At 38.6% G+C, this 72,089-nt stretch overlaps 1 long non-coding RNA gene across 1 annotated transcript; it reads right to left on the bottom strand.

Annotated features, from left to right (window-relative positions):
* Positions 1 to 23,170: 23,170 nt before the first annotated feature.
* On the bottom strand, positions 23,171 to 29,802 carry LOC119087770. Its single transcript, XR_005091248.1, has 4 exons — positions 29,713 to 29,802; positions 26,058 to 26,135; positions 24,430 to 24,579; positions 23,171 to 23,338 (listed from the first exon to the last, which is right to left on the bottom strand). It is a non-coding gene; the product is annotated as an uncharacterized LOC119087770 (long non-coding RNA).
* Positions 29,803 to 72,089: the final 42,287 nt, after the last annotated feature.

Genomic DNA, 72,089 nt, shown 5'->3' with positions numbered 1-72,089 from the left:
AATTAATTTCTTTTAAAGAGAAGTCACTTTAACTTGAAGGGCAGAAAGGTCTGTCTCTAAACCCCCCTGTGATCTAGAAGAGGGAATTCACAGTGACTACCACTCACTAGAAAAGCCTTTATCATTTCCCATGCTAGTCCAAAATGAATAGAGTACTTCTATTTTCCCATGGTTAGAAAAGTGAAACTGAGCTGGGATGGTGGTGGTTCATGTCTTTAATCTCAGCACTCAGGAGGGAGGGGCAGGCAGATCTCTGAGTTCAAGTCCATCTTGGTCTACAAAGGGAGTTCCAGAACAGTCAGGGCTATACAGAGAAACTCTATCTCCAGAAAAATATATAAATATGTAGTTAGATAGATGATAGATAGATAGATAGATAGATAGATAGATAGATAGATAGATAGATAGATAGATGATAGATGATAGATAGATAGATAAATAGATAGATAGATAAAAAGAAAAATGAAACTGAGCTTGAGTCATCCCTCGAGATCATGAGCTTCTGAAAATTGTGGTGCCACTCTTCACTGAGATTCAGGAACAGGACACTGATGCTTCCATCATGTGATATTGGTGGTTGGACCCATGGCACACAATTCCAGATTCCATTCTAAACAGAAGTCCAATTCTTAAACCTTAAGTAGCTTCCATGTTCCCCTGACATGAACCTGCAGCCTGAAATTACAGAGTCAGGTTCACACCAGTGTCGTTTTACAAGTGAGAATTTAGAACTCATCTTGGCAATATTGTTAAATCACTTAAACTTAAATCACTGTGGGGCTTCAATAACTTCTTAAATGAGCCTCTGTGAATGGTATAACTCCAGCTGTGACTTAGGTAGTGATGGCTCATGTATTGTGAGTCTTCAAAGCTTTAGATTCCTCAGTTTAGACTTATCTAGTAGCCTGGTGAGGAAACAAGGGAAGTGCATACCAAATCATTTCTCCTTGAGAAACCAACAACCCAAGCTGCACCAAATTCTACACTACACGTAAATCTTTTTTGAAGGCTGGTGAAATGGTTCAACAGTTAAAAGCACTTTGTCACAAAGCCTGATAATTAGAGCTCAATATCCGGGAATAACCTGGTAGAAAGAAAGAACTAACCCTGTAAGTTGTCCTGACATGCATACACCCCATGCTCCACTCCCACATGTAGACATACAAATAATAGCAATTAATAAATGTACATTTGGGAAATTAGATCCTTCTGGATGATGCTCTCAAAATTTTTTAATTTGAGATGAAAAAATGTTCATTGCCAAGCACTGGCAGACATTTCTGAAGTCTTGCCCTTTATAAGTCTTGAAAAGTAAAGTAACAGTTCAGTTCAAATGAGTCTCAAGCCAATAATGGAACCCTTACTCCGATTCAGGACCTATTCTAGACACTCAGATTATTTAGATGAATAATAAAGGCCACCAATGAGCTGACAGCCTGTGGGGGAGACAAACAATTGAGATAATAATTGTTTTCTCAAGAAGGAAGTTCAATGATGGAGGTATATGGAAAGAAGGTGTTCTAAACAAACTTGAAGGGAAAAAAAGAGAAAAAATGGGTTGGAGATGTCCAGAAAACACTTCAGAGTATTAGTATTTGGTTGATACATGGAAGTCATCTGACCCCTATGACTGTGTGGCCCCTGATAAAGTGTGAATAGCAGAAAGCTGATGTGGGATTGATTGGTGATTTTCCTGAGAAGCAACCAAGGATTCAGCTTCATTAACAAATATGAAACAGATTTATTACATGAAATTTTAAAGACAAATTTAGCCCCATATTTTCACTTTATCAAGTTATTTTTTAAGATTTGATATTTTTATGTAAGTGTCTATAAGGAATGTATGCTATACATATCCAGGTGTCCAATGAGGCCAGAGGGGACTGTTGTCTTCCCTGGAGCTGGAGATCCAGGGTTGTGAGCTGCCTGGCATGTGTGCTAGGAAGCCACTCAAGTCCTCTGCAGCAAAAGGCTCTTTACAGTTGAGCCATTTCATCTCGAGATGGAAGCCCCCATTGTGCCAAATTTAAGGAAGCACCAGAATCTCAGAAATCTCAGGGCCTTGGGCATATCCATCAGGAGATGTTGCAGACACATTATATCTTTATAGCTGTACTTTAGTCATAGTACTCTGCTGGTTATAAGCATTGCTATATTAGAATATGCTTCCAAAATCCCTTTAAACCTATACCATCTTAAAATGTCGTGCTAGAAACTTCATCCAATGACTGAGGGAACGGGATGCAGAGATCCACAGCCAGGCCCCAGGTGGAGCTCCAGGAGTCCAATTGGTGAGAAAGAGGAGGGTTTGTAGGAGCGAGAATTGTTGAGACCAAGATTGGAAAAAGCACACGGGACAATTAGCCAAACGAATGGAAACACATGAACTATGAACCAATAGCTGAGGAGCCCTCAACTGGATCAGGCCCTCTGGATAAGTGAGACAATTGATTAGCTTGAACTGTTTGGGAGGCATCCAGGCAGTGGGACCAGGTCCTGTACTCAGTGCATGAGTTGGCTGTTTGAAACCTGGGGCTTATGCAGGGACGCTTGGCTCAATCTGGGAGGAGGGGACTGGACCTGCCTGGACTGAGTCTATCAGGTCGATGATCCCAGTCCTCCAGGGAGACCTTGATCTGGAGGAGGTGGGAGGAAGGCGGTGTGGGGGGGAGAACAAGGGAATCCGTGGCTGATATGTAGAATTAAATTGCCACTGGGCTTGCCTCTACTTTCTCCTGGATCTCACTGTCTACAACAGCACTAGGAAGGGTAAGAAGAGGAGTGGGGGTGGGGGGGAATGCAAGACTTCTCACTCTCTTCTGTGTATCATCCTTCCTTCAAAGTTGTGTGTCAGCCACCTACTTGATTCTGTGGGTAAGCCGAAGGTCACTCTTCTGCACATCATTAGTAAAGTACTGGCAGGGATAATAAACACAGAACAGGTCATTAGACGAGCTATTACATCATTATAGTTGCAACCAGGTAAAGTGCTTTAATAGAATATGATTAGACGACCACGCTGGTGTAGCCTCCTGCTCCCCCAAACAGAAGAAAACAAAGCCAGTTTTGTAAAACATTGCCATGGTGGTCAGAATAAATGATGAAATTCTATTTTCTTCAGGAAAGTTTGATGCCAAAAACAAGACAGCAAAGGCAGTGACTGTTTTCATAATCTATAATATGTACAAAATTTTGTTAGGAAGATGATAATGCACTCCTGGAAATTTTCCTATTATAATCTTTTAATAATATATAGTCCTCACCCCACCCCCAAAGAATAAAGGGAAAAATCTCATTGGAAATCTTATACACCTGCGTGGCTAGTCAATTATTCACAAGGCATCACGATCTAGTATACATTTCCCTGACCTAATTCTGTTAGACAGACAATTTGTCATGCTAGCAAAGGATGCATGGGAAACGAATGGAGCAGAGAAGACAACCTCTGAACACACACACATTTTGCTCACTATGAGATATTTTTAAAAATCAGATGTGCACACAGAGAAACCCTGTCTCAGAAAAAAAAAATTCAGATGTGCAGACACATCATCCTCCATCTGTCATCAAGAGCCCGCAATGAAAATATTGCTGAGATATCTGTGGTTCTGAAGAGAGACTCTGAAATTGAGAGATGCTAGTACCCTGCGTAAATAACCTATCACAAAGCTATATAAAAATGACTGCTAGACCAGCCATAAAAATGAGACAAAATGACCCTTGATCATTTGTTCACTGGCTCCAATTTAGGAGTTCTTGCGATAGAGCTCATCACACAAATTGTTTCTAAGTAAGTGAGAATATAGGGAGCTAGTGAATGTATAGTATTGGAAATAATTGCAGAAACTGGAATTTTAAAAGTTTGTATTTTAGAAGGAGAGCAATTTTAGGTTTGCAGTAAAACTGAAAAGTAGAGTTCCCAGAGGCCTTTCTGCCCCAACACATATACAACTTGCCTAGGATTAATGCTTCCTAACAGAAGGGTACACTTGTTTTATGACTATGAAACTTCTTAGACACATTGTAATCTCAAAGTTTATGCTTTGTGTTAGAGTTCACTCTTGGTGTTATATATCCTATGAGTTTAGACAAACATATAAAAAGCATGTGAGTGTAACATGGATCCATCATTGTAGTGTTGTATAAAACATTTGCAGGGCCGCATAAACCTTCTATATCCAACTCCTAGCAGCCACTGGACTCTTCATTGTTCATGGCTTTGCCTTTCCCACAATCCCATTTAGCTGGAGACATGTTCTTATTCCATGATGGTGGGTATGTAGGCTTTGGCTCATTGCACTTAGCAGTGATTGTCATGTTAGATTCTTCCTTGTCTTTGCAACATTTGATAGCTCTTTTCTTTTAAGTCTTGAATAACATTTCATTGTTTATCAACTACCAGTTTAGCCATTAAAGTACTAAAAGACATCACGGGCATTTCCAAGGTGGTTTTTTTTTATTTGTTTGTTTGTTTGTTTGGTTTGGTTGGTTGTTTGTTGGTTAGTTGGTTTCTTTTTTGGTTTGTTTTAATGATTGGTTAGTTGATTTTTTTTTTTTCAGAGTGTTACTATTTAGCCCATGTTGACCGCAAACTTACTATACAGCCCAGGTGATCCTTAAATTTAAGATATTTAGACTTCAGCCTTCTAGGTGCTGAGATCATAAGCACGTCTCCTCCAAATTTTGAAATTGTGAAAGATACTGCTATATGCATTTATATGAATATTTTTTGGTAACATAACTTGTCATTTCCCTTGAGTAAATACCATGTGGCATGATATTGCTGTGTCATATATTTCTAAGAGAGCAAAAACTGGCCAATGAGATAAAGCAACAAGCAACCGTTTTTTGCCACCAATAGTAATGACTTTAATTTAGTCTCCAGAGCCCACGTGGTGGAAGAACAGAAACAATTTCCACAAGTTGTCCTCCAACCACTATGGATGCACCATGGCACACATAGACACCTCTCTCTCTCTCTCTCTCTCTCTCTCTCTCTCTCTCTCTCTCTCTCTCTCGTGTTAAAATTTTGCATACAATACTTTGATCATATTTTCCCTTATCTGAGATTCTTTCCTGTCCCTATTCACCCAACTTTGTGTTCTTTCTCTCTCAGAAAAAAAAAAATAATGAAAGAAAAAGCTGTTTTCAGTGTAGCTGTGGTCTTCACATCAGCAAAGGCTGGCCATTTGTACCTGCTCAGTACACTCACTAGCATTTCTTGTCAATCTGCATTTGGGCCATTCTAATATGTGCATGGTAGTATCTTGTTTTCACAAAACCCAGAATGAATGTTTTACCCTCATTCAGCCTCTGCCAGTGCAGTTGCCCTTGCACATCACACTTGGTTGCTGCTCATGGTAAAAGCAGAATCTAGGACTACCGTTCTTGTCAGCCAATATTTATATCTTACATGTGGCATCCTGGTCAGGGACCAGAATTCAAGGACATGAATTCTAAGCACCTCTGGCTAATATTCCTTTGCTGGGCTTAAAGCTGTCTCTGAAAGGTAGTTAGCATCTCTAGGAGATGGGAAGAGAGAGCATAAATTGAAGTTCTCTACTTTTGCTACACCTGCTATTACAACCAGAGAAGGCAAAAAAGTGGAGTAAAGAACTCTATCTTAGAAGCATCCATAACCCCTGGATTTCTCTAGACAGAAATAATTGCACTGTGACTTTACACTATGGGGGAATAAATCAAAAGAGCAAATGGTGGCTCCTTTCTGAAGAAGGAAAGAATTCCTGCTTTGGAATACTCTGTTACCCATAAATCATGAAGCATGACAGAAGCATAGCACATTGCAGGCTGTAAAGACTTGATTATCATTTACTGAGGGCTGGAGATGGTCATGTACTTAGCCTACTGCCCACCAGTGGGAAACCCAAAGCTGGTGGGCCCTGAGCTCTGTGGTTCTTTCTAAATTGAAAGATTCTTAGATGATGTGATGGGGAGCAGATTAATTAACAGCCACTTACTCAACCAAAAATGTTGGTGGAAACTGCAATAACAGAAAGGTACATGCATCTTAACATCTATGTTTTATTTTTTGTAATTAGCTTACAAAGTAATACACTTGTATATGGAATTTTAATACACATTCTCATTGCCCTTCCTCATTAAAATACACCCATTCATTTACTAAACTTGGGATGTAGGACCAAAGTCATTTGGAGGGGGTTATGGGACCCGTAGATTGAGATGTAAATAGAATTTTTGAAGTAACAAATTGTATTACATCCTCAATAGGGTAAATTACATTTGTTTCACTTATTTTGTTGTTTGTAATAAAATAAAAACATACATTAAAGAATTCACAGAAGATTCCATTTAAAATTTCTGATTTTCCTAAATCTTTTCTGTTTTTAACCTGTACTTTATTTGAAAATAATATTAAAAACAATTTTCAAAATCTTAAAAAGCATTCAAATTAGTGTTCACAAAAATGAGATTTATTTTAATAACTGCATTTCATTTCTTTATCATTTAAATTTTGTGATTGTGAAATGAAAAAATAAGCAGCATAAACTATAGGAATGAACATAAAAGCACTGAGAGTAAAACTCGTTAACTTGCAGAAATGTTTGATTGCTCTTAACATTGCTTATTCACAAACACCTGCATGTGTCTTAGTTAGGGCTTCTAGGGCTGTGAAACAACATGATCAAGTGCAACTTGGAAAGGAAAGAGCATTTTGGCTTACATTTCCACGCCACAGTCTATCATCTAAGGAAGCCAAGGCAGGAACTCAAGGCAGGAATCACAGCAGAAGTCATGGATGGATGCTGCTTACTGGCTTGCTCCCCATGGCTTGCTCGGACTACTTTTTTATACAACTCTGGACCATCTGGCCAGTGATGGAACCACCCACATCAATCATTAATCAAGACAATAGCCTATAGACTGCAAAAGGCCAATCGGATGGAGACTCAAGTAAGATTCCATCTTTCTAGATATGTCTAGTTTGCATCATGTTGACAAAAACCAACCAGCACAGGGTGTTGGGGAGGAGAGGGACTGAACAGACTGCCAAGTTCAGGAAATTGGACCAGTGTGATAGTCTATTAAGGTAGATATCCACACCAAAGGTCTTCCCCAATAATTTCCCCAAATTATTATGATATAAAAACTATAGCTAAATTTTCTTTACAACAAGTTGATACTAGCTTATTGGGTATGTTACCTCAAGGCAGAACATGAAAAGATATTATGCCTCCTTGGAAAGAATTTTATGTCCCCATTCCTACAGAGGCTCAGTGACTCTGCTGGCCAAAGGGGGTTGATTCTGATCCACCTGCTATTGTGTCTGAGAGCTCCAGGTACATTCTGTTCTACCCAAGTACACATATCATCTGCCAGTGGAATATCTCTCCAGTGAATTTTTTCATGTATGTTTTCAACCTTGGAAGTGTTATTCATTTAAGCCAGTGACTTGCCAAAAAAAAAAAAAAAAAAATGAGAGCATAAGAATTGTCTAATGAGCCTACAAAAACATAGACCAGAGTCTCTAGCTAAAGATTTTGATTGGGTAATACTGGAGGTCACTCAGATTTCTGCTTTTTTTTAAAAATGAATAGGAAGTAATACTAAAAGTATTCTAAGACACTATTTTGAGAATCAAAAAAGCTTGAACAATATTCCAAACACCCCCATCAAGGATCTCTCTTAACTTCTCTTTCTACAACTTTCTTTGGTTCTTGAAGTAAATTATGATCTTTCTCATCTTAAGACATCTCTATGTACAGTTAATTTTCCAGGAATGGTTTCTTTGTATGTTTTGAACTAAATTCAACTTCTTCTTATGAAAACACAATTTTCCCAGGGGAATTCCCTATCTCTATTGACAGATTAGCAACCCTTAGCACACTTCACTGCTTGTGGTACCCTTGTCCAGTGTCAGCTCCACACCCTCATTCCACCTCCAAACCAGAAATCCTAAGAAAGATGCTAAGCTTATCTCAGCCATCATCATACCCTGGACACTTTCCATTGTACTAGGTAAGGCGACCAGGGAGAAATCCTGGATGAGTGAGCAAGTGAAGGAATATTAACACACAAATCTCCTGATGAGAGGCAATACTGCCCACAGTTTCTCATAAATATCTCTTTTCCAGGTGTGTTTTAGAGTTGGGTTTGATGAGGGAAGAAGAAGGAGGTACATCCAAAAGGAAATGTGGATGCTTCACTCTTCACTTTGCTATAGAACACAAAGCGAGATAAAACATCAGAATGCTGAGTCTCACGTGGTTTTTCCTTTCAGCACTCTTTTTTGATCTGCACATCATTTATCAATGGATTTTTTTTCATAAGCTGAAGTTTTTATTGTTTTGAGTGGGTAAATATGAACTGGGCCAGGGAAAATCTGTGGAAATTATCTCTGAAATAGTTAAGGAAGACAAAGAAATGGATGACCAATCTTCATTGTCAACTAGTCTAGATTTAGAATGACACTCTTCTAGTTGTATCAGTCAGTGCTCTTAACCACTGAGACACCTCTCTCCTCCTCTAGTTGCATCTGAAAGGGTGTTTCTAGAAAGGTTCAACTACGGAAAGAAAACCCATCTTAAATATATGTGGTACCATCCTTGGGGTTGGTCTCTAGGACTGAGTGAAAGGAACACAGGAGAAAGCCAGCTAAGCATTCACTTCTGTCTGCTTCCTGTGGACACACTATGATCAGCTACCTCAGGCTCCTACCATCATGCTTTTCTCATCATAATTGACTTTATCCTCAAATATGAGTCACAAAAATTCTTTTTTCCTTTAAATAGATTTTTGTCAGATATTGTCACATTAATGAGAAACATACCACACTGGTTGAGCCTCTCTAGGTTAGCAAGTCACAAGTTTGTTTATTTGATAAAGCTATTATTACATGTGGAAGTTTGCAGTTGGGGCTATTAGAATAGCCAAGGATAGCCAAAAAGGAGAAAAAAGAAAAAAGAAAAAAGAAATGGTTGAGAAATATCACTTTCAATGGCTGTTATATTGAGGTTTATGAAACTTCTCATGGACACCGAACAAATCTCTACTAAATTCTAGACAACCTGAGATTAAAGTAAAGAGTAAAATAAGCAGTGTGCCCTAAAGCTGTTTTCACATATTGCTTAAAGCCATTTGTACACCTGCATCCAGTAGCCAAAGACAAAGGAAATCATTCACGTCACAAACAAACAGGAAAGTGCTTAGCCAAAGAAAGGTGGGAAGGAAGAATGAGAGCCACCAGTTTAATCCACTGCATTAGCACAAACCAAGAAGCAAGCAACCAGGATCCAATAATAAACAGAGCTAGGTACAAGAAAACAAAATGCATTCCATTGTGTTTGCATGCGTTTAGCACAACTTTTGTGAATTATTCTTCTATCAATAGCAGAGATCACTATGTTTCCTCAAACTGTCCTTGTTAGTCAAATTTAAAACCTATCTATAGATTGAGAGCTCTCCAGAAACCCCCTGAATCTAAGTTAGCTCAGCATTAGGAAAACAAAGGGCACCAAGGGTTTTAATAGCATTAGATAACAGCTCTGGAAGAAAGGGGCCTTGGTGCTATTTTAAAACCACAAGGCATTAGAATACCACAAGGAGAATCCTGTGAATTGCATCTCCATTCTTTATTATGGTGCCCTGTGCAATTAGTAGGATTTCTATCAGAATAATTAGTAATTTGGAATTCATCCAAATTAAAAGCTCAAATGAAAAAGGAACATTAGTAGTGAGTAGAATGTTAAAAGAGTCAAACTTCTCTAGGGCAGATCTATCTGTGCAAGTTGGTGCAATTTAAATGAAATCAACAGAACCCGTGTGGAGTAAAGTTGAATAAATAGACAGGAAGCTGGCAGCAGGAGGAATCCAAACAGTCCTCTAGCCAGAAGGGCAATTCATGTCTAGTTTTCTGAAAACTCTAAAAGTCAAATTAAATTCTACACATATCATCATGAAATCTGGATTGGTATCTTAAGTAGAAGAGAACATCCACAAAGATAAGTCATTTAGTATTTCAGGACAGTATTTGTAAAAACTGGATGTTATAGAATGGAAATAGTAGTTTTCTTCTATAATGTTGTAATTCTAGGGATATGCTCTCTTCTATAGGAAGGTTAGGAAGACCCTCTAATATCAATCACCATGATGTTAATTCCCAGTAATACAACTGTATATATGTATGTATACACTTACGTATGTTTATATGTACATATTTTTTAATTAAAAAGAATACAGTGTTTAATTACCATCTAAGTGGGAATTAAAAAAATATTTACATGTATTGGTGTTTTTCCTGAATGTATATCTGTGTACCAAGCTCATATCTAGTGTCCATGGAGGCCAGAGTAGGGTGTTGCATCTGGAGTTACAGGTGGTTGTAGGCCACTCTATGGGGACTGGAAACCAAATCTGGTTCCTTTGTAAGGACTGAGTGGTTCCTCAACTAGAATTGACTGTAAGCAATTGATTTCCTTAACCACTGGGCCATCTCTCCGGCTCTGGAAATGTATTTTTGAGAGACATGTTTTAAATATAATTTCTTCACATCCTTTAAAAAACAGCTACTTTGGGGTTGGGGATTTAGCTCAGTGATTAAGCACTTGCCTAAGAAGCACAGGTCCTGGGTTCTGTGCTCCCGAAAAATGAACAAACAAACAAACAAACAAACAAAAAACAGCTACTTTATCAATTTCTTATCAAAATGAATTTAAAAGGATCTGTTTGTATGGATACTTCAGAAGGAGAAAAATGATGTGGTAGCTGACAATTTTGGGGTCTTGGCCAGTATAGACTTTAAAAGTTTGCCATGGACAATTCACTCATAAATAATCAGGTCGTCTTTTACTTTTCAAGTAGGATCCCTTAATTGGATCATACATTGACCTAGCTGAATTTGGAGTATATTATTTTCTTGTTTAGTACTACTGGGGAAAGAAAGCCAACCCCTCTTCTTATACACTGCAATATGGGATTTGTCTTCTCTAAAATCTGAGCAGGTTACTTACTTTCTGGCAAAACCATCTGCAAAGATTTCCAACTGGAAATGTATTTTGCATGATAACAGGTTGGAGTCATGAATCACTTGGTAACTCATTAGAGTGACTAGCATCAAAGAATCCCACAGGAATTGAGGGAAAGGGTAGTTAAGCAATTAATGAAGTTATTTAAAATCCTGATAGTAGCGTTCAGTCGTTCTCTAGAGACCTAGCTAAGGAGTTTTAATTACTCATTTTAATAGGATTCGATCACAGTCATACTTATATGAAAAAACATAAAAAATAGCATATAACCTCGACATGAAGATAATATCTATGTGTACTTCCAAATATAAAGAAGATACTATAGTGAATCTATCTACCTTATATGAAGAATAATGACATTCTTCTGCTATAGATCTGCTATCCATTATATCACTATATAAACACAAACCCCTGTTTATTTTCAGAGTCTGAATTACTCAATTGTTCTACTTTATCAATTACCAAAATGGCTCTAAATCGGCAGTCAATCTCTCTGTATCATTGATTACCTTCTTGTATTTGTGTTCTCGAGTCTGTAATATACCAAGAGGGACATGTCAGCGGCATAAGAACTCTCTGATGAGATATTATATGCAGAATACCAAATGTTGCTATGATGATCTTGCAAAGCTGACGAGCGTAGCATCTATGCCTCATGGGTATTGTTCTCATCTGACACCATCAGGCCTGTTTTATCTCCTTTCCCAGGATCTATCTGCTCACCTGTGTTAGAGTCAGAATCTACTTCTCAAATGACTCGGGCTCAATGCTATGTATTTGGTTGAATTGACTGACAAAAGAATTCTACCAAAGACATTTTAGTACTTTCCTTAATTGTATCAAGACCTATTTGTAGCTAGAGTTTTCTCCAGTCCTGCCCAGCCCCATGGACCCCACAATTGCTTATAAAATAATCACTCAGAAGCTCATATTAATTAAACTGCTTAGCCATTAGCTCAGGCTAACTATTGACTATCTCTTACACTTAAACTCAGCCCATTTCTATTAATCTATACCTTGCCATGTGGCTTGTGGCTTACCGGTAGGTAACTTACATCTTGCTACTCATCGCGGCGGCTGGTGGCATCTCCTCACTCAGCCTTCTTCCACCCAGCATTCTCCTCTCTTCTCCTCTCTCTTGTCCCGCCTACACTATACTTCCTGCCTGGCTACTGGCCAATCAGCATTTTATTTATCGATCAATCATAGCAACATATAGTCACAGCATACAGGACATCACATAGCACCTATTTCATGTGTTATAAACTTCATATTGATATGCTTTAAAGAATAACATTATTAGTAAGTTTCTTTTTGATTTCAAATTATTTTGATCATATGTTCTTAATGACATCACTATTCTCATTGATAAACTTCATAGATTGAAGAAACTATATAATTCTTGATTAGAAGAAATATTTTATAATATTTAAACCTGTATTAATTGGATTTATAGCTGTCATTATACCCTAAAATACTCAGAAAGCTCAAAACTCTCTAGTTTGAATTTCTCTTCTTGAGATGTCTCTTGCTCATCAGTGAAACACTGTGAAGAAATGGCTTTAAGGGATAATGGTTGAAGTAAGCTTTGGAGAGAAAACTAGATCATTACTGTTATTTATTTAGCATAAAAGAACACACATAAATAAAACTGTCATGTGTACTTAAATACATGATATCCGTATTGGTGCACAAAAATGTTACAGAAGGTTGGATTTCGGGGGGAGGAAGTGTCATCTTCTCCAATGGTGTAACCACTGATGATTCCCTTGCTCCATTAGCTAACCTCCCATCCATACTAGGCAAAAATAAAACTCTAAATAAACCCAGTAGGTCATACACAAAAAGAAGACATAAGAGAACTTTGTTGGGAAAGGGTGTTAATGAAAGAGAGGGTGAAAAGAAGGATGGGGAGTGAAAATGACTAAAATTTATTATATAAATGTACAACTCTATCCAGCAATTCAAAATAAAAATGAAAAAAAAAGTTGAGTTGATTCTAAAAATCTGGATCAAATGAAAACATAAAGAAGGAATGTGAGAGTGGAATACCCTACCTCCAGAAAGCCTGCGTTCTCTCAGAAGTCCCATGATGCCCTCTGGGAATGCACATCTTGTCTAGCCTTTACCAGAAAATAGTTGTTACTGAAGATAGATCACTATCCTTCTTACATTTATGCCAGTCCAAAGATCCCTTAGTTCTGCACAAAACAACCAAAACTTGAGATCATCATCACCATCATTACCATCATCATCATCATCACCTTCTTCATTATCTTCAGATTATAATTTTAAGTACATCAGTCTTGCTGCCACTGTGGTTAGGGTTGGCATGGCAGGGTGGCATATCTCATCAAAGGCATGTGAGTGGCTGATAAGGATCCTAGGGGCTGAAACAGTTCATCATTAGTAAGCCTACTCTGACACCCACATCATAAATAATGCCAGGATCTCAAAGTGCCTACTAACTGCTCTGTGAAATGTCATATAACCAAGAACAAGTGAGACCCAACTAGATGGAGAAACAAGGAGTGTTAGAATACTACTTATACAGAAGAAAACATTTTATGCTATAGCAATTTATAGCTTGACATCCACAAATACCAACAGAATTTTACTTCTTTAATAAATGAGAGAATCTGTTAGGCAATCATGTTTCTCACATACAACATTAGAAAAGGTATGAAAAATGGGTGTGTCTAAGTGTATGCTATTTCTTTCCTCCTACTTCTCACTACCCCCTACCAAGCCTCTCATTTAACAAAAAACAAACAAACAAACAAAAAACAACAACCAAGAACATAGTCTTATCAATCTCCTGTGTCTGAGTTTAAGTCACTATGTGAAAGAATAATCTGATTACTACGTTCTAGGAAATGTCTCAGTAGAATTTTCATCAAGCAATGCTATCCACTGGAAACCCACCTCTTCTCAAGGATGGGCCTTTCAAAGTTCAAATCTCTGTGGTTGCTCATCCCCTGATCGTTACAACAGTGGCCAGAGCTACCTGACCTATTTACAGTGGCAATTGCTATGCTTTAACCATTTTTTTCCCAATCCAGTGTTCCCTGCCATCATAACCTGCCTGTCTCCACAGAAGCACCATTTAAGCTTGAAATTTCTCTTGGCCGGCACTCTCTAATTAGTGTCTACCTGGTCCTAGGCTTCTATTCTCCGTTTACTTCTGTGATATTCCTTAATGAGTCATTTAGTCTTGTACCTGCTCCCAACCCCCTCTATGTGTTTCTAATAAATGTTTTTAAGAAGGCCTCCTGATCGTGGTGTTTGATACACTGTGGCTGAGACAGTTCTGTGTTCACCCCACCCTGTCTTCTTGATGGTGCACAGAAAAGCACACTTCTTAGGCATGACAGCTGGATTTTAGCATGTGGGAATGTGAGAGGCTGTCAGTCTCTGCCATTGCTTACTTGCCCTTTCTGGATGATCTTGGAAACCACATGGAAGCAGCATCACATGGAAGGAATCTGGATCCTGAAGAGAGATGCAACTTCCTGCCTGTGGGGTTTTCATTCTCATACCAAGTTTGCCTGTGCAGCACCTGTTAACACTTAGAAATTTCTGATTCATTTCCACAAAAAACACCCTGGGCCAGACCTTAGGTTAAGCACTTTATATAGAAATTTCGTATGTCTCTTTTACTCTTTGTAATAACCCAGGGAGTGACACTGAGACTCCAAGAGAGTTAATACTATACACTGGTTCACACATCAAATACCATTGATGGTGCTATCACCAAAGCCCACACTCTTTCCTCTTTACCCAATTTTTCCATCTCTTTTGCAAAGTTTTCTTCCTGTGTATGTTTCAAAAGCACGTTCTATAATCCAATAATGTCAAGATAGCTGTGTGCTAGGCCTTTCTTTACCCATGACTTCTTTTAGAAACCAGGCTTCGACTGCCAGGGAGTGATTACAAGCACCAAGGAAGCTCTACCAGATTGGAGGGAGCATTTTTTGTCATGTTCACGGAGGTGCCAAGCATCATGGGAAGTGAAGGCTGGTGAATGGACCCGTGCTATGCTGGTGGGTAGTTTTGCAACATAGAAGCTTCTGAAGCGAGAGCAGGTCTGCCAGGCAATATATAATAAGGCTCTGTTAAAGGCTACTGCATGCCAGTCAACATGGAGGTGCCACGAGAACCTACAATGTCCAAGCCAAGTGTGAGGAAGGAATATCTATTTTTCTCTAAATAATTCTGATAGAGTGACATCATTAGAACCCAGAAACAGCAAACAGTAGGACTCTTCTATCCTGACTTGCCAACTCATCTCAGGAAGAGACCATTAGAAGCTAACAGGACTCCCTGAGAGCCCCTGCATCCTCAGTGGTCATGTGATCCATGTGGGAGGCTAAACATTAGTAAGAAACAGAGGACAAATGGAAACCTGTCCACAGTCATGGCAGGTCCAGCGTCTGGGGCAGATACAGGCTTTGTGTTCAAAGCCTCAGATTAAATAATCCGACTTGGCTTACTTACTAATGTCTGTTGGTAGCTGCACTACTTTGGGCAGGCGGAAGATTTTCTGTGTTACTTGGCATAAAGATGTGCAAAAGTTTCCTAATATGATATTCCTGTAGCTGGGGAAATGAGTAACTCCTGCCATGCAACCCTTGTAGGATCATGTGCTAATGAAGAAGATGTTCTAATAATTAGGCCTAGAGCCCACTGAATGTAACACCTTCCAATTAGCACTCCCCAGCATGAATACTGCCATTATAATTAAACAACAAAGACAAAAATGGGTATCAATTCACATAATAGAAAATAATTGATGAAGTTGGAGGGCGTGATTATTTGTGATTACTTTACAGTCATGCACAGAAAGCAGGGGACCCACAGCTAGTGGCTAATCTCTGGCTACCTCTTTGAAGATAATGAAATTGGCTTCCTACTGATGATTATTCATTAACAATTAATTCTTTCTCAGTGATCTGCCTCATTTTCAGCTTCTCACTACAAACATGCAATGGAATAATTACAAGTGGAAATGAAAAAGCAATTAGTGGCAGATAATGCCAACATCTGATTAAAAAACAGTAGAACAGATTACCGGTTTCGTAACTGCGAGTCTGCTGCCTTCAGCAGGGAGGTGTAAGTCACCCGGTTATATGGTTATGCTGTACTTCAAGCTGAGCCTTCTCCTTTATTGCCTCCCTCCATCATAGTCTGCCACATCCTCGATCGCTTTTATCCTAAGAGGCATTGGATTGTTGTAAACACTCTTTAAAGATTAAATAGTATTGCACGTAATTTGTGTTCCTGCATGCTGGAATTCTAAAAGTTCAATCTTAGACCTTGATGACTAAGGTATCTATTTCTTCCCATGTACCTTATGTGTCTCTCTCCATGTGTACCTTTACATGTCGACAATGGAAAGTACCATGGTTTGTTTACTCACTCGAGTTTCAATTTAACTTTCATTTTGTGTCTTCAAAGGAAAAGTATTTCTAAATCCGTGAGTCCAAAGTGATGTACCCACTTCAGCAGTCTCGCTCTTTCCTATCTATATCCATGGTTGGTTTGCTATTGTTGGTTCACTTCATCGCTTTCATAGTGTGAAACATGAGCTGTTTGTGAGCAGTTTCGTTGGACACTGTCAGTGGTTGAGACAGTTCTAGATGCTGTATAAATAAGCTTTCAAGGAAAGGCTCCTAATTTCATCATTCTCCATGATCTAACTGGCGTGTATCAGGCAAGATAAAAATATTTCATAAGATAAGGAACTGCTAGGGAGTGCCCAAACTTCATTTACAAGGTAAAAAAAATCAATGCTTTATAAATAATAATTTTTTGAAAATATAATTTTATCATTTCCCCTTTCCTTTCTTCTCTCCAAATTCTCTTGCTTTATCAAATTTATGCCCTCTAAATATATATACCACCTGCTCAGCCTGTATGTTACCAGTACGAATATGTAAATAATTTGGAAGATAGGTTAGTATGAAGATATGATGAGATTCTGTCATGGAACTTGACATGGTTTTATAAAGCAATGGGAGGTATATCAGCTTTTGCTGTTTTAAGACATTTGGTTCTGAGAAGGAATACATACTGAGTTAGGGAATCATTTGTTCATATGATACTACACCAGATCCATGACCATCAAACAAATAAAGAACAAAATATGTAATACAACTTCAGCCAACTTGGAGAAGCTAGCTCAGCTGATGGGCACCGTCTGGTGTCCCTTATGACTGAATAAACAGCTATTCAGATTGTTTATTATGGTCATTAATTTTGAATATCACTCTTGAATATAGCAAAGTATTATTAACCATCTCTTTACATACCCAGAACTGTATAGATGCATTGCCATTAAGTACACATAATATGTCAGCCTTCAGTGAGCTTAATAAACACATGGAAAGAAATTAATTGAATAAGACATAATGATTGTAACAGTTTGGGACATTTGTAGGGTAAGAGAGAGTACTACTGGTGGTAAACAGCAGCAGTAACTGGAAAGCCTTCATAAGCAGATGTTGCCTGAACTAAGCCTTGGAAGAAAAACAGATTAGTTTTTACATAGGGGGTAATAAAACAAAGGAGGTGCCAATACGATAAGACACACGAATAAGGGCACAGGTAGGAAACAGCCGGATGTGTCTGGAGAATGTGGAGGATTACATATAGTTGGAGGGTATGACATCTAGATGGGAGAATAAGGAGATAGGTGGGAGTCTAGCTCAAGGGGGACTTAAGTGCTTATGAATATAAATGCCATAAAACAAAACCCTTCTGTTTGTTCAAGCATGGAATTACTCAAGGCATTTACTTCTTCAGAGTTCAAAGCCCACAAAGAACATTTACATAAATTGGGGAGTTCTTTGTAAAATCTAACTATCATATGAAACATTGTGAGTCTTTTATAATAACATTAACAGTATTAATGGTTAATGGCAGCTGGTATCTCTTTGACACACTCATTCTAATAAACTATTCAATCTGCCATATCAATGGAAACATCTCAGGAATATAAGAATTGGACTGTGTTTACTTTTACACATTAATCATTCTATTTCACTGAGGAAATCTAAGTCCAACAGGGTCTCATTGGCTTTGTGATCTTCATGAAAACAATGTGGCATCTACATGCCTCTGTGTTTCCAAGGGTTTCCAAGTTGAATCTATTAAGGGACTACCTTGGTGGCTAACATTGGAAAACAAGATTAATAAGCTAGAAACCTACAGGAAATACAGCTCCATATATCAAAGATGTGGTCACGGGAAATGAAGCAGTGTCGGTGTTTCTGGGTGAGGAGTGACCCGTGAGTGAAGGTAAAGAATTGTGCTTAAACACACCTCATAGGCACCAAGAGTCCAGGTCAGGAATGATAGTGCTGAAATGAGGCCTGGGCAAGCCAGGAAACAGGAGGCCTACCAACCTTGGAGGAATTTTCTTTTTGAAATGAACTAATGACATTGTAAAACTCTTTGCTGAAGTAAAGAAATCCATGATGCCGAAACCTGCAGTAGCATGGCTTTTCCGGATTTGGACTTTTTAACCCTTTTCACTGTGCAAGTAGGTGTATATTGGCAGGTGGGTGCTGTTGTGCAGTGTGTGTGGAAGCCAGAGTTTAGCATCAGGTTTGATATCTTTGATTACCATCAATATTATTTTTTTGAGGAACAGCCTCTTACTGAACCTGTAACTTACTGTTTTAACTAGACTGACTGATCAGTGAGCCTCTGGGCTCTCTCTCTCTCTCTCTCTCTCTCTCTCTCTCTCTCTCTCTCTCTCTCTCTCTCTCACACACACACACACACACACACACACACACACACACACACACACCACACACACACATACACACATCAGCAATCACACACACACACACACACACACACACACACACACACACACACACAGATGATGCCCAAGTGTGCTTGCACCTAGTGCAGGCCTGGCATAAACTCTGACATAGCCAACATTTATGTCAGTATCTCAGGCTTGAATAGCAAATACTTCACCCACTGAGCAATCTCCCTAACTCTTGAACTGGATTCTTAACTATGCAAAAGGTTTGATTGATATATTAGATATTTCTAAATCACATAATAAGGTGCTAAGTCAAAGAGATGGGGGCTTCAGAGTAAGATCAGTTTGGAAAGATGTTTGACAAACCTACTTGAAGATTTTTCCATTGTCTCAAGTCAATCATGATCAGTGGTAGTCACCACACACACACACACACACACACACACACAGAGAGAGAGAGAGAGAGAGAGAGAGGAGAGAGAGAGAGAGAGAGAGAGAGAGAGAGAGAGAGAGAGCCTGACTTTTAAAATCACTCTGCATGGCTTATGTGCTTGGATCTTCTTGTCTCAGTTTCCCATGATGTCTCTAATGACTCCCAAGTTTACACCTACATCTCTGATCTCTTCTGAACTCAACTTTTTAACTCCATTGCCCACTCAGCAATATCACCTAATGTCTAGTGAGCATATCAGATCATCAGGGTTTAAACTTATCTCTTAATTCTAGTGTCTATCTACATGTGTCTTTCTTGGAAATGTCCTCTTATTAGAGCATGGCACTGAAAAGCCCAAGAGTGGTTCTGGATTCTTCTTTTTCTCTTACCCTCTATATAATCCGTCAAGAATATTGTTTAGTTTACCCTGAGACAGTATCAAAATCTTATCTCTTGCATTGCTAACACCGAAAAGCCTCTTCAAGTTACCCATTACCTAAACCTGTGCACTAGACTTCCTGGATTTTCTGTTTATTCTTTCCATCATTCTCCATGGATGAAAATAACAACAACAACAACCCTTAACAAACACATATGATCACTTCTCTATTGAAAATCTTCAGATGGCTTTGTGTTTCAAAAATAAAGAATTGCCTGAAAAGTGATAAAAGCAGAAATAAGTAGCATTATTATCCCAATGGTGTGGGAGTTCATAAGATCAAAGGAGTCCAAAGTCCTCACCATGACTCACAGGGATAGTCACGATCTAGTGTGGGCAACCTCTCAAGTCACATTCCCTGCCACTCTTCTCATCGCTTACTCTTGGCTCTCTCATAACTCTCTTTGTTATCATGATACAAGAATCAATCAGCATAGTGAAAACAACTTGGAATTCAGTTAGAGACACATTGATTTAAGGTGTTTTTGCTGTCCTAGAGTTGTAAAGAAAGCAGAGGCAAAGACAGATCTGAAGACTCTGGGCCTAGGGCCAGGGGTGTCTGTGACTACAGACATACATAGCAAGTCATCTGCATGTGGGTGTCAACTGGAACTTTTGGACTGGATGCCTCCAAAAGAGGAGATAAAAGATTCAGAATAAAGACGTGAGGACTATGAGGGCAGAAACACAACACAAAGGACCAAGAAGCAGCCACGTAGTAGTAGGAACAAAATCAGGGCAGGCATTTGGCTAAAGCCCAGGCACATGATAAATGGGGACAGCTGGTACTGCCAATCCTTTCCAGAAGAAAGCAATGGAGAGGAGATGGGCCACTCACAGAAGAGAGATGTGTGGTCAAAGAGAGAAGGTTATTTTTATGGATGAAATTTGAACATTATTAAAAGCTACTAAGAATTGCCTGAAGAGCAAAATGATAAAAGGAGGGATAAATAGTGTTATTATCCCAATAATGTGGGAGACCATGAGATCACAAGCACAGCTGGTTAGCTTCTAAAGTTTATAGCAGAGACAATAAACACATAATGGCTTTCTAAAATAAGTGAGTAGCTGACATATTTCAGTGTAAACTTCATATCTTAAAATTACTAGGAAACAATTATCTGATAATAAATGTAAAATAAAACGAAGAAATGAAGATATAATAAAATTAAAAGATAAAATCAAGCACTCAGAGGGGGAGAGATCTATTAAAAATGTAAACATATGGAATTTATTGATTATTTAAAAGGATTTCTGAAACTTGGTCCAAAAGAGATTCTTTGAAAAGACACATGGAATGAAACAAAGGTGAGTCAGAATGTCTAAAGAATATGCATATAAATGTTCAAACAAAAATGAAGCATTAAAAAAATACTAAAACTAATCAATTGGGAGCTCCAAGTTAAGAGTTCTTAATAGAACAAGTACTTTAACTCATTTTAAAGATTACTACAACCCATGATGAAGTAACCATCATGGTAATCTTAACACACAGAACAGCCTGATGTATAATATGAAGGACCATGAGAAGGAAAGGATGGGGCTTTAAGAGTATTGGCAGTGCTCTCGTTGAGGGAGAAGTACACAACATTTCATAAGGTCCTCTACAAATGCTATTATTAAAGTGTTGGTTTAATGAGAGTATCATAAGTTCATGAAGAGAGGATTCATTTATGAACAAATACCTATAAAGTTTAGCAGAAATGGGACATCAGTTATTGCCACAGACACAACATGGGTGATACAGCTCATGCTGTCATCACATTTCTTCAGTAACTTTAGCTAAATAAATGTTCAGAAGATCCCACTTAAAATGTATTTAAATATGTGTGTTGGGATATTTGGTAATGTGGGCCAAACTATAAAATTATAGCACTCACTTATTACTTGAATTTATTTCCTTTGCCAAATATTTATGGGGAGATCTATCACTAAGTATTTGCAATTTTTCCGGATATTTTATTTATTTCATTTTAAATGAGTTTTTATAAGGCCATTCAATATATTAATGCAGCTCACTGTATCAGGTCCATATGTCCCACAGAGTCACATCTGCATTCATCATGGTCACTTTTCCTATCATGTGGAATAATGGGGATTTGCTTGCCTTGAGATGGCAACACTAGCTTATTTAAAAGAGAAAATACATCTTCAACATGACGATTTACAAAACCAATCCAAAGTATGTGTTTGTTCTTATACATCGTGTAAGATTTATCACCGAAGACACAAAGCTTTTCATTGCATTCCTACAGGAACAGCAATGTTTGAAATCAGTGCTGGTGTTTTTGCAAAGCTGAGAAGAAGTCGTGGATTGAATTTGCTATCCATAAGGTGGTTGATGATCTATATTTTCATTAGGTTCTTTTATTAAATCTTTAAAAAAAAAATCTCAGATGGTGAGAACATCCCCCATGTGTGAAACAGTGGATAGATCTTGTTTCCAGTACAACAGCTTGAATCCATGGAACAGTCATTCTTATTGGATACCATTGCGTGAGCACCATCTGTGCATAACACAGCACATCCCTTCCACGTGACTGTGTATCTTGAAGCTAGCGACAGTTTTAAAGTCTCTTCTGCAGTTGTAAGAGTTAACAAAGATTGGCCCAGCAGTATGTCCCATTGAGCTTCTTTATCCAGCCCATATCTAACAAACACACATGATCAGCTACAGTGCTGACAATCAGAGAATCCGTCTTCCTCTCCAGGCAGTGGTGTGGACTGTAGGCGAAAGTAAAGAATGGGGTATGCTTGACAGCAACTGCTGTCACTGTTGCTGACAGGGTTGCCCCATCAGCTTCACTCCCCTTGCTTTGTCTCACAGATAAACACTCACACCATTTGGCAACTTATTTAGGAATTGTCTCACCAATTGCTTGAGCTGTGACAACCTTGCCAAAGGAAACCGGGGCTCCTGCAACTTGGCAATTTCATCCTCTGTCACCCCATGTTGATGTTTCTGGGGCCTGGAACACCATCCTGCTTCACTTTTTAAAAGTCAGTAAGACCTTAACAAGGGTGATGTCAACAGACCTGCTAATATGGACAGGAGAAAGCTCAGTGGACCCCAATACTAGAGAAAGAACTATAGGCAACTGAGGAATATTGGAGGAAGACTGGAGAAAACAGTCTTCATCAGGGAAGAACCACCACCACCCCTCAATTGGTTATTTCCAAGTGATTAGTCTCTTAGTTGTATACATACAGGTAATATTATATGGGCTAAGCAGGCAGTGTGTGTGTGTGTGTGTGTGTGTGTGTGTGTGTGACAACAATTAAAGAAAAAGAGGCCAGAGGCCATAAATTTGAGAGCGAGAGAGAGGGATATATGTGAGGGGTTGAAGGGAGGAAAGGGAAGGGAAAATGATGAAACTGCATTTTAATAAAAAAAAATTAAAAGGCAAAACAATTTAATATGTCTAGGGTATTGCAGTGTAGTCTTCTGATATTTCAAAAGTTATGTTTGCGTAGGACGCTTTTTTTTTTTTGTAACTACATCTTTGTAAGTCCCCAAATATACTAATCTAATGAAGAAGTATAATTTCATTGACAGTCTGTAAAAATTCAAGTTTCAGGTAATAATCACTCTATATGCATGCTGATTTGGTTTTTATTGCAGGTGGTGATTTTTAATGGCAGCAGATGGTTCCAGGTGATTCATCAATTTGGTCTTCCTCCTCCTGAAAATGTATGAGTGATTTCATTTTGACCACCCTAGAACCAGCATTTCCATCAGTACCATTGACACTGTTTTAAGGACATATTTATAATGCACTGATCAATAATGGGTCAAGAAAAAATGAAAGCACAGTTCACCATAGGGACTGCAGTTGATAATTGATATCTTGGATATTGAAGTGATATTAGAGCATCACTGAAAAGAAATAATGACGTAGACATTCCATACATAAGAATCTATAGTAGTGATCAACTAATCCCTATCATGCTTATATCCTAACAGTTAACTAGGGAAATGTTAATAAGTGTTTCTGTATCCCATCATGATATGCACATGGTCTGCTTTGTGCATGTTACCCAATTACTTATTTAGGCACATCCCATGTAAAAATATGTTAAAGTCACAGGTTTGACCAAAAGTTTATCTCTTTAGTACACATTTAAATCAATACATAGCTTTATCTACTGTATAGATTATCATAAAGCCTAGTATATGCATGTGCTATGATATATATATATATATATATATATGCATATATTTTTAAAGAAACATGCTAGGCTTAAAACTAGATAATAACACCAGATTATTTGTGATTGAATTTCAACTTTAACAGGTTCTATGCACTTTCTAACTAACCCTTAGATCTTTTACCCATAAAAAGTAAAAATAATAGGACTTTCAATATAATGTTCTTCGTGGTCAAGATTCTAACGCCAGGAAAGAAGGAAGGTCATGGGAGACAAAGAGTTGAAGAGAATTTGAGGAGTCATATACTGGTAAGACTCACTTGGTTTACTCTGAGCGAAGGATGGCACACAGACCACTATGGAGCAGATGCCAGCAGGCACCCATCATGTGCCAGCACATACAGGACTCACACAGGCAGGCACAGGCACACAGGAAGAATGGCACACATATCATACAAAAATAAGCACATGGACCTACAGAGACACACAGGCAGACTCTCGAAGGCAAACACCCAAACCTCTGACTTCAAGATCAAATTTATACAAGACCCCCACAAAAGTGGCAGTCTCCTAAGCAGTTTTATAACATATTACACCACTGTTTACTTTGGGGTTTCCTGCATACCCATGTCAGCCACTTTGTGATGATACTCTTCCTTCCTTCCACCCCAGTGTTGGCCATCTTGACCCATGATGGAGAGCTGCATCCATGATGGCTAAGCACAAACTGACCCTTACAGTTCTCTTCCCAAATGAAACCATCTGTGTGTCGTGTCTGGAAGATAAGAATATGTAGCATGAATATTAAAAGGTCTTATTTAAAAAAAAGCAAACCTGAGACCAGGTATTGGGGTGAATGCTGGAAGATCAGAGAAGCAGAAAAAGCCACAGCTACCTCACCTCGCCAATTCCTCAGCTGATCCTGTTTCCTCAGACTGGAAGCCTCTGAGTCCTCATCCAAATGGATCTCAGCTGAACTGCCACTCAAAAGCCTAAAAGCTTAACGAGGTTCTAGTTCCTGGTCCTCACGCCTTATATACCTTTCTGCTGCTTCTTTTTTTTTTTTTTTTTTTTTTTTTGGTTTTTCGAGACAGGGTTTCTCTTTGTAGCTTTGCGCCTTTCCTGGAACTCACTTGGTAGCCCAGGCTGGCCTCGAACTCACAGAGATCCACCTGCCTCTGCCTCCCGAGTGCTGGGATTAAAGGCGTGCGCCACTGCCGCCCGGCCTTTCTGCTTCTTGCCATCACTTCCTGGGATTAAAGGCATGTGTCACCATGCCTGGCTGTTTCCAGTGTGGCTTTGAACTCACAGAGATTCAGACGGATCTTTGCCTTTGAAATGCTAGGATTAAAGGTGTCTGTGCCACCATTTTCTGGCCTCTATATATTTCTGGCCTCTATCGAGCAGCTGTTCTGTTCTCTGACCCCAGATAAGTTTATTAAAATGCACAATATATTGGGGAACAATATATCACCACAAGAATCCTGTAATAAATCTTGACCATTGCAATGATGAGCATTAAGTTAAGGAGGATAAATATAGTGACTCAAGTTTGAATATTAGCCCATCTACTCCACTGGCTGGGTAATTAAGCAGCTAGCCAGCAGGAGAATGTATGACAAGCTAGCCTGGCTGTGCTAAAGGGTCTTTCAGCCAGAGGAGTTAATGGCTAAAGCTGAACTTCTTACTGTCAAGGTTTTGCAGAGTTTTATTTGAATAAATTGTTACATAATTTTCCACAGTTTGCAATTTACTATATTGAGAAATCCAATCTGTCAAGCACTGGCTATCCTCGCTGCTTTTCAGTTGAGACTAAATTAATTCCTGTAATGTTTCTAGAACAGCGAGTGCACATCATCACTTTCCCCACTTAGTTCCAAGAAGTATATTTATAACTATTGCATTTTGTTGTCACTTAAAAGAAAAAGCTTCGAAGTCAGATGCAGAGGAGTAATTTCTCCAGGGTTGATCAAGTAAAAAGCGTATTCCTGCAATACTGATATTTCTAAAAAGTTAATTATTCCATAGTAGATAGAGACTAATTTGTAATTATATATTTTAAAGTAGTAAATGTATGAATCCCCCTCTGCTGGAAGACTCTTTGCTTTTAAGCACACATAGAAGAGCATACTAATGATAGATAACATGAGGCTTGAATAACTCCCAGCATCATTCCGGCTGTTTTGCTAAGTATATCCTACAGTGGATACAGCCCCTTCCACAAGTAGTTTGATTAAAAAAGTATAAACCTACCTGATACCATAGCAGCCTCCAGATCAGTGAGTTAGCATATCTAGTTTCACAAATTCCAGTTCTTTTCAGTTGAGATGTCTAGACAAGAGAATGGCATTTTTTCACAAGTGTCCCCAATTTACATCCACACTAGATTTTTTTTCATTCCAAGTGACCTGATAATTGCTTCCATTAGATCATAAGCTGAGACTTAGGCTGGCCTAACCATCACAGGTTTTCCAAGATGAAGCCAACACAGCCCAATTAACTGGGCCCACTCTGTCTGACCACCTAATCTCCGTGACATGAGTGAGTGCTGCACCACCATTTCATGAAGGCCACAGTAGCTCCTGTGTAAAGTATCTCCAGCTGTCATTTTGCCCCTTGAAAGAATACTTGATAGGAAAAGCTGAAAATGTAGCTCAATTATTTTCTCCAAAATTTGGTAACAATTTTTTTTTTGTTTTAAAACTACTTTTAAAAGAATTTTAAGAGGAGAGATATGTCTAGGCATCTAAGAGAATTTGCTGTGTATGCCTGAGAAGCAGGGGGTCCAATCCTAGCCCCCACTTAAAGCACGGCCCTTCACATGTATGTCACCTCAGCACTGAGGGTGGAGACAAGAGCATTGCTGGAGCTTGCAGCCCTTCATCTGAGGTGAAAACCATGATCACGCTCAGCCAGAGACCCTTCCTCAGGGGAACAAGGCAGAAGTTGATAAAGAGGGACTCTGAAAGCTCTCCTCAGGCTTCTGTTGCATCAGCTACCTGCTCCTCCCCACACACAAGCACATACACCACACCCGTACACACCCATACACCTCACATGCACTCTCACACACAGGAGTATTTTAGAAATTTAGTTTTAAAACCATTTAGTAATCCAAATTTATAATTATACAGAAAATGTGAAAAATTCTGAGTGAATAAAGTGTAACTTCACTTTATTATTAAGGAATTTTATTATAAATGAGACAGTATTATATTTTAAAATGCCATGGCAAATTCTTATTTTTCTCTCATTTAAAAACAATGCATGTGAAGTATTTTACTAGACATGGGGAGAAACAGAAAACAAGACAGATGTGTCTGTCTGGAAGAAACTATTTTATCTTGCCAACACAGGCAACTGATAAGAAATTTTAGTAATTTCGAAAAAAATTAAATAACGCTGAAGGTAACATTTTAGTTTAAATGTTAACAAAACATTGAGAGCCTTGTGGCTTAGTTTATAATACCTTACACTAGAAAATAATTATGTAGCTAATAGCAATGTCCAGAAAGTAAGCCAGATTCCCTGAGTATTTTCTTCCAGATAACTATGACAGATAACTTCTGACAGATAACTATGTCTCATAATTTCATTTTAATTTAGCTTCTTTAGCAATCTTCTCTTATCACTACCATCCAATCAGTAACAGAAACCAGAATACAGAGAAAAACACCATTGGAGGAAGGAGAAGGAATTAAGCAAAATGCTAGAAAGACTGGGTAAATGAATGCTGGTTCCATAAAATATGATGTATGAAAAGAGTCAACTTTGAGTAGCATTTTTACAAACTTGGAGTAAGGATGCAAATATGTTAGTAGCATGGGCACCATATTCTGCTCATATGGCAGTTAAATGTTAGAGCCATAAAAATTTATTTCTGTGATTTACAAAGACACATCCTCTGAGCCAGTCCTCTTTGAAGGAGGGCTTAAATAATCATACTCCGAATGTAAACAGGTTTGCAACTTCCATTTGCTCCTTCTGAAGTATTTTACATGCCACTGCTTGACCAGGTCTGGAGGACAGAGAGCACCATAAATAAGACTGATTTATTTAGAATAAAGAAGCTATACAATAAAGATTATAAAACTTTTAGCATATTCCTGCGACTGGAAATTTGTCCTGCCTTCCAATTTACTTGATACTGTTTTTAAAAAGGAAAAACCTCTACTTGGTAAAGCAACATAAAGTACAGCTTCTCAAATATTAGAAGAAATGCCTTTGGATAACCAAGCTATTTGGACACTATTTAACATAGAGAAGCTGTTCTTTGCACGGCCTTATATTAGGACGCATAATCCAAAACACAGCAGACCCTGGAGTAGCTGACTAGCACTAGCTGGTCAGCATAGGCCATTCAGAACCTCTGACAGGGGGTCTAGGTGGTACTTGATGTTTCTCAGGGGACTCTAAGGCCCATCAAGAACCAAGGAGCACTAATGCTGAAGGGAAAGAAAGAGAAACTCCAAGAAACCTGAATTCTTCAAAATGCTTAACATCTAGCCAAATGACGAGCAATTTTAAATTTTAGTAGACACCTTTCCAAAACTCAAGGAAATGCATGAAGTTAACAATAACTTCATTTCATGCAATACAAACATCCTTGCAAGAATTTAATAAAAATGTTTAATAAGAAATTTTACATCTTTTCTTTTCAAAACCTGATAAGGGTTTCATTGTTTGAGTATAAATCAGTTTGAAAGGGCCACATGTTAAGTGCTGAAGAGCTTCATGTGTCTAAGGGATGCTACAGTGATAGCTATTGTGTTATGTTTTTCCAAGTGTTGGACCTTGCAAAAGCCGCTGCTGGTATTGAAAAGGCTATTGAATTATGCTAACAGTCTATGAACTAACAATGAAAATCTTAGGAAAGTACATGTTTTAAAGCACTATAATTCAAATAAATTAATGGTATGTATCTTCCCTGTCCCTTCTTTATATATATATTCTCTTACAGATAGACATATTCTATATAACTCTGTAACAGTTTATACAATAGTACCACAGAATAAGATTGGTTCTGCTTTTATATTATTATTGCCTCTCTGTGTTCTCTTATCTCTGAAACAAAACAGAACGACAACAGCAACAATAAAAACCCTCTCCACATCTTGGTTTTCCTACTTATAAACTGGGGCTGGTGATAGTACATACATCACGGAAATCTGAGAGGGATACATATATTTATCCATTTCATAAACGTTATTCAGTCATTGTTGCTCAGCAGATGCTAGGTATCCTTATGATTTTAATTAATGCATCATTTTGTTAGTAGTATTTTTCCTTTTGATTTAATAATTTGGCGTCATTCTATAATATGGAGATAGAAAAACTTATTTTATATATTTCCCATTAGTGGCATTTGGGTTGATTGTAGTCTTTGGTATTATAAAAATGCACAGACAATATCACTATGACTATATCACTCAATATATGAACCTATATATTTAAGGACAAGTAAGCACCCAGGAGTCTACTTATATTTTATATTTATATTTACTTATATTTTATTTTAGAGAAGTAAGGTAACATATAGAAGAAAATATTTTAAAGGTATCAGGCAATGTCTCTAACATTTCCTCACTCTGCATGGAAAGCACTAATATTTCAATGTCTCACAATAATTAACAGGTTAATTTCACTAATTTATCACATTAAAAAGTTTAATTATTTCCATAGATCATCTTGGATTCCCTTTCACCCAATTAGAAAATAAAAGTAGTGGACCAATGGCACTATAATTCAATTTGTATGACATGGTTATTTTATAAAGAACTCACATTACAAAAGATAAACTTGTCTCAGAATTGGACTTTTTGAGTGCTACACCATGATTGCAATTATAAAGGACTGATGTCAAAGCCCCTGAAGGTCTCTTTGTCCTTACTCTAGTTAGACCCCTTACCTTCGGTCAGGGCATGAGCTGAGCCAAGAGAGTGTGTTGTGTAGGGTTTCCCTCTCATTAACAAGAACAAGAGAAACAGCATCACAGAAATTTTCCGGCAGGCTTATCGTGAGCATGCACAGTTAAGCAAATTGAATATAACACCCAGGAAGGCGTGTTTTTTTCAAGGGTATGCTCTATATAGATGAAGGATGAAGATTTACTTTTTTTTTTAAATTGTGGCCCCTGAGGCTTTGAACACCTGCTTCTCTTCCTGGCTTTGTTACTCTCCATAAAGGAAGAGATTCCTCTTGAAAGGGAGTGAGAGGTTAAGTGTCCAGAAATATTGCACTAGAGCAGGAAATTGTAAAGGAAGAAAATCAGCCACAAAATAGCTTCACTTAGAGAGTTATTGTGTAGGGGAAGTTTCATTACAGACTTTGTCCAAATAGCATCCATAAAGGAAAAGCAGAGGCAACAGGTCAGCACTGTGAAGGGAAGCTTTCTTTGGGAGTCGATCTTCCTTTTTGATTAACTTTTGCTTTATCCTGGGGGTTTTTCCCAAACAAGGCAGATGGACAGGTGGAGACATGGATAGACAGACAGACAAAGTATAGGGCAGGTGTGTGTTGGTGAAGTTTGGAGATAGGGTATAAAAGTAAAGCAAAGAGAACCCTGGAGATATAATAAACAAGGGAAGAAAAATGAGGCCAGACGACTCATTGTGTGTGCTGCAGCAATGGTTCTCAAACAGTGGGCCGTGACTCCTCTGGGGACAGCCTCAAGCATCACAGTAGAAGAGGGAAAGGCTCAAACAATTGCGCGTGCAAACAGCAAAGGGCTTATCTCTCTCCTTTTTTTTTTTTTTTAAGGCGATTGTAGTCATCTGTTCTAGCACATTCTTCACTACCCTGGCAGCTCTTTGAGCTGACTGGAAGCAAACTGGAAATCACGGGCTGAGAAACAGCTCTGAGATGCATGGGATGTGCGCATGTCCGTCTTGCCTTTCTGGCGCTGGGTTCTGGTTTCGGAGCCGGTGACTGAGCACGGGGCAGGTGTCCGGCAGCTGGCTCTTGTCTTCTCTCGTTTTTAGAGTCTGTTGCCGGCATCACTATTGTCTTTGCATTTTTGCATGCTCAGTTTCCTCATTCTGACAGGTGGCTTCTAGAATATTTTCCAGCTGTGGGAGGGATGCTAGGAGCGGGAATTCACCTTTATTGGCATGTCCTGAAGTGGGCCATCCCACCCCTCACACTGTGCTTTCACAGTCCAGTGCCTCGTCACCTTTGCAGGAAAGAACTTTGCACCAAAGCTCTGGAAATTGGGGAGTTGTCTTCAGACACCCAAGGGTAATAGGACAGCTGAAAGTCAGATTTGCATCTTATGCCCCTAGCTGCCATTCTAGAATGCTCTTTAACATTTTGACTGCCCAAAATTGTCTATATAGGGCTAACTAGAAGGATTTTTAGGTTACTAGAATTTGTTTTGAAAAGGCCAGTTTCCCCCTTTGTAGCTGTCAGTCACTCTATCCTATGTCCTGCTCTCCTGCAACTCATGTTTATTTGAATATTTCCTCAATAACACCTTTCCATATCTGAAAAGCGGGAAGCATTATTTTAAGGATTCAAGAGTTCCCTTGAATCAGGTGAATAAATGTGTTTATAACTGCTTTTTAGAAAATTCATATTACACACACACACACACACACACACACACACACTCAGGCCCTTCCAAATTAGAGTGCAGTCTTGCAAATGTTCATGAGCAAAACGAAAACAGCTTCTGCTTTACAAAAGTGCTCCATTGCAAGGAGCATCTGTTTGTTATTTAGACAGTTGTAGATCCTCCGTCTCACCCAGAAGTAGTTACATGGGCTGCCTCTAGGCATCCATGGCAGCCTCAAATATTCTTATGTGGAGATGTAACCAGCAACACTTGCTCTAAGCCAACGGATCTGTATGGCTATATAAATGTAAAGTTATTGAAATTAAGTAGAATTAAAAAACGAATTTGTCTGTTACACTACTCCTACTCTGAAGACTCAAAAGCTACAAGAGAGGTATCATAGTGGCCCTTTTATCTTAGAGATAACTGACAGCTGTCTAATCTCCCACTCAATGGGGTGGGAGGGACTCATGCCTAGCACTCTAAACCTAGCCAGCTAACCATGGCTGGAGCCATGTGATGATATACACAGTAGTGAACCTACTTCCACCATTTTTCTGTACCAACATAATTTCTAATTGTACTATAAATACCCTTATACCCACAGATAAGTTTAACTCTCACCAATCATCAAAGATTTTTGTTCTTTCTACAGCAAATGGGGACTATGGCAAAGATCCACCATTGGTCAAAACAAAGAGAATAAATGACTATGGGGTACCTCGGCCCAATTAATACATCTACAGTGTAATCATAGACCTAAAGTGCAGGTACAGTCATGGAAGAGGGAGTGGGAAGAGTGTAAGAGCCAGAGGACAAGGAAGCCTGCTGTGGCTCTGTGCCTTCTAGACAAGGAAGCTATACCCATGAAATCCCACAAATACGGTCGCCTAACCAAGAGCTGTAAATGATAGTAGTGGACTTGCCAATGTAGGTGGGAGAAATCTCACAAGGTTCCCCCCTTAAATGAAGAACTACAGGCAGTCAGTGGCTGCCAGGAAAGATAATCTTTTTTTTTTTTTCCCCAGGGATGAGCCTACCTGATCTCAAGTGGTCAGCCATAAACACATGTTAAAAACAAGCAACACCAAATGGACTCAATAGGTTACATATAAACACATAATTACCCAATAAATAAAGAAAAGGTCATAAATTTGAGAGAAGTCAAGGGATAGGGGGGAGTTGGATGGGACATGATGTGAATACAGTATTCTTGTGAATTCTCACAAAATAAAATAATCAAAATTAGAAAAAAAAAAAAAAAAGAGGAGTCCAAGAAAGAACTCCCAAGTTTTCAGTTTTGGAGAGGACTTGGAAAGAGTTGTAAATGTAAAGATCTTCATAGACATAGTAACATTCTATAAGCATCTGTATGTGCTGCTATTATTTCCATTCAGTTCTATCTCCTTATCATATATCAATCTCACCCTCTGTAGGGAGTGAGTGAGATCTTGATTGAATGTGTGTTGTTGATATGAGCATGACCATGTCAAGGACCCCAATGCCTCAGCCTCATGGGCGTGGCAAAGTCTCCCCTTGATGAAGCCCACAGGAATGACAAAGCCTTCCTCTGTTCCAAGGGAATATGTTGACAGTGTGAGCAGAAAATATTCACCACAGTTTCTTCACTTAGATATCTACTGCCTAAAGACTGCTCCCTAGAGTCTGCTCATACCCAGATTACTGAGACCTGCCTCCTTGTTCAGTGATATATAGTAACTCTGCCTCCTTGTCTATCTGTAGTCAATAACCCTGTCTCCACGTTCAGTGTTATATAGTAACTGCTTCCTTGTCTATCTGTAGGTAATAACCCTGTCTCCTCATTCAGCAGCATATAATACCCCTGCTTCCCTGTTCAACTGTACAAACCAAATACACTGAGTTGCTGGGGTGCTGTGGCTTCTCCATTAGAGAACCCAGACCACACCACCCCAGCTTTTCTATATCTCTGTATTTGTCATGTCTTTTCTTCATTTTCTTACTGCCCCAGTTAGGTCAATCCCTGGAGCTCCTTTATTTCTTCTCTTACTTTATTTTTTCCCTCCTTCCCCTTTCTTCCCTTCCCTTTCCTTTCCTTCCTTCCTTCCATCCATCCATCCTTCCTTCCTTTCTTTCTTCCTCTTTTCTTCTTCCTTTCTCCTTGAGCTACATGTCCAGTCCTCTTTTTACTTCATATTCTAAGACAAGATCACACTAATTTCCTCAAGTTGGTCTTGAACTTTCAATCTTCTTGTCACTGCCTTCAAGGATTACAGGTCTGTGATCCTACCAGACCTGGGAGGATTTTATGAATATAGAATCACACTGGTATTCAATTTGTTTGGCTTTCTTCAAAATGATCTCCTGGCTATTTTAATGTGTTTACTCTACACACGAGCTTTGACTTGCCTAGAAAATTCATGCATTTTAAAAATTGATATTACATATCTGCATTTGAAATACTTTTCCATATTCTAAAGTGAGATTTTCTTCAAAGAAACTTTGGTTATAACACCAATGTTACAATTTTAGTTTTATAAAATTAAATCAATAAGCATACTTCTGCTATGAAATTGTCATTTTCAGTATCAAAATCATATAATTTACATTAATAATATTCATTCAAATGATCACAAATATAAAGGTATAAACTATTTTAAATTTTATGAATGAAAATTCTATGATTATGAAACTTATCTGAAACATTTAGACTAAATACATCTAAAATAATCATATATATGTATATGTATGTCTATCAAACACTTTGTGTTTTGAAGTAACATGAGTCATATTTGCAGTCATACACAGTTTCAGGAAGAGGGTATGCTTGGCTTCCCTGGTGCTACATCAAGCAGAAAAAAAGATGCACAATGCTTTCTACTTACTCTGGCTGAAAAGTTTGTTGGTGATGGGAATGGATACTGCAACCCCAAATGAACTACCATTACCTGAACCCCAAAATGCTGGGCTTCAGTAAGTCTCATCGCAGTTATTGTTCAGCTGGGGACATATTCTTGGGACAGCCAGTCCCTGTCTGCACCTCCCTTCTCTGCTGTGCGAATGAATAACATGCCAACTCTATCTCTGAGACTTGCCAGGGCAATAAGATGAGCAAACATCCTCAGTAATGCACAGATACCATGGGAATATTTTGCCAATGGTGCCTAGAAATAACTCCAAAAGCTGGCCTCACAAATCTCTATGACCTCAAACAAAAAGACAGTTTAATCACGTATCACCTCTTTATTTTTGTAGATCGCTCTTCTGTATTATTCATTTGTACTTGCTCTAGCTCAAAATGGGTTCTAACTGTCCCTTGACCTCTAAGCAACATAGTACTTTAGTTTAACAATAGCTGTGCAATCCAGACACGGTGACTCATGACAATAATCACAGCACTTAGGAGGCTGAGGAGGGAGGATTGCTATGGGTTTGAGGCTAGCTTAGGCTACACAGTGAGTTCTAGAGACTTGCCTGAGATACAGTGTCACACCCTATCACTAAAGCAATTAATTAAAAAAGTAGTGCTGCCATGAAGATTATATTTGGAGGAAACTAACTGCTTTAGCTATTGTTATGTACCAAGAAAAGTTCACAGAGAGACTTGGAAGGACAAAATCTTACAAAACGTGTGTTGCTTTCATGCTTAGCACTTCCTATTTTCATGTAACTTTTTCTCATGGGACTCACTTACTTCCGCTTCTACTATGAGTGGTTAAAAGCACCAAGAAAACTTTCAAGTGAGCCATTTCTTATTTTGCCCAAATGAGCTTACACCTTGCTAATCTCACTTCTGAGTTGGTAAGGTTAGTTATGAGGGAAGCTTCACTAATGGTGGTTTTGAGTCTGAGAGAAGGTAGGATTTGCTTTGTTTCCTAGAATTGCTGCTTTGAGATTCCCCGGGCATTTCAACTGGGGATTTCTGAGTGACCCAGATCCTGGGAATAAGGTCACAGAGGCTCGTGAAGCACATGACTTGTGTTGATTCCTTTTAGTGCTGCATCCTCCTGCCTCTGTCTCAACTTTCCCATTTGCTATGACTCAGCTTCTCCTTTTACTGCATCCTTTGGTCACAATGACATTTATGAGAGAGTGCCATGAAGAAGAATTATCACTCACTTCATAGCTGTGAAATTTAAGGCATGTAGATATTATACCACTGTCCAAGGAGGTGGATCTGGGCCTCTCTAATACCAGAGCTGCTCTTCTGAGAGCCCTTTACCTATTTCTTCCAGCCTTATTCAGGCCCTTCCAGTTTAGAACTTGTTTACCTTAACATTAAGCTAGACTAGATTCAGGATGACTACCTTCCAAGTCACTATATGTTTTTCCAAGGCCCTACTAATAAATCCTCCCCGTGTCCTGCCTGGAACTTGTCTGCCTTTGCCCTGTGGTAGCTGGCTTTTACGTTAACTTGACACAAACTAGAGTCATCTGAAAGGAGGGAACCTCAATTAAGAAAATGCCTCCATAAAATCAGGCTGTAGGCAAGCTTATCAGTCATTTTCTTAGTGATTGATCTAGAAGAGTCCAGTCTATTGTGGGTGGGCCCGCCCCTGGGCTAGTGGTTCTAGGTTCTATAAGAAAGCAGGCTGAGCAAGCCATGAGGAGCAAGTCAGTAAGCAGCCCCCTGTCATGGCTTCTGTATTAGCTCCTGTCTCCAGGTACCTGCCCTCTTTGAGTTCCTGCCTTGACTTCCTTCAATGTTCACCACTTTAGTTGGAGGTGTGAACCTGGGAGATCAGGGCCTAAAAGTGAGGTGGACTAAAGTTTCATGCAACAGCCAACTTTATTCAGAGCATCAAACATTTCATACTTGAGGGTTAAGAAGAATCATGAGTAAGGCGTTCAATGGAAGGACAACCCACATGTGGCAAAAACCATGTTTTGCCATTTAGACATATGAATAACAACTGAAGTAAACTCTCTCCTACCTGCTACACCTGGGAGGAGCATGAGAACACATTCCAAGAACAATTCTGTGTTCTGAGGAAAGTCAGGTCACAGACTCTTGTCTTGTTTTCTTGGAATTTTCTCACAAGCACTCAGTAATCTCATACGGATCAGTTCCTGGTAACACTGCAATGATGGACAGTGATATAGAAGTGTAAGCCAAATAAACTTTTTCCTTCCCAAATTGTTCTAGGTCATGGCGTTTTATCACAGCAATAGTAACCCTAACTAAGGCACACCTTGACTGGGAGTTAGAATCACTTTTATAACTCCTAAGCCTTACAGATGCCTGGGTTATACCTCAGATCAATGATATGAGATTATCCTGGGGTAGGGATTGAAACTTCTCTATTCTAATTTCATCCAGGATCAAGGATGACAAGTGTATATCCACAAGCATATTAATCATCTGTCAAAACAGTGACTTAGGATGGGATCAACCCGAATAATTTGTGTCCTTACAAATCCCTCTCTAATAATTCCATACACTGGTTATTATTATCACTTATTATTACCTTGTTCTTTCTATTTAACTATTGAATAAGTATTTGAGTGTTTATTGAGGGCTGTTATATGGGAACCCAATGCTCATAACTGTTCTATATGCAATCTTCTCTCCTCAGTTTATAGAAATCACCCTCAGAGAGTGGGTCACATCTAATATTACTCCATCAATCAAAACATGCCTATTGCAATTGAAGCTCATATCTGAATCTGATGTCATTTTGTTGGATGACTCCAATTCTGTATTTTATCCTTATCTCCATCAATTTTTCATCAAATATTTATTAATTTTTATTATATGGAACTTATTTTGATAAATCCCATCCACAGTTGCTGTAGTTTAAGAAGAATCTTTAATTTTTGGTACAGATATTCATTTGCTTTTTTAAACGGGCTTCTGCTTTTATATCATTTTTTCCTATTTTTTTCTTGACAGTTTCCTACATTTATACAATGCGTTTTAGTGATTTCACTACCCCCGCCCCAGTTTCTCTCTTTTACCCCTCCCTCTTGTTGAAATCTTTCTTCTGAACAAGTGCCCTCCTCCTCTGATGTTTTCATTTGTATGTGACTCTGAGTTTATAGCTACTTCCGAGTGTGGGTGGGAGGTACTTTACTGGAGTATCAACAACTTACCTTCTTGAAAACATTCTAAAACCGTTGCAAAGAAAACTCCATTGCTCATACTAGAGGCACTTCTCATTCAAATGTCACTGATGTGATATCATAAAATGTTCTGGAGGCTAAGTTGTAAGAAGGCTTAATAGTCCACAGAAGGAGTCTGACTGAACATGGCTAAACTGAATACGTTAGATTTCTAAAGACTATTTTGAAACACTACACTGCCCCAGATGAGGATTTCATGGTAACTGGCTGAACACCAACTTCTCCCTCCTCATCTTGCATTTCATGACTTGTTTAAAGAGGAAAAAAGCAAAGGTTTCAGTTACCAAGTAAACAGGCTAAAAATGTACATCCTGTGAAAGCTGCAGAGAATGCGAATCCACAGGAGTCTGAAGACTCAGAAAGGGCAGAGGACTCACAGTCGTTCTACAAACACCTTTGTTCCTCCAGATCGGCTCCTTCCGTCCCTTAGAAGCTTTCCCTCCTGTCCAGTTTCCCTTCCTTCAATAATCATTCCCCTTTATTTCGATGACCTGTGACTCATTTCTGAATCTTAGCTGTGGACAAATCTTAAATGTATCTAAAATAAAGACATTCATAGAAAAAATGAAAATAATAAAACGTCCCTTATAAATTTGTCTTCATCCTGCATCCCATGCTTCCTATGTATCTCTGACCTTCCTAATTCAGTGGGAAACACTCTCTTAGCCTCCGCACTCTGAATCACAAAGAGTCTCCCAAAATAAACCAAAATAAAGTCATCTATTTTTTTTTTTTTTTTTAGTTTTTCAAGACAAGGTTTCTCTGTGTAGCTTTGCTTCTTTCCTGGATCTCGCTCTGTAGACCAGGCTGGCCTCGAACTCACAGAGATCCGCCTGGCTCTGCCTCCTGAGTGCTGGGATTAAAGGCATGTGCCGCCACAGCCCAGCTAAGTCCATCTTTTTTTAAAGAGCACCTAATGTCTAATAAACTAGGTGCTTATTCCCCAGAGCAAGGCTAATACCATATTCACATTTTAATCCACAGGCATTTACTTGGCACCTAATGTGTGCTTTGTAAGACTTTTCTGCTCAGTGAGGTTGCCTAGAATAGGATGAATGAGTGGTTTGCAAGGTCACATGTTTGTATTTTATTTGGGGAAATAATAAAACTTCCAATAGTTGATGTAAATTTGGCACAAACTTGCTCACACCTGTCAAGGGAATATAAAATGAAAAATCCTGTCTGATCATGCTCAAGTGGATTAATACCGACCTTTGTTGACACCCACGTCGCTGCCTGAACACAGTCTTTGAAGTGAGGAAATGTGTGACTTTACTTTCTTTGTGCTTAGTTTTGTCAACAGTTAGAGGTCATGTTCCTGAAGATAAGGAGGCACACCACACTGCAGAGATATAGATAGACATATATATACACTCAGAATTGATACAACTGTTTCAAACTGTCACCGTAGCGCCGCAGACCACAAGCTGCCTCCACTAGCGAGCAACTGAAGTATTTTAAGCAATTCTCTCACACAATAGGTTTTTGTTGTTCACAGTTAAGATGTGGACTGAGGGTCAAGGGTACTGAGAGCAATGAGTGGCAACCTTTTATGCTTCTCACCTGATGGTTTTCCTCTCTTTCCTCTCAGCTATTCAGAGGGCTCTGGGGTAAAACCACTGTACTGTGAGCATTGAATCTGCAAAGTGTGAGTGACCCTGGGGCACAGACAATAGAGGCTCACACTTCACACTGGGACCTTAATCAGCATTTTAATTGTTTAGCAGGCAGGTATTTAATTAAGACGCTGATGCTTCCTAGTTTAACCCACAGCACTAGCCCCTGAAACTCACCCTGAATAATCAGCATGATTACTATCATTTGGGGGAAAGGAGCAAAGGGCTCTCTCTCTGAAGATGTTCTCTCTCTTTTAAGGTGCATCTCTGCTGCTGTGGTCTAATTTAAAGGCAAAAAAAAAAAAAAAAATTACCAGGATTTGTTTTTGAAGCTTATAGGACTGTGATGAAAAGAATATAATATTTGAGGTCAGAATAACCTATTGTAGATGTCACTTAGGACCCGTTTGGCCCTGGATGGTTTCTCTATTGTCTCTAATGTTCTCTTTCTCCAATAAAATTAAGGGAAGGGACATGCACCACATATTCTGTGTGTGGGGTGGGAGCGAGGTGGCAGGCCACTCTAGGGATGCTGTGGATATCAGCTTGTTCCTTCGGTGTCTCCAAAGAAACACTAAGTTTATTTATTTTAGAGCAACTTATTTTTAAATTATTCTTGAAGAAGACTACATAATTTAAATTATGTAGTCTTAACTTAAAGTAAGATCTGTGGCACTTTTATGGCTCTTCACTTTCTAAAATAGCATAGAGGATGATCTCAATTAGTTTAAAATGTAACTCAGGAGCCCACAGTGGGCCAGTGAGATTCCTTAATAGCAAAGGCACTTGCAAAACCACTGGCGACCTGAGTTTAATTCCCATGGAGGTGAGGGAGAAAACCAACTCCTGCCAGTGGTCTCCTGACTTTCCTACACACCATGACACATGCGCACCCATATACATGCACATATAAGCATGTGCTTACACACACACACACACACACACACACACAAAGTAAATAAATATAAAAAGTAAGAATTTAAGTCAAACAACAGCTTATATTCTATTGTTCAATGTTTAGTGTAAGATGAAAACAGGAAAAAATATAGAATAAATATGTTTTATCCATTTAAACTGTTTCCCAAGACAGGTTGTATAGCTCAGTGATAGAGTTATTTGCCTATTATCTGCAAGGCCCTGGTTCTGAACCCCAGTACTTCAAAAACAAAAATAAAAAAATGCCAAAAAAAAAAACTGTCAATCAATCATTAAACATATTTTGCCAGGTGGCATAATGAGCCTTCAGTTGTGGCTCAGGTGCTTTTCCTGAGCTTGTGAGAAAAAGACATCTAAAATTCAGAACTAGATTTCTAAAAAAAAGAAAAGGAAAGAAAAGGAAGGAAGGAAGAACGGAGGGAGGGAGGGAGGGAAGGAGGGAAGGAGGGAGGGAGGGAGGGAGGGAGAAGAAAAACCTAAGAGCTGGAAGACCACGGCAAGGCAAAGCTGCAGTTCTACAGAGCAGTAGAACCTGAAGATCTGCAGCTAGGTTCGCACACTCACAAATTACACCGTTAACGGGCAGGAGTGCTGCAAGACAAGGTTCAAAGACTCACAACAAGGTTCAAAGACTCACAACAATTACATCACAGAAAGCAGCCTGCCACCCGGGCTAGCCTAGCCCTTATGACAGCAATGATGCCAGTCAAAAATAACAAAAGCCTAATTTATGCAACACTGAGAAGGGCCGCTGTTTGGGACTAACTGCCTTTCTTGGTGGCTGCCTGATTCTCTGCAGCCATGAGCTCAGAAGGGCAGGGAAGATGGGACTCCATGAGGGAAATGGCAAAGGTAATATCCATCCCCCCCTCCCCCGCCGTGGCCCCTGACTTAATAAATAAGACCTGCTCAGATGGGACTACATACATTTGTTAGTCGTACTGAATGGTCTGACTCATCTTTGCATCTTCCTGGACAGTCATTAAATGCTGTGTACTCATGGAAGCACTTCCCACGTCTGTTAATTCTGCAGTCTTTCGAGTCTCAGTCTCACCCCTTAGCTGATTGACATGAAGGTGAGCCACTTACCTTCCGCTCCAAATTGGGTATCATTCTAGAACCTACCAATGGAGGCTTTCCAGGATAGTGATCTGAGTCAATAATACACTACATAGAAAACCGCCTATCTATGGGAGGCACTTCCATGAGATTTCTTAAATAAAAAGAACACACCTCCAAAAACAGCACCAAGATATTCAGAAAAATTAACTAAACTACAACTTATGCCAAAATCTAAACCTTCAGCTAGACAACAACCAAGCCTTTAAAGACTAAAATATTGCTTTAACAGTTATTAAATAATTGTCTAAATGTATACATGAGTAGTATACCATTAAATATATAAATTTGTAAATCACATCTACTATATAGTATTTATTATATATTTTATTTAACCTATTAATGTGTAAATGTCACTGTTCAATACCACACTGTTGTGTTGAAAGTTGCAAGATCTAATTGAATACATGTCTATTTCCACTCTGCTTATATATAAACATATATAAAACACAAAAATTCAGATATTTCAATTTACTGCCTTTCCCATATATAAACATAGTTTTTACATACCTATACTATTTCTGTCCAACAGTAATTAATTAAAGCTACGATTGACTTAATTCATCTAAATTATATTATTTTCAAGTAATAAAAAACATGGTTTCAGAAAACAGTCTGTACAAATTAGTCACTGATCTAAACAGTCTACATACAAAGAACCAAAATTACAACATGGGCTCAGCCAGAAATAACTTCAATTTTGATTTTCATATTTTTTTTAAACTTTTGGTAATGAGAAATATTTCCTTCGCAATAGAAACTAGAGCTTTCATGTCATATACATATAAAGCTCAACATTCCTATTCTTGTTGGCAATCAGGAGTGCTTTGGAGCTGGTCAGCTGATGCAGATTTCTCTACAAAGCAGCTTCATGCTTATGTTGGCAGACCTCCTGGGGGAGATTGCAGTAACTATATTTAATGCACTGTAAGGTACTTTGCTATTTGTGTTATATTAATATAGATTTGAAACTAGACTATGCCTAGAAAGAGTAAAAAACATAATCATGACCTAAGGACCAATGGAACAAACAAAATGTCAAAGAAATGACTATTTTAATAGATGGAGACCACTAGAGAAACCCACAACCAACCAAAAGGCAGTTATAGAGCCCACTCACCATGGATACATCTCCAAACACTCCTGCATCTAAGACTCAGAGAATAATGTGGAAGATGGAGCTGAAAGATTGCAAGAGCAAGAGAATCAGGGAGTTTGCTGTGGGATTGTTTCTCCTTGTAATACCAGAAGCTATACCCATAACCTCTCACAAACATGACTGCCCAAACATGAGCTGAACAAGGATGACACCAATGGACACGTCAAACTAGATGGAGAAAAGCCAGAGAAGCCTCAATCCTGCACAGAGAACTACAGGCAACTGAAGAAAGCTGAGGACAGGAGAGGTGTTCTTCCTCAGGGAAAGACAACCAATTGGTTGCCTAGTGCCAAATGATCAGTCTGGAAAACATACATACAAATAATCTTATTTAGACCAAAAAGGTTATATTAAAGAGAACCATGAATTTTAAAGAGATCAGGGAGGGGTATATGGGAAGGTTTGGAAGAAGAAAGGAGAAGTGAGAAATGTTATTATATTATAATCTCAATTTTTAAATGTCTCAAAAATGTAAGAATTAAAAAGAAATCATACCAAGTAACCAGAGGTAGTGATTACTCATTTTTAGTTATTGATTTTATTGACTGTTTGGCTCAGCAAATCGTGCTGACCTCTTAAAGCCCATGAGGCTATATACCTGAGGACTGCACAGCAAAGAGTCTTCTCTCGGACAGTGGTGGGGGTCATGAAGGTGAGAGCACTGATGAACTGTCTTCTCCCTCTTTGGGTGTTGCATGAGATCAATCAGCCCAACGAGGGCACACTGATGCTATCTTAGTCTCACTTTGAGTCAACGTTCAGTTTAGTTTCTCTAGAGTGGGAGTCATGTCTGTTTCATCTTTATATGTGCCCAGGACATTTATCATACACTGTATACTAGATGAAAATATATTAACTCAAATGAGAGAAATTGAGACTCTAAATACACAGCACACACACACACACACACACACACACACACACACACACACACACAGGTGTTTGTGCCACACGTCATGTATGGAAACCAGAGAACAATTTGTGGGAGTTAGTTTTCTCCTTCAACTATGTGTCCTGGATAATGAACTCAGGTCATCAGTCTTAGTCATAAGTGTCCCCCCCTCCCCACCAAGCCATCACACTAGCAACAGTAAAGAAAAAAAAATGTAAAAAGAAAATGCCAAGCGATAGAGATGTATTTTAGTGACTGCCATGCTAATTGATATTGTAAATGCCTGCTGTGGAATTATTTTCTTAATATAGGGAAGAATTTTTACACTTAAAATATATTTGTGGCATCATTTTCAAACTCTGACAGGAAGTGCTTTTTGAGAATTATTTGCCCCTTGATTTAAATAAACACACTATTTCTTAAACACACACAGTGGGTAAACAACTTCAATTTTTTTTTCTGGTACTTATTTCCTTTCCTAAACTAAAATGGCTCTCTCGGTATCACAGCTATCTAACATTGGATTAGAACTTCAAGAATCCGAGTGTGAAAATGGTGTGTCTTGGGAAATTCATCAAGTTCAACGCCCAATTCAGATGTGGCTTACTGAGGGCTTTGTGTGTATGTTCTACACGTAGACGCTTAGCTACAACCTGCAAGGATGTGATCTTTCTATGCTCAACTGACACATTCAAAGCTGAAAATAAATACCAAACAGTTTGATAACAAGGCACAGAATACAGTTCCCTTTGAGTATAGTAATATTGAGTAGAGTAAATAGTAATACTGATTATAGTAATGACTTCATTATATGGACGCCCATAAAAGTTGTACAATAATTTTATTTTCAACAATTAAGAAATTAATAAAGTGAACCAGTGGACATTGAATCAGGCTGAAATGGCAACAAGATGGAAATGGAGCAGAAAATTTTGAAACACAGTTAGACGATGGACTGGACAAGTCTTATCAGCAGTCCATGAGATGAAGCAAAGGAGAAAATAAAGGTGATGAGTCCCACGATTGACTTCATAGGTGGATAGTGAAGCCATCTACTGAGACCAGGAGCACAAGAAGAAGAAGGCATTAAGAGCTAAGGAAGAAGACTGGGAAGACAGTGTCTTTTGAGATGTCTCTGAGGTGTGTGTGGACATCTAAGTAAGGACAGACATTATACAGGATATCATTAATCTGGTAAGGAAATGGATTGAAGGTAATATATCTGAAATATTAGCATATAGGAAGCCAATCAAGCCCTAACTAGGCAGAAGGTCACTAAAAGACAAAGCAGACCAAGAAGAGGAAAAGCCCTGAGAAAATGATTCCCTATATCACTCAGTTTGTTAAGAGGTATTATCTCCTTGAAACATTGTAAGACTTCAAATATGTGCCTTGATAGCGTTGGGTGTTCAACAGCAGCATGCAGCTAGCATGGCTGTAATTAATTTTGCTTTCTAAACCCTTCGAACATCCTTTTGTTACACAGTGTGGTTTCCTTAAGTTACCACATGCTACCTTCTTGAGCAGATAGGGCTGGCTGGTTTCATTTTATGCCACACAAACAAGCATGTGGCATGAGGTTCAGTCTTTTAAACCACACAGCCCATTGTATATGCACGTTTTAGCAAAAATATAGACTTGTACTAACACAATTCAATTAGAATTATGGAAGTTATCTAGTTTTTTGTAGATAAAATCATTCAGAAAAAGATTAATATCTGTTTTGATATTGTTCATTGACCCACTTTCTGTACAGTTTTTCTAGAACACCAGCAAAGAATAATTAATTTGAGCTTTGGTCTTTTTTTTTCTTTTATTTGTGAGGTGTGTGTGTGTGTGTGTGTGTGTGTGTGTGTGTGTGTGTGGCTGTGTGGTGTATGAGTACACAGGAGAGAATTTTATTATTCTCATCTTATTCCCTGTTAACAAGATCTTTCATGCTAGCCTGGCAGTTAGCAATACTCAACAAACTCCTTGTATCCAGCCTTATGTTGCTGGTGTTATGGGCCCACATGGCCACACCCAGTTTTTACCTGGTTATTGAGGATCTGAACTCAGATCCTTATCCCAGAGCAGCAGGCATTTTTACGAACTGAACCATTTCTCCAGACTCCTGTCTTTGTTTCTAAACCTTGATTATCAAAAACTCTGAGTTCAAGAGCTCAATAATTTGTCTGTTCTCTGTCTGCTCCCTGTCAGTTACTAAAGGAGTTCTGCTGACTTTAAACCACCTGGAACTTCACAAAAGTAGCAACATTTTTATGCCTGTGTCATGACGATCTTGTTAAACTAAACCACTAAATAATAAATAAATAAAACCATCTTAGCCAGGCATAGTATTATTACATATAATTTTAAACTGTTTTCTGTGGCCAGAAGCATTAGAACAGCTGCAAAATACCGTTAAAAGTTTAGGCTGGCCAGGCAGTGATGACGCACACCTTTAATTCCAGTACTCTGGAGGCAGAGTCAGGCAGATCTCTGTGAGTTTGAGACCAGCCTGGTCTACAAAGTGAGCTCCAGGACAGCCAGGGCTGTTACACTGTTTATTGAAACCGTGTCTCAATAAACCAAAAAATAAAAAAAAAGTTCAAGGTTGCTTCCTTTTGGTAAAATATAATGAAAGTTTAAGAAATGTAAAGTTACTGAGTCTTCTTCCTCAGCTACAATATCTTAAATGCTAGGACTTATTGTGTGCCAATTATGAAGTGACAACCATTCTTTGCTAGGGAAGAAACTACATTTAGTGTGCTAATATAGATAGGATTCATGCCTATTATATATGGTGTTCTACAGGTGCCTGTGGATCCAAAAGAAACCGAAATGTCGTACACTGTCAGGCTGTTTAAGGCAAGAACTGAGTCACAGAGTCTTAGACTCTTGTTATGTTTAGAAATCAAATTGGAATCCACTTGTAGTATCTTGTTGAATATGTTTCTATTATTTATATTATATATATATACATTATATATATAATATAATATATATATTATAATGTGAAGATAGATGAAATGTCCAAAAATGTGTTAAATATAGAGATATCCAGACTCAGAAAAGTTCTGGGGAAACAAATCCTTAATTGGGTACAAAGGGGTCAACTTACTTTTTATGTTTCCATAAGAAACAAGAGAAAACCCCACTCTCCCCATATTCCAAATGGTTTGGCTTATTTCACTGAGCGTGAATCTTCTGTTGTGGGATTGAATGGGACTTGGTAAAGAGTGGTGGCAACTGTTATGGGTCTGAAGCTCCAGGATTTTCAACCAGGCCTAGTGTTCTGGAATTTGCCTAAATTCTATTCTGTTAAAACATAAGGAAATATTCTCTCTTCCTTATGTGTAGAGTAATTTTAGAATTAAAATTCTACATACACTTTCTACACATGAACTAATCTATCACAAAGATTCAGCCTCTTGCTTCCCAGAGAAGCAATGGCATTACATTTGCTGCATTGTGATTTTTCAACCTACTTTTCTATGTTCCTGTGTGTTAGGAGCTCAGCAAGTATATGAAGTGTGGAGAGATCAAGTCCCATGTACCTTCCTAAACATGTAAAAAGGCACCAAGCTAACAATAGGCAAGAATAATTATATGCAGATAAGTGTACTAAAAAAATAGACTAAATGGATAATGGCAGTATTAAGTTAGAAAGTGAATTCAGAAAGGTTATGCAAATAGATTAGAGAATGTATAAGCAACAAAACCAATCAGAGTTACAGTTAAATATATTATTTACAGTTGTGAAATTTGGGCATTACTTAGTTTTTAGCAACTTGATCCAGTTTCTTTTTCTGTGAGAGGTAAATTATACATGTCTACTTTTGAAGATGATGTGAAGACAGAGAGTGTATATAAAGTGCTTAATACAAAGTGTGCATAGTAAAGCTTCAATAATGGTAAGAAAACACCATTAACCTTAGAAGTGATGTTTGTAAGTAGTATCATTATTTCCCATTCCTTGTTATTAAAAATGGAAGAACGGGAATTTTGTTCTAAAATATTTACATAACACCCTGATTTATATTACCTCTTCCCCTTGATCACACTTTAGTAACAAATACATGGTTCTGGAGAAATTGTAAGACAATGTACTGCTCTCACAGAGGACCAGAGTGTAGCTGTCAGCATTCATAGTGACTGCCTTACAATGGCCTGTAACTCCAGCTCCTAGGGATCCAGCATTTTCTTCTGCTCTCTATGGTACACACACACACACACACACACACACACACACACACACACACACAATTAAAAATAAAAATATACTTGCACATAAAACAAAAATAAATTTTAAAAAATAAATAAAAAATAAAAATATACTCTTTTTTAAACAAAGACAATGGGATTTGATCCATTTGCAAAGGACCAGAGTTTGGTTTCTAACACCCATGTTGAACAACACACAACTACCTGTAACTCCAGCTCCAGGGGATCTCTCTCTTCCAGCCTCCATGCACAGCAGGCACACAAACGGTGCACACACACACACATGCAGGCAAAATAGTCATCCATAAAAGACAAAAATAAATAAAATACAGTAAAACAGATCCATTGACAGCACTGAAAAGAACAGTGGATATCATCACCACATGATGGTTTTCTACAACTTCCCGTAAATTGGAAAGTAAGTGGATTAGCATGGTGCATGAACAGTAAAGACACGATGTTTCTGAAGCTGTAGGTGAGCAACTATGGGAAAAGAAGGCACTTTATGCCTAGAATCTCAAAAGCTCCAAATTTGGTATTGAGACCAGGGAGTCAGAGATCATACAATAACGAGAAGAAATTGGAAATATAAGCACAGACAGAAACAGTCAGGTGGCATTTCGTACTGAAAACTGAAAACATGACTATTACTTATTATGGATAATAAAATGGGCATGATTGGAGAATAGGTGTTGGTAATAAAAAAGCAAAAGTGGCAAGAAGAGTTTTCCAAAGACAAAAACCACTATTTTCTCTCTTATATTTAGTTGCGATATATACTGCCTATAATTTTAACTGTAACAGTTTTTTAAGAACTCTAATTTTAAAAATCTCAGTTTATTCACTCCTACCATTTCCTACTATTATTTGCTTTTTTCACCTCTCTTAAATAATCATTCTGTTGTTATACAGTGTCAAGAATATCACTTTCAAATATCAGGCATCCTATAGTAATTGATTTCTTGGAGGATATCTTTATTAATTTCTATTTCATAGCATCCCTTTTTCTCTTGAGGTGAAGCATTTTTTAATTTTCCTTTGTACTTTGAGTCAGTACACATTAAAACATATACAATTAGGTAATACATTATTTTAAAGATATAAAATGAATTAACATTACATTTTCACCAGCCCATATGCCCTGAATATTGCTAGTCTTACCCTAGCAATTAATGGTTTTCTTCTATAAGCTGCTAACTGCTTTAGGCTCCTTATGCTTTATTGCTAAGCATAAGCAAAATAGCTTGGAAAATATTCAGAAGCATCATCAAAGGTCTGTAGAAATCAATTTATTGATTAATAGTCATCATTTTTGTTTCCATGGAAGCATAATTCATCACTAGTAATAAGTCAAGTTTGGAATTATAACCAGTAGATATTTGTTTTCTTTATTACTATAATGACCTAAGGTGGAAGTAAAAATACTTGTTTAACTGTTAGTTCTCTTCTTAATTCTGTAGATACCTATTCACAGCTACTATATAATAATGAATTGGAATTCCAGAACTAAAGCATAGCTCTAAGAAGATTTCTAAGGAATAAATGTCCTGTAAAAAAGATCAAGAACAATAAGAAGCAGTAAGAGAAAGAGGAGGAGGAGGAGGAAGTGGGGGCAGGAGATGGGGAAGGGCAGGAGGAAGGCAAGGCAGTGAGAAGGATGAGGAGGAGAAGAAGTAACTTGAACATAGTTTTTTTCTTATCTTTCCCCAGCATAAAGAAATAAAGATTAATGTTATATAAATATAGATTAAAATAGAAAGTGTAGAGAATTTTCAGTCAATACACGTATGATATTGATTTGTGCAATAGTTTAGCTTTTCTTTTTCTAATAGATGATTTTTTGCAGAGTCTGTGGAGCCAGAAGTGATGATGCCTAAAGGGAAAGAAGAGAGATTACTCTCTAGTTTAAAGTATAGAAGGGGGATGGACAGGCGCTCTGCATTAATCAGAGTTCATGGAAAGAAAGAAAAAACATGGTGTGAATAAAATTCTCCTTTTTGTCCCCTGTTATGTATTATGGTCTACATAAGTAAAAAATAACAAATAAAATTTCTATCACAGCACCTTAAACTAGTGTGTATGATTAGATGAGCCCAAACTGTTAACTAAATGGTAGAGTGAGCTTGAATGAATAAGAAAATCTAGTTCTGTTCTCCGGGTCTCTAAGATCCTTTCCTGCTCCACATGTATTCCTGCTCACAGCATGTCACCCACACTAGCCATGCTCAGGCCCATGATTTTCATGGAGCCCTACTCTGTCCGCTGTTTGTTCTCCTATTCTCATTGCAGAACAGAATTCCTCTTGTCCTTGGCCATGATGACTTGTTTGTGGTAAGGAATGGAACCAAAATCAGTACTCCTCAAGATTCTTTGACAAAGGTATCATCAAAGAAATTCTGTTGAAGCATTAATCTAGTTAATTTTTATCAATAAGAAATCAGGACTCAGATATCAGGGTAAGAACCTGAAAGATGATTTCAGAAATACTAAGAAACCATGTAAAATTGCAAAGCTTTATAGAACGGCTCATTATAAAGGCAAACTTAAACATGTAGAGAAATATACCATATTTCTGTGGCTAAAACATGCCAGATTGCTACTATTCTCATTTGCTCAACATTAATCTGTGCATATCATTCATTTTGAGTATCCCTCATCCAAATCTGAAATGTTCAGTTTATTTGAAAAATTAAATACATAAGAATAGTTTAGATGAAACAGATGGGCTGAATTTAGGTGACAAAATTAAGCTATAAAAGTAATAGACAAGCTACACGAATAAGTATCAGCTAAATCTTGAGATGAGATACTTTGTAGTTTGGCTCCAACATTTTATAAAGCATAAGAAAAGTAATAATGTGTAAGAACAGAGGTTTTCTGTTTCTATTTTTTAGAAACAGGGTCTCATTGTCTGGACCAGGTTGGTCTATAACTCAACATGCATCCAAGACTAGGTTCAAAGTCTTGATTTCCCTGCAAAGTGCTTAGATTATGTGAGAACTCATGATTACAACTAAGGTCATGAAATGTGTTTTCTACTATGTTGTTGGTAGTGTTGTGAGTTAACTCAAGTTTTTTGGAGGACAAGATTTTCTCAAGTGCAAATTTCAAAAACTATTTTAAACTATTGAAAGGCCCACAAAGAAAGAAGTAGTTAAACAAGTTAAATTCTAGCAAAATGAATACTAAATACTAACCAAATGAGAACTCCATGATTTTATATGAAAAATTCTTCCAGGGGAGGCATAAATTACAGAAAAAAATTATGAGACCATATATGCAATCAAGTCACATGTCAGTTATAATTTGGTGCTTATCATGTGCAAGCTTCCAAAGTATGCATACACATGAGCAAGCTCAGCCTCTCATAAACATGTTTGCAGATGCACAAAACTTACACTTTTCTGGAACAGGACCACCGGAGGAGAGAGTGGATAGAGGAAGAGGTGTAATGACGAACAGTTCTAGAAAAGAATGAGGTCCCTTATAGCTAGACACAAACATTGCTTGAACAAAAGGTAGCAAAAATATCAGTATCATTTTCAGGAAAATGTAATAAAGTTATTTCCATTTTTAAAGAAAAATAGAAATATACTGTGCTTTCGCAGCCCTGGAATACATTCTTTATCAGTTTATGTGAGCTATTTTATCAAATAAGAATGGTTCCTTCTTCATCTTCATATCTCATATAATTTTTCCACATGACCAATAACTATTGAGTGATGGATAAACAGAATGACAAAATACTTTATCCCAAAACTGTTGAAAGCTAGGCTACAAGATGGCTTGTGTTTCAGTCGTTTCCACTATAGACAACAGAATTCAAATTGTTTCTGTGTTTAAAAAACTTGTAAGTGTCTAAAGAGCCACTAGAAATCCCTAGAAAGGGACAAAGTCATGTCTTAAATTCAATTTTAAGATTTGCCAAGAATAATATTTAATATTTCTGCCAGAGAAATATTTATCAGCCAAGGGCTGGCTTTTTTCCTTCCTGTGTTGCTATTGACATAAATAGAAAGATTGTCCCATTCAACCACACAGGATCAAATAACTCAAGAGGTTCTTTCTCGCATATATGGGATGGAGAATTGTCCAAATGTCAGGGCCCCATGTTTCAAGGACCCTCCCTAGTAAAGCCTTCAATGTCTTTTGAAAAGAAACAGCAAATGCTTTCAAGCAGCATGACACTAAGATCACAAAAATACAAGGATTTGAAAAATCACAAATATAGACATTTAAAAGATTCAATATTTGACACAAATTCACCCTCCAGAAAGTATCTTTGCTGTGGAAGTGTGTGTTAAACAACAAACAGAAATGTTTTCTCAATGTTCCTGCAGTAATATGTGGTAGAATTCAAAGTCAATAGAGTCCAACTTGGGACAGGGATACTTTTGTAAGAGTATATTTTCTTTATATGCAACAAGATGTTCATTAATTTCTGAAAAGCTGTTATTTGGATCAAAATTCATGTATTTAGTAAACAATTAAAGAAAATTAGGTCAACTCAAGTCTTTAATACTAAATTCTGCTGATTGCAAAGTGAGAAGAATTGTAAGACTGAATATTTACCCCTAGCCCTCCTTCTTAACACTGGATAAGTGCAGCCAAAGGGCTGGCCATGTGCCTCAGTGGTAGGTTATTTGTCCAGCATGCACAAGACCCTGGGTTTGATCATCATTATTAAAAACAAAGCAAAAAGCCAAAAAACAAAGCAAAACAGAAAACCCACTGCTTGCTAAATGACCCACAGAAATGTAGCATTGGGTCAATAGTTCACCTAAGTAAAATGTCTGGAAGTAAAATTCTAAATGTCACATCAAAACATTGCCATGCCTTATAAAAGGTTTATAATATGCAAAAGGTTCAAAATGAATTAGAAACTAAGCAAAGTCTTTGGGTCCCAGTATTGATTTTAAATAGATACGTTGGGAGTAGGTGAGATGGGTCAGCAGGGAAATGTGCTTTCTGTACAATTCAGACAAGCTGAGTTCAGTCTCTGAATCCCCCAGTAGAAGGAAAGAACCAGATTTCCAACCTGACCTTTGACCTATACGTCTCTACAGTTGCAAATGCATGCGTGTGTATACACACACACACACACACACACACACACACACACACACATACACACACATGCACGCACGCATGCACGCACACACACACACAAACACACTTACTTGCTTGGTTAATTATTCTAATATTTTATGTTCTGTGTATATCTGTCTATGTAAAAATTATGGTTGTGCCTTATTATTATGTTTCAAATGTATGCTATCAAAATCAGCCACCTTTTATTGACTATTAGCACCAGGTTGGGCAACATATATTCAAGTCCTCAGGGGTTGTTGGTGCCAGTGACCAAGCGCCCTGGAAACTTCAGACCTGTGTGTCTCTAATCTGCCAGCTAGGAATCCAGGCCAGTAAAGCTGTGTATGCAGGAAAAACCAGGCCAAATGCCGGCAGTGGTGTGGTGATGGACATGTGTGGGTTATTCTGTGGTTCTGAAAGGGGGAAGATAAGAGTGATTTTCAAAAAGCAAAAACTATCTCTAAATGTTTCTGAGAATTGCATTGGGTCTTTAAGATTTTTGTGATTATAAGTACCTAGCAGTTTGTCAAAAACAGATTCCCAGCAAAGTTTGCCCTACTCTAATTCAGATCCAGTAGACCAAATAGAGCTACAATTTGTAGACCAAATAGAGTTCTAGGATGGCTATGAGAGCCTCATGATGGGGGAGTTCCTCAGTTTTTAATCTTCCACCATTGCATTTTGCCAACACAGTTTGGTAACTATGCATTCAGTACTGAATGGAGAAACTAGGAGTAAATAATTCTTACATTACCTACCTAAATGAAAAGAATCATTTCACTCTACCATGTGAATGGCTCCCCCATCACTCCTGTTACACTGCACTAGATCCAAAATTAAGTAGAAGAGGAAAATAGAGACTCTGCCTTGTGTTTTGAGGAGATAGCTTAGCAGATGGACGTGCTTGCTCTGAAAGCATGAAGAGCTGGGTTGGGCGTCCCAGCATCCATGTAAAAGGCCAAGGCACTGAGCCACACTCTGAAGTCCTAGTGCTGGGGGGCGGGGCCTGGAATCATGCAGATTCTGACACCTCATTACCCAGCAAGGTAATGCTCTTATTGAGAACTCTGTCTCAAAAAGTAAGGTGGGGAGTACTATAAAAAGACTCCCCAATTCAACTTCAGGTCGCCACACATGCTCACACGAGCAAGCATATCCTCATACACATAAAAGCATGCACTGCATGTGTGCACAAGCTCATACACACATGCATGCACAAATAATAACAATAATAATCTGGAAAAGAGACATACTACATTGTGAACCTGCTCACTTGATGCCCATCAGACCCTGACACTCAACTCCAAGCTGCTGTGAACACGAAGGGCACTCTATGACATGGACCTTAACCAGAAGTTGGGTTTTTTTTTGCAATGCTCCTCCCTTGAAATTGGATCTGACAGTGAACAGGAGAAGATGGCCCCTCCACTTCCTGCCAGTGGTCAGTGTAAACGTGACTGTGCATTCTTGGAGCACTACCCAGCAGACAGGTGGTTCTCTTCATTTTTGTTCAGAGTTCATCTTTCGATGAGCTGAGAAGACACAAGGATAAGTGGCAGCAAATGCATGGGCTGGTATTCAAGGAATTAGTTGGAGTCAAGGATTCATCGATTCCATTGCCTTGCCTTTGCTCTCTGGAGTTAGGAACTTGAGACTCAGGTGCCCTTGTCCATCAAGTCATGACATCATTATACCTCAAAACTGCCAGTGGAGTTTTTGCTATGGCCTTTTTCCCATTTCCACAGAGAAGTAAAGGCAGTTCTTCAAATATCAACCATAAAGGCTGTCAATTTAGACCACTTTTCTCAGCCTAGTTATTAATAGGAGGGAAACAAGAGAAGGCAGCTTTTAACCTAGCTGTCATTCCAATCACAGTTGGAATGACACAGTGCCACTCTATACACATAATTCGGTAGGCACAGCTAGCAAGCCTCTCTAGCAATTACTTTTACTGCTATAAAAGTAAATCTGTAAAGATCTGAACAGGACAAGTCCACGCCACTGTCATTCTCTCACTGGATGTCAAGGCAACTGCTTTCTTAGTCCCCATATGATCCACTTTAAATCGAACTTTTAAGCCTCTCCAAAACAACTTCTCTATATCATTTGCTACTTGCATGGACTTTGCTCAAATCACCATCTCTTGTCTAATCCATCACAACGGTCTCTGAAGTTACACCAGGCCTGTCTTTGATCAAGACGCCACACCACTGCTTGAGTGTTATTTTTAAGAGCCAAATCTAACCATGCTTCTCTTCCTAGAATCCTTTAGAGTCTCTTAAAAGATGAAAAAGAAGAAATCCTAACTGCTTAGATTTTTAACATAAGGCCTTATTATTTTATTTTATACTTTTGAGATTATTATTACATTTCTTCCTTTGGAATCTTCCATATATCTCTCCATGCTCTCCTTCAATTATATGGCTTCTCTTTGTTACTAATTGTTACAAGATCATTTTAAATCTTGCATCAGTATCCCCCCACCAGCCTCCTCTCTAACCAGTCTCCTTCATTCCCCTATTCCAGGAACCATTAGAATACACTCAATAGACAATTAGCATTGGAGTGACAGATGAGTTATCAAACACTGACATACAGAAAGGTTCAGGGTTGTATTAAGTGACTGTCACTAGCAGGGACTGTGGCTTCTGATCAATATGTTCTATTTTCTAAGTCTATTACACCATGAAAGAGGCACGTGACTGCATTACTTTTTATATACAACACCATGAGCTCACAGGTCAAGAACTGTGTGGTGGGTTTTTTTTGGGGGGGGGGAATCCCTTTCTCTTTTTCATAAGAGAGACTGTAAATCTTGGTGAGAATATGGCCAGGGTCTGGATTGACTTACAAAGCTGCTCCAGTATTCATATTCTCTGTTGATACTGCCTCCTAACTCCCCTTCCTTTGCTGTGCACATATATTCAACATATGTGCCCTGACTCAACTTGCAAATGCCTTCCCTATAGGCTATCTCATGGAAATTACCAGCTTTCTAGTGAATCCTGGGAGTTGAGATGTGGGCTCCAAGCAACGGTGTGTTGCCCTACCACAATCCCTCATGTCTTTGACAATTTGCAATTCTATAAATCACAACATAAACATAATTTCAAAATAATTTTATTCCTAGGTCTTAACTCTCCTAGGGAGTTGTGCTGTTTAATGCATTTAATAAATCATTAAATAAACAAAATGAAGTAGAATATGATATAAATAGATATGAAAGGCTTTCCCTGGATGGAATTTGTGTGTATAAATGGGCCAAGAGACTTTACTGAGGGGAAGGAAGCCACCACATCTCAAGGGGGAAAAGATGTGACCTATGAATAGCTGCATAAGGATCAAGGTTCAAGTTGCGCCTACTTCCTTGGTCGCTTGATACAACCAGCTACTCTTGCTTTCCTTTACTCTGACGAGTAGAACCTTTTCATGTCACACTCTGAACAGTCTCCTTATAGAGCAATAATATTTCAAGTTCTTGCAGGTTCAAAACACAGAACCATGCCTTCTTTCTCAAAGCTGTAAAGGTTTCACTGGTTTTCTGCTCTTTGCAATATCATCTAATACTTTATACCCTCATAATAAATTAAATACAATCCCCGTCCTTAACTTCACAGCTGATATGTAATGGAAATTAAGCTTGTACTGCTTCCCTTTTAACTTCCCACTACCTTTCAGTTCTCCAGGACTTCACGGATAGGAGTTAAAGACATCACCAATTATGTCAATAGTAACATGAATGTCCTAAATATCACTCTTAATTAATATTTTTAAAAAATATTTTCTTCAGCACCTTTTGGTAAAAACAAAGTTGATAAAGTAATTGTGAAAAAAAAGATAAAATTATGTTTTCTAACCATGTAGACAACTAATTATGTTCTTGTATCCTTAGTGGAGGGAGGAAGGGGTAGAGAGGGATGGAGGGAGAGAGGGGGAGGGAGAGAAGGAGGGAAGTGGGGAGAAAGACTTTCTAAGTCAATGTTTCCCTGCTGCTCTTGTACTCAAATTGAAAGATCTACTACTGGCTTAAATATAAACTTGTCCTCCGAAAGCTGCCTAACAGCAACTAACTTCTTATTTGAGAACATAGACACAGGAAAGATTGGATTAGACTGTTCCACCTCTAAGTGGCCCTAACCTGCAGCATTCTTGGATTGTGATATGCTTTTTGTACACCAAGGAGTTCCTTCATCCTCCTAGGGTGATTTCCATTCCCACCAAAGGAAATTAGTTTTTTCTGTGCATGAACATCAAGGAGCATAGTACCTTCCTCTCATTCAGAAACAAAAGCCCAGCCCTGGTAATTATCCCCATGCTCATTACAAGCACACCTTGAGAATGCAGATCTGAACCTTTCCTTTCTGGTTGGTAAGAAGACTAGTTATCTAGAGAAAAAGAATTAACTGGGCTTTTGAAGTAATGAAAATTTACTTGCTTATAACAGTGACATCTAATATTTTATAGCACTTATAGTTAAAAGGCTCAGTGCTTTCAAAAAATGTAATCTTTAGCCTTGCATAATGGCTGATGTCCATAATCCAAGCACTCAGCAGACTGAAGTATGATGATTGCTATCAGTATAAAGCCAGCCTGGGCTACAGAGCCATGGCTACAGCATGAGTCCCCACCTTGAAAAACAAGAACAAACATGTGCTGTAAGTAACCTTCAATATGGACTAGGACTAAGTTCCTTCCACATACAAACATGATAGAACCAACGTGTCCAGAGCCACAGACTCCCTGCCCAAGAACAGAGAGAGCCTGATACTCCTCACTCTGCAATGAAATCAAACTGGCTTGAACTGGCCACGGTGCAAGATAAGAGATCGTGGGATTCTCAGCCCTAAAAGAAACTTATGTACTATATAAGCATCTCAAGGCTCAAGAGCCACTGAGGAAGGAGGCAGAAAGAGTAGAACTGGGAGGGGCTAAATAAAAGGAAACGATGTCTTCTAGAAACAACAGGGCAACTGCATATAAGAAGTCAAAATGGTTGTAGTCAAAGACCTGTGCAAGCCCAATACCAAATATCAAAAATGGAGAGGAGAGTGGACGCAAAGTTCCTCCCTAGTCCAGAAGCTGTTGCCAATTGATAGCTACTAGGGGTAGGAGAGTCATTTTCTCTCAGTATATGGCACCTGGTAAGTTAACCATGTGCTAACGGAGGGCCACACACCCAAGAATATTTACACAGTACAAATTGGTCTTGTTGCATTTAATTTTTTAAAAAAATTATACAAAGTCAAGTGTGCATGTGTGTGTGTGTGTGTGTGAGTGAGTGTATGAGTGTGTGTGTGTATGTATGCTACACACACATGTGTCACAGTACATGTGTAGAAGTCAGAGGACAACTTGCAAGAGTTGGTTCTCTACTTCTACCATGTGTATTTCAAATATCAAACTCAGGTTGTCAGGCTTAGGGGCAAGTGCTCAGACATTTTGCCTGTCTATCAGGTGATCTGATGGGGGATGGGATGGGATAAAAGAGGGGTCATCCGTTAGGGGATGGGAGAGAGATAAATATAGAAGTAGAAGGGAGCAGGGTAAAAATACAACAGTAATGGTGCATGTGAAAGTCAGAAGGAATCATGATTATTAATCATGTACCTTAAAAAAACTATAACACATAATAAAACTCTGTATACATATTCATATACATATACATATAGTTTAAACAAATTTTACTATCTGGGCTGACAATTTTCCAAAGAGCCAAAGACCCTCTAACAAAACTCCCAACAACCAGGCATGAAAGTCCCTCTTTTGAGCTTTGGTCAGAGTTTTCCAAGATACTCCTAAAACATTACAGGTTGTTATTGTCCTTGGTTGCCCCAGAGGTGGAAATAAGTTCCTATTGTTGAAGACACTGTGCACTTCAGATGCAGCCAGAGGCAACTGGACTGGACCTACATGTCTTCTCCCTGAGGACTAACTTTCACGGTACCAAAAGGTACCATGCAAACATCTGAAGGAAGGAAGCAACCAATAGTCCTACCCAGATATGACATCAAGATCATTTGTATTCCTTGTAGCACATCTTCTTTAAGGACTTAATTAACTTTTTAAATTTAGATTTATTTATTATATATGTTTGAGTGTTTTGCCTACATGTATGAATCTGTGTGCCTGCCTGGTGCCCAAGGAGATCAGAAGAAGGCATTGGATTCCCTGGACCTGGAGTTACAGATGATTGTGAGCCACCATATGGGTGCTGGGAATTAATCCTGGATCCTCTGGAAGAGTAAAAAGTGCTCTTAGCCTCTGAGCCATCTCTTTAGCCCCATGGACTTTATCAGCTCTTAACCTGGTTCATGATTCTCTCCCTGAGCCACCTTTGGCTGGATCAATATGGTATATTGAGAATTCTCATCAACATTTACAGGAGCTAATACAGATCCTCTAGGCTCCATCCAGTCATCACTTTCTACAAATGATATCTTTACACAAACTACATTTAAAATGTCAAAAGTGTTTTACTGCCAAATGTCAACATCTTTGTTCTCCCCAGTTACCTTGGCAACATGAGAGGCCAGCCTCAGTCTTGACCTAGACTGCCCCTTTCTCCATAGAAAGTCAGCACTTCATCTACTAGTAATTATTAGAAAATAATTTATTTAAAAAATAATGCAAAGTACATCTGATCCATAGGCTTGTCTTGTTTCTGATTATTCCTGAAGTCCAGAAGTGAAAAACTATCTTAAAATGCTGTCTCTCTCTGTCTCTCTGTCTCTATGTGTCTCTCTGTGTGTGTCTCTGTCTCTTTGTGTGTGTCCTCTCTCTCTCTCTCTCTCTCTCTCTCTCTCTCTCTCTCTCTCTCTCTCCTTTTGTATATTTTAGTAACTCAGATGGAGAAAGCCACTCTTTATCACAGAGCTTAGCAAGCACCTTGCTGGGGAGTCAGAATTTTGGCAGAAGCTGAAGGAGCTAGAGGCCAACTGCTCCCCAAGATATGAGGTAGGTCAGCAGATGGTCACCCACAGATGACAACAGCAACAGGGCTGTGCCCTGAGCTGACCTTTGACGCAAAAAGGAGCAAGCCCTTTAGGTTATAGCTTACAACACTCATGGACTGTGTCTCTACCATTCTACATTAATCTAGAAGGAGACAAGCGGGAAATTTGTGACACTGTATTTGCAGTTTAGCTAACACAACATAATGGAAATACATCACATTGTTCTTCTGACATCCTCTTATGGATGAGAAACCAACACTACCCGAATCTTAATTTCCTTCATTTGACAAGTTATCCTCAGAATGGTAATAAGAAAAATCATAACACAATCAAGCTTCAAAATTAATTTCTTTATTTCTCACCATGACATGGTGCTTTGCACAGCCTATGTACTCATTAATATTGCTGCTACATTTAACTGCATTATGTACTTCACAGCCCATAACCAGGTATGTAACCAGATCCCTCCCTATTATCCATGTTGATGTCTCTTGGTCATTAGGTTGAATCATATACTGCCGGCTCTTTCATGACGATGTCATACACCAGCAATGTATGACTTAGTTCTATTAATGTTTGGTTCCCATAGCTCTTTAAATTGTTCAAATTGTAAAGAAAGTGTTTGGTGACAAATAGCTTGAACATCTAAACATTCATCCAGAAGGAAACCATTTTACTGGAGTTGTTGTATTGGACTTGTTTGAAGGCATAAACACAACACTTGCTTTGCTACATACTTCCACTAACTGCAAAGTCTTTTTCTGTTGCACAAGTCATTTTTCATATGAGATATGTAGAGTTGTCTCCATCAGTGGAACTCTGCTTTCTTCAACATAGTTTAATGTTTGAGAAGTCGGCTCTCATGAGAATGTTTTGAAAGCACTTAAAATATAAACACACATTATACACAGTTTTCAAGGAGCCGTACCCTCTGCAACCCAGCCACAGAACCTGTGGATGCCTAATAGACTTTCAGGGAAAACATCCTATTATTCTTGAATGATGACTGTCATGAAGAATTGTTGAAGTCCTTATAACACTAATTCAAATGCACCATATCTCATTAAAATCCCTATTTTGTTGGGACATGTTTTTAATCATGTTTTCTTTCTTTCTTTTCCTTCCTTCCTTCTCTCTCTCTCTCTTTCCCTCCCTCCCTCCCTCTCTTTCTTTCTTTTCTTTTCTTTTTTTAGAGTCATGAACATCTACATAAGGCAGTGGCTGTCTCTCTGACAGTGTTTTGGGGTTACAGTTGCCCTTCGTCCATGCAAACTATTTATTTGCATCATCAGTTTGAGCACCCTGTTGGTGCATCGGCATAGGGCTTTGTATATAAATGATGTCATGTTTTTTAGTATGTTTTAAATCAGCATGGGGTATATGAAGATTTATTCATCTTTATAAAAATGTTCTTAAATTCCCGGATCCTATTTTCTCACTGGGAGTTCAAACCCTCCATTATTCTCATCCCCACAGGCTGGTTGATGTGCTGTGAAGGTTTGAGTGTGGGTAGAGAAGACCTATCAAGGAAGAACTTTCTATTGCATTAACTGAGCAGGCTCTCATTTGCACACTTAAGTTTCGAGAATTTAAAAAGCATCCCATCTTGCATGCACGTGTTTTTCAGCTTGCCCACATCTATAGCGCTTGCCTGCTATCTACATTGCTCCAATTTTAGTATATGTGCTGCCGAAGCGAGCACTGCTATCTACATTGCAATGCTGTCGTGATTAGTAATTTTTTTTTTCTGGTAAGAAACTGAATGCAGCATCTGTTTTGCACATGTTTTACATTTTTACCCTTTTCCTCATTAGTATAGTTTTTCTACTCACATATTTCCAACTGAAAATGTTTTGAAATCATGGTCATTATTCTTAAAGATAGGGAAAATACTTTAAATCATTTTTTAAACCCCAGTAAAATGTTAAATCAGAATAAGAAATATTTACTGGCATAGGGAAAAAAATGCGCGCGCGCGCACACACACACACACACACACACACACACACACACACACACACACACGCCTTAAAGGACTTTCTCTCAAGTGAGGGAACAAGAGACTCTAACACATTGCCACATCCTCTCCCAGAGGGTCTGCCCATGTACCACAGAGGTAAGCCAGAGCATACTGCCCATCCCCCCGCAACTCCATATGGCTAGAGTCTAGCATCCTCCAGGAGATGGGGTGGGGGAGGGGCAGGGGCCCTCAATCTCCCTTACCCAAAAGCTGAAGACCTGAGGAGGTTAAGCACTGTGGGCTGAGCCTGAGCAGTGGGGACAGCACTTTACAGGGCTTTCTTCCCTGCCCTGTTCACTTTCTTCTGATCTCACATCTCCAGCTGCTGAGGAAGCTTTACATTTTCTCACCTCAGAGGTTTTTGAAACTCACCTCTCTCCTCCCAAAGATTCTGCTGGATGCTTGAAGGGAGACGAGAGAGGATGGTGTCCTGGTGACACAGGGCAGATTCCCAGGGATTGACTGAGTCTCAGGAGTGCATGAGTGTGTTCTGTGTGCACAGGTATGTGAGGGTTCCTCCCAGATTCTGAAGGACCCTTAAATACCATTAGATAACAGTCACTCCCCACTAGCGTCCCAAAAGAAATGGAACTGTGCCAGAAAATTAAAGGACTTGTATTTCTTCTGCTAGTTTGCAGTGTTGAAATTTATGGGTCTGGCTGCGTTTTTTTTTTTTTTTTCTTTCTTTCTTTTTTTTTTTAACTAAAAAAAAAAAAAAAACCCACAAAACAAAGATAACAAACTCTTTTAGCTTTTTTCCCCCTAAAAGAGGGTGATTAGAAGAGGGCCAGTTGGAAACACATAATTTAGGTGCCTCAAGCTGTCTTTCTCATAATTACTGCATGAATACATCTCTACGCCATTACATGGTAACTTAAAATATACCCACACATGCAAAACATTCTTGAAGGACAATCTTCTATGTAAAGTAATGCTAGACACCACAATAAAAAGTAAAGGTGCTAAATACAAGGTGAAAATTAATAAGATTCTCTCAGTGTAACCTTTTAACAAGCTCAATATTGTGCAACTGTGCACATTTGTCAAAATTTAATTTCACACTTGCTGCACATATAAACAGAAAGATCTAATTTAGAGTTGTCTAAACAATTTTCAAATTGTTCAATTCTTGACAAATCCAAGGAATTGAAACTATTAATTGTACAACATTAAAGCTATCACAAAAGCACCAACCTATTCTTGGTTAGACAATCCTTTGTTAAGCCTTTTCAAAATTTGTCCTTTAGAATGGGCTTAAACTGTTTTGATAATATTTCCTTGCAAAATAGACAGTAACTCCAGAAAACACAAAGCTTCCTAAATTTTCCTAATTATGTCTTCAATTCTATGCACATTTATGAGAGAACTCAAAATAATTGCTGATGCTGGTGTAGTAGAGTATACAAACATATTTTGTTTTAAAAAGCATGCAGCTGTCTTTTTGAGAGCCTTCAGGAGATGAAATTACATGACTCACCCACGTGGGATGGCCCCAGAATTTATAGCTTGCACGTGGAATTTTTCCAACACTTGCTCTTTACATTAGGAATGAATGGTTAAATTTGGAAATGCTGTCTTCCTACTACACATTGAAGACTTCTGCTGTATTCCTGAAGGTTTTTTAAAAACCCAGAGTGCAAAGCTACATGTTTTTAAAAAGCTATGACCCACCTTCCATCTATTGCAACTTCTAATGTTGTTGCAAGTTCAGATGTGAATAACTCCTCATCAATATTGAAGTGTTTTAGTTTGAAGCAATTATGTCCTGGAGCAATAGCAAAGGATTTGAGAGCATAATTATAAATAGTGAGATGTCATCCCTACCACAAAAGAAAATGTTGGCATTCAACCCAATTATTTTACACAGCAAATAATGGCATTTTCACCTGATAACATGAGACAATAGGAAAGGATATGACACAAGGATTAGGCAGCATCTGGGAATTGCAGAGGATTGTATCAGCCCTTGTTTTACTGTGGAACACTTAACTCACTCAGAGCATCCATCTCTCTCAAGCCCTACCCACAGTGATTAGCTAGGTCTCATCTATAACCTTTCAAAACAATACTTCAGCTGGGGATCTGGGATTCTAACACATGAGCCCACAGGGAACATTCCAGACACAAACAGCCTCCCAGATCTATACCAATGGTACTTCCTCTAGCTAGTCAAGCCCATTGAGCCTGCATAAGGAACAGAAGTTTGTAGGGATTTACTGCTGTGGATATTACTCTATGTAAATAAAACACTGATGGCCAGTGACCAGACAGGAAGTATAGGCGGGACAAAGAGAGAGGAGAATTGGGGAAACAGGAAGAAGGAGGGAGAGAGACTGCAGCCACCGCCAGGACAAGCAGCATGTAGAGACTCTGGTAAGCCACCAGCCACGTGGCAAGGTATAGATTTATAGAAATGGGTTAATTTAAGATAAAAGAGCAGTTAACAAGAAGCCTGCCACGGCCATACAGTTTATAAGTGATATAAGCGTCTGAGTGATTATTTTATAAGTGGATTGTGGGACTGCGGGGCTTGGGGAACCTGGAGAGAAGCCCTCCAGCAACAATTTACAGCCTTAACTCTGGCTGACCTGGTAGGCATAATACCCTAGCTTCCTAGGAACTGCCCAGGACAATCTCTGCAATGTACTCACATAACTGGAGAGTGGCTTTGTATCTCTAGGGCCCAGTTCAGCCTTGCACTGGCTTGGCCTCCTTTCCTTCCTATTACCAGTGTCTAGATAAGTTATTCTCAACCTGTGGGTCAGGACCCTTGAAAAATAATCCCTTCACATAGGTTCCCTATGACCATCAGAAAATAGATATTTACATTATATTTCTTAACATTAGCAAAATTATAGTTATGAAGTATCAACAAAAATATTTTTATGGTTGGGATCACCACAACATGAGGAACTGTATTAAAGGTCGCAGCATCAGGAAAGTTGAGAACCGCTGGTCTAGATCTTCCTAATTATTTTTCTTGGTAGAATTTCTCAGTAAACTGATTTCCCATAAACTTGCACCTAAGAATCTGATTTTAGGGAGCTGTAATATAAGACAATGATAGAGAAAAGGGGGAGGGAAAAAAGACATAAATAATGATAACATTCATGTGTCAACTTGAATGAGCCACCAGTGCCCAGATGTTTGCTTAAACGTTATCTCTGGATGCAGTTTTGAAGATGCTTCTGGAATACCAATGTTTGAATTGGTGGACCCAGGGAAGCATAGTGTCTTCTCACTATGATCATCATCCCTTGAAGGCTGGAGCAGAACAGGAGGCTGGGCAAGAATGAACTCATCCTCTCTTCCTGATAGTCTTTGAGATGAGGTACAGTTTAGGCTTTTCTTGACATTAGCCTGTGATTTGGACTGGTGTTACTAGATCTCTTAGTTTTCACATCTGTGGACTACAGATCTTAGAACTTCTCAACCTCAGTAATGCCATAAATTAATTTTAATAAGTTGGTATCTGTATCTATCTATAATCTACCTATATATTTCTATTTATCCATCCACCATCTATTGATATATCCATCTATTATTTATCCATTCACCTATCATCACTTTAGTTTTCTTGTTACTGTGACAAAGGACCCGACAAAAACAACCTAAGGTTTTGTTTTGGCTTATGTGCCAGGGGTCAAGTATTCTTGGTAGCACATGCATAACAGTGAAAACAGCTTTATATGAGGCAACAGGTGGCCACTTTGTGTATGTACATAGTCATGACACAGGGAGAAATGAATACTGATGCTCAGTTCATCTTTTCTTTATTTAGTCTAGGAACCCTGATATGGGCATGTGATCGTTCCATCCACATTAAGGGTGGGTCTTCCATCCTTGATTAAGCTTTTCTGGATGAAATAAATTAGACAGGGTCTTGCGATTTAGCCAAGGATAGCTTGGAACCATTGTCTTGGCTATATTTCCTAAATGTTGAAGATTATAGGCATATACCACCAATTCCAATTGTGAATATTATTATAAATGAGAAAAAATACAAGAAATTATAAAGTACAAGTCTTGACAAACACAGAAGTTCAGAATATACTTTATTAATTATTGTCTCCATAAACTCCTTTTCCTCACATGCTTGGTAGTGTAAGCTTTGATTAATTCAAAGAGTAAATAGAAAGATAACTTTGTTTGGGCTTCTGAGTAACAGAAGGGTTAGCGTTTAATTGAAAGCTGAGAAACAGTTTTATTGATTTTAACATCAGAGCATTGAAATTCCAGTGATATGCTAAGTTGGTTTTTCACATTTTAAAGAATCTGTCAGTCTTCTTTTCTCTTTCTCTTCCTTCTTCCCTCCCTCCCTCCCTCCTTCCCTCTCCCCCCCCTCTTTCTTTCTTTTTTGGCTTCCACCAACATACCTCAATCAGTTTTGTGTGCATGATGATCTGATTGACAATTATGAAGAATATATAAAATCCATCTGCTTAAGTTTTACATGATAACAAAACAAATACTTTTTATTACATTTGTCTCTGTGTGTGTGTCTGTGTGTGTGTGTCTGTGTGTGCGTGTGTCTGTGTGTGTCTGTGTGTGTGTTTACATGTGCACAAGCATATGCACCACAGAACACATATGGAGGACAATGTGCAGAATTTATTCTCTCCTTCCACCACGTGGGGTTCAGGGATGGAACTTGTCACCCCAAAATGCTAGAAGAAAGGATCTTGCATGCACTTACTATAAAGAAGTGATTAAAGGATGAGAAGGCCCAATTGGTTGAGAGTGCTTGCTGTGAAATCATGAGAAACCAAGTTTAGAGTCCCAGTACCTATGCAAAAAAAAAAAAAAAAATGGATCCTTAGAGCTAGAGCTCACAGGCCAGCCAACCTAGCTGAATTGGTGAGCTCCAGGTTCAGTGAGAGACCTAAAAACCGAGGTAGAGGGTGACCACGAGAGACACTACAATGTTGACATTGAACCTCCACATGCAGGCACACATATGTGTGCATGGGCATGCCTGTGTGTAGACACACACATGGAGCAATGATGAATGTGCTTAATTTAGCACAAACTAAGCATTACACAGTGGAGATCTATAGAGAAATATTATATGCTGTCTCTTAAATATGTGTAGTGTATCTGTTCTATGTATTTTTTCCAGTTAAAATAATATCCACCTCGTAATAGAAGATGGTAAAACTGTGTGATCAAATTCTTCTTCTACAATATACATCAACTTATTGATATATCTGGCTAAATTATTTCTACAAAGTAGATAGGTTTTACAGGGTTATCTTCTGAACTTTTATTTATGAAAAACCTCCAAATACAGAACAGTAGCACAGTAAGCATCCAACATCTTCTGCCTTTACTCAACAACATGGAGCACTTTGGTCATGTTTCCTTCATGTCTGCCTTTGTCAACTCATGGCATCATTGACAAGTTTGTACAAGACTCTCTCTGACTCTGCCAAACTTCTTTAGGAAAGATGAATGAGATTTTCTAAAATATGATAACATATACTTAGATGTGTAAAACATGAAACTTCTCTCAAAGACATTCATTGTGGAGAACAAATAGGCTGTCTCATAATAATGATAAATTCTATTTTCTGCAATTCTATATGTACTGAAATACTATATGTACTATTTGCAGAATTTACTGCATATGCCCCATTAGCTAATGTCTTTCTGACAGGAACCAACTGTCATAATCTAACGATGCAGAGAAGCTGACTGTAAACAAGATAAATCTTTTGATCTGCTCTTGAACAGAAGCCCCTAGATGCTCACAGCATTGCAATGCTGTCCCATTGGATGGTGTGTTGTATGACAGGTTGAGGCATACCATGGGAAAAGACAGAGTAGGGAGGAATAATGGTCTGGCCTTGTATGAATGTGCTCCCTAAAAGTTCATGTGCTGAAAACTCAACCCCAAGTTTATGCTCATGGTGTTTAGAGGATGGGCCTCTGGAGGCAATGAGGGTCAGAAGGGGATTAAGAGCAGGGCCTCCATGATGGCATCTTTGTCAGAAGAAGCACAGATATGACATACCATGCTCATTTTCTCTCATCAAGCCATGCCCTCTGCTGTGCTTTGATGTAACAAGATGGCTCTCACCAGATGTGAATCCAGATGGTGTGGATGTGGAAGTACATTACACCATTTTTCAACTTTTCTATGGTTAGGGAAAGAGTCTAAAATTAAGGTATCATATGACACACGTGAACTCAGCAGAGAGGAAGCTGGTGCCCAGGACAGCCTAGGGATCTGGCCAACATTACAGCACAGGTTCCTTCTTATAGCTACTTCCCCTGATTAACAGAGGCTAGCTCCTACCTCACAGATGTGGCTTTGTTACAATAAAGGGTAGACCTGCACTTGCTCCTCATGCTATAGGTAGCATCTTCTTTTCAAGACAACAGAAATGCACAGGGATTGGAATAACAAACTAACAATTGATTTCCAATACTCTCCTTATGAGGAAAGCTCCCTCTCATGTTTTAGGCTTTGACTGATCACCTTGGTGAGTCATTGACTGAGATGATTACTTAAGCTCCCTTTATTGGTATATGTGGGTTTAAAGACTTTCTTGTAGGGTCCTCTTCACCCCTTATTATTTAAGTATACTTACAATGATTAAAAATAAGGAATAACTACAAATCTACACAATGCATATGTTTCCTTAAACATATAGTTCAACTCTTAATACAACTTTAGTGGTAGAAACACCCTGAAGTGAAAATTAATATAGAAGATATGTAATTGTGCCCTTAGCTCTGATATTCAAGATTAAAATTACTGTCAGCTTCAAATAATGCAAAGACAAAAACACTACAGGTTTTAAAATATATATGTATATTTCAGATCCTGTAATACGAATTTAGTGAGGGAATTAATTTTGTGAATGTGTGTATGTGTATATAATACACATGCAGATGCAGGTATGTGTTCCATTGATGCCAGAGGTCTTCATAAGTCATGTTCTTTGATCACTCTCCCCAAATATTTTTGAAACAGGAACTGCCATGGAACCAGAGCTCACCAACTGACAAGACTAGCTGGTCAGCGAGCTGAGGGGTCCTCCTGTCTCTGTCTCTCATCTCTGGGATTACAAGCACACACGGTCATGCCTGGCATTTTTTCATGAGTAAAAAGGTGATCCCAATTCAGGTCCTCATGTTTGATTATCAAATACTTTATCTACTGAGCCCCAGAAAAATGTATGTCAAGAAACTATTTCATATGACTATCGGTTCACTGTTTGTATCTGAGCCAGTCATTCTGTTGACATTTCAGGAGCACAGGAGGTTTTAGGCATAAAATTTGGTCCTTTGTGAGAGATCTGAGATTCAGAAAGTAAGCCAGGCCTTTTCTGTGCTGCCCTGAGATGGGTCCATACGATGTTGTTCTCAGTTCCCAACATAACTTAAAGAGAAACTTACAGAATGTCTGGAGCCCTTGACATCCTGCAGATGAAGGAGGAGGATGTCCTCAAATTCCTTGCTGCAGGAACCCACTTAGGGGGCACCAACCTTGACTTTCATATGGAGCAGTACTTCTACAAAAGGAAAAATTACAGTATCTACATCATAAATCTGAAGAGGACCTGGGAGAAGGTGCTGCTTGCAGCTGGGGCTATTGTTGCATTGAGAACCTTGCTGATGTCGGTGACATCTCCTCCTCAAGGAACACTGGGCAATGTGGAGTGATGAGCCTGAGACTTGATGGACTCAGGGACCTCAAAGAGTGGCAGAATGATCTGCTCCCATCCTGTCAGTTTGGCTTCATGTCCTGACAACCTCAGCTGGTATCATGGACCGTGAGGAAGCAAGATGAAGACACAGGAGGGGAAATCCCGGGACTCTTTTTTCTAGAGATGTAAAACACAAATAAAAAGCCTCCATGGACTGTGGGGGAAAAAAGAAAATAAGTCAGTTAGTAAAGCTTGTGTGGGAATAACATTCAAATCACCAGACTCTTAAAATCTACTCCCACCCGCCCACTTCTCTTACTGGAATTTGTTGACACACGGTCTTTCTAGGTAGCCCAGACTGGCAGCAAGCCCCCAAACCTCCTGCCTTGGCCTCCGTATTGATGGGATTGTAGGCCTATTCCATTACATTCACCATTCAGATTTCTATTATTTAAGTAGAAGATGTGAGTCTGCATTTATAAAATTAAAAAACAAACAAAAAGCCCTATGCCATCCATAAAGGTTAAGAATTGCAGTTAAAGAAACAGAAGGTTTCTTCCTAAGCATCTCATATCCCCCTTTTGAATTTCACTTTAGCAGTGCAAGCATGTGTCTTCAAGGTAGAACATGTGTCCAATCTTGAGTTTTACATGATCATTAGTGTGGAGACCTTCAAGTCAAGCGCACTAATGCCCTTTTAGAAAGGGTCCTTGGAGAATTGCTAACTGAAGAGAGCAACTGAGTTTATTTTTAAATGATTCATGTAATTAAAGTTTAACATAATTGGACATGAATTGTTATTGGAGTTTCATTTCTGCATCCTGAAGTACACATGGTGGGAAACTTTTAGTCATAAAGCATTTCTCTCTCAAGGATGTAAATGCCTTTGACATTGCTGGATGGTTCTGTCACTGAGGGAATGGGCACCATCTGTCCCTGCTTAACTGTGCTCCGAGCATTGACCTGACAGCACATGGGGAAACTGGAGAAGCCTGAAGGAGTATCACCATTCCTTTTTAACCCAGTAATGAGTTATCTGAAGTGTTAGAAAACCACGAGTTTCTCTGAAATGAAGACAGTGGAATTATTGTCAGTCTGGAAAAGATTAATTATGCAGGTTCAGAGAGAGAATGAGACAGAAGCTATCTGGGTTCAGAACCAATAACCTTTTCCAGCTGCCATAGAGAAGTAAAAAGGGAGAGAGACACTCTATATTTGCTGGGGATTTCACGGAGACCGCTGAGTTAGACAGAGGTAAGAAAACATAGTAGTACAAACAGAGGCTAAGCAGTGAGAGAGTAGATATTCAGATGAGAACAATGTTATGCTTAATCTAAACAAACTCAGTCATTACAATTCACCTTTCATCTTAATCCACCGTAGTCAGCCCCAAAAGAGAAATGAACACAGGTGTCAGATCATCGGCAGGGGCTTAATTTCCTGTGACCCACACATCTAATTTTATAAGCAGTCTATTATCTCTACTTACATTACATATGTGTAGCTAATTAACTCGTCATATTCTCCCTGAAACATTGGTTTCCTCTTTCTTTGGTGCTTCCACTTTCTGTTCCTGGAAACAGCATCCAAAGTCTCAGCCCCACCATAAACACCACCCCTCCCCCTTCCGGTTACTAGCCAACTGGTTCTACTTCCAGATTACCTCTCCACCTTGTTACATTCTCTTTGTGTTAAATACCACAGCCACAGTTCAAATCCTTCCTCATTGTCATGCATATGTATTCTAAATATTATCCAGTGATATTCCTTATTCTCAGTCCTCTCTGGAGTCTGGTTTATAACTTGATTTCCTGCAGAACAGTTTAAATCTCAATAGTCTATGTTCTCAAACTTTAGCTATTCTAAAAGTATCCACGGAATAAGGCCTAAGCACAGGCAGATACCATGATTTCACATCCAGTGAATACATGCTTTTGATCTAACTCTGTGCTTTCTGCCCTGGATATTCTTGCCTGGATACCTAATTTATGAAAGTTCTAAGGGTCTAGGTGGTCATTACTTTCTTTTTGTCCTTTAAGACCTAAGTCAAAGCTCAAATCCTCCATAGGATTTGATTCTTGATTTCTTGATTCCTAAAGCTATAAATAGCATTAGTAGTTAATAATCCCTGGGATAGGGTCAGGAGAATCTATCTAAGAACATTATAAATATTAAAACATTAAAATCGTATACCTCTGGACTACATACGCATTTTGTCAGTCCAAAGTATCTTTTTAAAAAATGATTGTTAGTTGATCAACACCAGTCTGTAGCCTAAGGAACATTCCAAAAAGAACATTGAAAATAAAGATGGATGAGGCCTCTTACCATACTTGGAAGTCTGGATCAATCTATAATAATAATAAAAAAAAAGTACTGATGAACATTTAGAATACACTTGCATGCCACCTGTGTTTTCAAAAGGAAACATGACTGAATAATGTGGTATTTGATAGAGTAGATGAGCATGAAAGTGAGACAGAACCCAGAGGTACGGTTTTATATGTTGATGATGAAGGAACACCTGTTCTCTGCACTCCATCCCCACATTCTGTGATGTCACACACTGTTCTTACTTTGCCCTTTCTTGTAATTCCACACCTGTTCATTCTCTTCTCTGGACCAAATTAAAATCACTTCTTTTTTGAAACCCACTAAAGAGAAAAGTAAATTCACTTTCTTCTTCAATTGTTGGGCCTGTCGTAACTGCAGTTATGACAGTCTTCATGCTGCTGCCAGGCTTACTTTGTTTGTGTGTTGTTTACACCATCCCTATACTCATGGATAAGGTCCTGGGCTGTGAAAACTGAAAATTAGTCAACCTGTGAAGCATTAGGATTTAGTAAAATGCCAGATGAGTAGGTTTTTGCTAAGTACATATACGTGAAGAGATGTGTGCATATACAGCAGATATGCAAGCTCTAAGTTTCAGGAGAAAATTCAACTAACTTACTGGTAAGGAACCTAAGATTTCAGCCCAAGAT

The sequence above is a fragment of the Peromyscus leucopus genome, chromosome 4, assembly GCF_004664715.2.
Source record: "Peromyscus leucopus breed LL Stock chromosome 4, UCI_PerLeu_2.1, whole genome shotgun sequence".
NCBI classification, from domain to species: Eukaryota; Metazoa; Chordata; class Mammalia; order Rodentia; family Cricetidae; genus Peromyscus; species Peromyscus leucopus.
This window is presented reverse-complemented; position numbering and strand designations above follow the sequence as displayed.